This window comes from Terrapene carolina, unplaced genomic scaffold, assembly GCF_002925995.2.
Source record: "Terrapene carolina triunguis isolate 2854851 unplaced genomic scaffold, T_m_triunguis-2.0 Scaffold998, whole genome shotgun sequence".
NCBI lineage: Eukaryota > Metazoa > Chordata > Testudines > Emydidae > Terrapene > Terrapene triunguis.
Window position 1 is genome coordinate 297,419 of NW_020665349.1, and position 71,705 is coordinate 369,123.

At 49.1% G+C, this 71,705-nt stretch overlaps 1 protein-coding gene and 1 long non-coding RNA gene across 2 annotated transcripts in view; both read right to left on the reverse strand.

Annotated features, from left to right (window-relative positions):
- The window catches only part of LOC112113853 (phospholipid-transporting ATPase ID-like), a 73,645-nt gene extending 67,412 nt beyond the window's left edge, over positions 1-6,233 (reverse strand). The window contains exons 1-4 of the mRNA XM_029913861.1: positions 6,225-6,233; positions 5,579-5,612; positions 4,045-4,154; positions 2,428-2,541 (exon numbers count right to left, since the gene is read on the reverse strand). Coding sequence (XP_029769721.1) covers positions 2,428-2,541; positions 4,045-4,154; positions 5,579-5,612; positions 6,225-6,233 — 267 coding nt within the window. The remainder of the gene's footprint in view (positions 1-2,427; positions 2,542-4,044; positions 4,155-5,578; positions 5,613-6,224) is intronic.
- Positions 6,234-16,876: 10,643 nt separating this feature from the next.
- LOC115271402 lies at positions 16,877-42,718 on the reverse strand. Its single transcript, XR_003899951.1, has 3 exons — positions 42,489-42,718; positions 33,013-33,091; positions 16,877-16,933 (listed from the first exon to the last, which is right to left on the reverse strand). It is a non-coding gene; the product is annotated as an uncharacterized LOC115271402 (long non-coding RNA).
- Positions 42,719-71,705: the final 28,987 nt, after the last annotated feature.

Below are 71,705 nucleotides of genomic sequence, written 5' to 3' on the forward strand. Positions count from 1 at the left end.
TAGAAAAGCACAAACAGTTTTTATTTACGGTTGACCTTTAATGGTTCAGGAAAAGACGCTGCTGACGAGTATAAAGGGACCTATCTGATAAATCTTATCTATAGATTAAAGACCAACAGCCATAGTGTCATATACCAGTAACAAGGCTGTAGTTATGGCTGAGGAGGCACTTTCACTATAAACCTGGGTTTTAGGTTCTTATGATTTCCTGAAAAATGTCCCTGTGAGCTGATATTTCCCAGGGTCGCTCTCAGCACATAGCGGAGGTTTTAAAGTTTAGTAAAATTCTGTTTAGTCATTTCTGAGTTGTCTGAGCGTGGCAAAGGTGATTCTAACAGGGTAATGTGCCAGGCTTGTTTGTGCTTGGATGACTCTAAAAAGCCAAACTAAAAACATCAAACTTGCCTTAGAATCAGTCCTCCGTGAGGGCCACGCTCTTTGATACCGGGGTTAAGAGACGTGGTTTAAAAATGACAAAGTACATGACTTTTATCATTGTTTGAGCAAAGTACAAAGGAGCAGAGATGCCGATATAGGCTGGTGAGATATGCTCAGTTTTAGGGCAGAGACACACATTACTATCAGAAATGGGCAAACTCCAACCCAGAGCCCCGGATGAGCCTTGGAGTTCTACACTGGTGCCTTCTGCTGTCACCTCCTTTATTAGAGCCTACGTGCCCCAGCGTGCAATTCCACCCCCTGCTCTGAGCACACAGCAGCAATCTGCTCCGTTTTGTGTACAGTAATGGCAAGCTCCTTGCTGTAACCCCCTCAGTCTCACGGAAATGTCAGTGTTTGCAAAGTCAGCTCTCTCCCAGGCTCTCCATTTATGCAGTTGGTAGATGGGACGTTGCACGCTGTATGATTTTATGAAAATATGCTGATGTGTGTGAACATAATGTAACTAAAATATGCTTCATGCAAAAGGTCTCTTGTAAGGTATCATTACAAAGCTCATAATCTACTGAGTGTGGTCATCCTATTTGTATAAATGTATCACTCTTGTATCAGAAACTAAAATATGAAACATAACTCTGAGGGCCTATTGTAATTATGCAAACTATGTGGGCCATTAATGGTGGTTTGGAATCTTGATGGCTCCCATTAACCAGGACAATTGTCTGTAGATGGCTCTGTTTTACCTGTAAGTCTTCCTGTATACGTGTGTGCTGGCAAGTGGGTAATGAAGTCTTGCAGTGACATGTGATCATGTCACCTGAACAGGAATCCATCTTTAACCTGGTGCTTTTCCCATTCAGAAGGAGGGTTGGGAACCCAGAGAGGGACAAAGGATTCCTGCCTTATACAAAAGATATATAAGGGGGTGGAACAGAACAAAGGGAGGGCCATCATGAGAAATCCCCTAGCTACCACCTGAGCTGGAAGAAGGCCTGTACCAGGGGAAAGGATTGTGCCCAGACTAGGAAGGTGTCCAGTCTGTGAAAGAAACTTATTGTAATGTCTCTGAGGTTGAGATTTTATCTGTATTCAGTTTTATTACTGTATTAGGCTTAGACTTGTGTGTTTTATTTAATTTGACTTTGTAATTCACTTTGTTCTGTCTGTTACTACTTGGAACCCCTTAAATTCTACTTTCTGTATTTAATAAAATCACTTTTTATTTATTAATTAACCTAGAGTATGTATTAATACCTGAGGGGGGGGGGGGCAAACAGCTGTGCATATCTCTCTCTCAGTGTTATAGAGGGCGAACAATTTATGAGTTTACCCTGTATAAGCTTTATACAGGGTAAAACGGATTTATTTGGGGTTTGGACCCCATTGGGAGTTGGGCATCTGAGTGTTAAAGACAGGAACACTTCTTAAATTGCTTTCCGTTAAGTCTGCAGCTTTGGGGCATGTGGTTCAGACCCTGGGTCTGTGTTGGAGCCGACGGGCGTGTCTGGCTCAACAAGACAGGGTGCTGGGGTCCCGAGCTGGCAGGGAAGCAGGGGCAGAAATAGTCTTGGCACATCAGTTGGCAGCCCCAAGGGGGTTTCTGTGACCCAACCCGTCACAGTAGATACCAGCAGTTTGTCTTTGAATAAGATTGATAAGGACAGGTTTCACTAGGTGCTGCAGGAGGGAACCATCCGAGGAACCCAACAGCAGTCAGCAGCACTCACCTGTAGAACGGGAGACGAAAAACAGGCACAACATCTTGTAAACATTAACTAAAACTTCCCTTCCCTGGGGATCAAGCCAGCGTGTCTAACAGGCACTCCGGCCAGAGAGGAACTATGCCACGTTTGCCGACCTCGGCAGAACAAGTTTCCTTTCTTGCCCTGTTTTATGTCTCTGCTTTTGGGTTTTAATAAGATGCTAATTCACATTATGGGCACAGCTAGTGCTTTATTCCAAGTCAACCCACAGCCAGGCACTGGGAAGAGGCCAGAGAGTCTGTTAAAAAGGAGAGTGAATTCATACCTGCAGAATCAGCAGGAACAAAAAATAGGCATTGGCTATTCGCTGAAACTGCTCAAACAGGTTGAGAGGCAGGAAAGTGAAGAAATTGTATTTCGACGTTTTAATTGAATTGTTCTGTGGAAACAAAAAGCAAACAAACGGATGGTAAAACAGGAAAAGAAATTGCAGCACAACCCATTTCAGCACTGTTTGACTGGTTTAAATTTAGCAATAACATTGTTCACAGCAGCCACTCGAAAACATTTCCTTTTCCCCCAAGTCACTCACACTGAATTCTGATAAACAGACTGAATTCTTTTGGGAACCAGTGAAATTACCGTAAGTGTATGACATTGCAGCTCCAGGTATGTATGTCACTCACACACACACACACACTCCTGTATTATGGGAGATACATTTATATTCTCTTTGTAACTGGCACACAGCGAAGATTTTACCGGTTTTTGTTTGTTTCTGGTAGCATCCACAATATGCTAGCTGCTTTCCAAACAGGGATCAGCTGCTATCCTGCGGGGCTCCAAATGTAGACAGACAGACAGCCAGCAGGCTGGGAGGCAGACATCGAAAGGGAGGCAGGAGTACAACTGAGGGGTAGTGGGTTCAAGGTGTTTGGCCATCTCATAGCAATATAGGGTTAATGCAGTGTTAAAAATACAGAAGCTCTATAAACTATCCATAATTATCCTCAGCTTTGTCAGCATAGGTCAGCCGGATCCCTTCTAGGCATCATGGCAGGAGAGAGTCTTTAGGAGGGATGTGAATGAGGAGAGGGCCTTGTAATTTCGCTCAACGAGAGAGTTTCATGCTCAGGTGCCATGGGAGAGGGGCACAGTGGCATGTTATCGGGGGAAGGAGACTGGCACTGCTGGCAGAGTGGAAGGACAATGCAAGGCCAGGGTAGGAGTAATGCAGAACTGGAAAAAGCCAAATGAACTGAAGGTTGCCAGGCTCTGTAGCATAAGTTCACTACCAAGCTCAGAAGTCCCTGGGGCACTGCACAGACCTGTCCACGGAGTCACTTGCTAGTGACATGCTGATGCAGACACCAATACGACCTTCATTCCGACTTTGCACATTTATTTCATACAGTGGTATCTGGATTTGTTCGTTACCATAACGGGGCCCTGCAGGTTTACCAAGCGCCACTTCATTAGCCACTTAAACAGCTCGTAACTGGAGGATCTGAAAAGACTCCTGGATCGGAGGCATCTACACAGATGGTTCTGATAGGTACCTATGCAGCCATCCAATAATCCAGCGAGACAGTGTTCTCCTGGCAACTTGCAATTGTTATTGCCCTGGGCTTGCATCTCCCGTTTCAATCGCCATTCCTACCTCTAACCTCGTCAAACTAGAGAAAGGCCCAGGCTACTTAGTACAGATCTTGGTTTGAGTTTCCTCAAAGTTTCAGGGAGTTCTGACCCAGCGCTCTGATAAAATCCCAGTTGGGATCCAGAGATGAACTTCCCCGAAGTCTGAGGGGTTCCGGGTGAGATCCGTCTCTGCTCCTCACCACACTAAGCTACATAGTGCAGCCTGCACCTTGCTGGGCAGCCAGGGAGGGTGGTAACTAAAACAACATCTGTCACCGTTTCCATAGGTCCGGCGTTATCTCACCGTGATGGAGAAGATCAAGCAGCTCCCCATTGTCTGGGCCCTGCCAGTGAGAGAGCCCAGGCCCACATGCTCGGCATCTCCGCAGTGAACTTTACCGTAGTGCAGATGTTCTTTTAAAGAAGACAGCCCGACGTGCTCTGGGTGAGGGTGTTGGTGGACCACATTCAGGGGATGAGTCAGACAGAACAGCAGGTAGTGGCGATCCTCTATCGAAGCATGAACAGACACACTGGGAAAGGCCAATGAGATGGAGCCAATGGGGGCTTCCCTGCACCAAGCACAGGTGTGAGAGAAGACTCAACCATTAGGGGATAGGGAGGGGCAAGAAGGCCCAGAAGTGGTTTCCTTGGTCTGGGGAAACACTTTATGCAATGGGCTTTCAAGCAGAAGTACAGTGGCTTCCCCCCTGCTGTGGTTTAAAGGCTGCACTGGATTTTCTTTTCATGTGATTTTTTTCTTGGCAAAAAGTGCCTGAGCCCTGGAGACTGAAGTCTTCTCAAACAGGTTAGTACCGGCAGCAAGAGCTCAAGGTCACTCCAAGGCATCGGAACCCTGCTCTCGAGAGGTCCCCTCTAAGGATGTCTCCGTGGCCCATTCAGACCTTGGATTCTCAGCGGAGAAGGCAGCCAGGGGGCCAGTAATGGTGGCTGTGATGCGCACGTCTCTCTGCTAGAAGGTGTACCGGCTCCACCAGTATGGGCAATTGAACAGATGTTGCACAGAAACAGCTTTTAGACAGTGACAAGCAGGGATGGATTTGAATGGGTGCATATAGCTCCTTATAGCATAGTTGTTTCTAAGGTGAACCAAAGGGCACTGTCAATTGCTCACTAATCCAGTCCTGTGCACACGGCATCACCTTGGGAAGTGTCTATCGGCATGGCAGTGGGCCAGGGTCACCACACTGGCGTGGTGGTGGATAATGCCATTTCAGAGGCTACCTTAGCTCTTCTCCATGTCCAGGCACAAAAACAGGAGCAACTCTCTTCTGCATGAGCTCGATTTTCCATCCTATTGTAGAAGCCAATCTCAAGTGCTCGGGCAGAGCAGAGATGAAACCCTTCCTTCATGGAAATCCGAGGACACATCTCCCGCTTAGCAGCTCATGGCTGCACTCCACCAAGTCGGAGAAATGTTTATCTTTTTGCTTTCTTTAAACAGTGCTGTATGTCTCTTGCCATCAGGCAGCTGTCTGGGAGCGTGGCACGATGGGGATTCATGTTCCCCATCACAAGATCAGAATGTTACCATTTTTAGGCTACCGTTAAGGCTGGCTTGTTAATTCAAAGCGCATCATTTCTAGGTTATATGCATAAATGGGCTCCCTCCACATCACAGGGCCTGAAGTAATGGAATAACATCATCCCCATCACACACTATGATTAAATGACCTGCCCAAGGTCACACAGTGAGGCTGTGGCAGAGCTGGGAACAGGTTATCTTGAGTGCCAGTCCTGAACCTTCACCACAGACGCCTCTTTCCTCGGGCCCCCAGTGGCATTCACATCAGCCTCTAGAGAGGTCCCTTACCCACCTGTCTGGCCAATATCATCGACAGTCACTTCCACCTACAAAGGAGACAATAGGGGCCCCAAACTCAAGAGGACAGTATTGAGAACTGGGAACTGGCTTCAGCTGTCAGCAGCCTTTAGTGGGAATCATGTACATTATGGGAAAAATCTGCTTCGAGGATACTCAAATTAAATTAAAATTGATTTGGCACCAGAAATCTCAGAGGCGAGATGGGAAGTGAGCAGGAGTGATTTCTTTCAATTCCTGTATTCGAGTCTTATTTGTAAATTACGTCAAGAAAACCGCAAGTGAACCAGAGCCATTCATTCCATTTCTTAGTACCCTCAGGCAACTAAACACCCAGGTCATGTGACAGGCACCAAATGCTGGCCTGCAAGAATGTTTCCATCTGGGATTTTTTGCAAGCTGGTTCATGATCAATACATTGTTTATTGCACGTCACCCTTTGGTACATAGGAGAACTGTGCATCAGACTTAGGACGTGAGGGCATAAATGTCTGATCTCATTGGCTGTCCCGGAATGGACAGAGTGAACCTTGATTTGCATTATGAGTTAAGTGTGCTATTGCTGCAATTAAGAGTCCAAGTTTCATGCATTTATTACACCGTGTGCCTCGGATGCTCTTGGGATAGGACTTTTTCCATACCTTGTACATGTAGACTGGCATTTGTTGTTCTTAGCCTGGGAATTCTCTCTCCTTGCCTCAGGGGTTTTAACACTCCAGTGTCTGTTTACAGTTTCTAAACTAGTTTCAGCTTTTCAAATCTGTCCAGTTTCTCTAAGTTTTGCTGTTTCATCAGTTTAGAATGTTTTGCTATCTGTATAGCTGCAGCTAAGGTTATATCTCACTTCAGCTGAAGCTGCCATGAAAGGTTTTTTTCTATTAATCCCATAATCAGCCTGTCTCTGATATTTTCATGTTTTGCATTCCTCAAATCACAGTTTTCAGCCAATGTATGCAGCCCTTGTATACAATTTTCAATATTTTCCTCTGCTCCGTGGATTCTCTGTTGGAAACATGCTCTTTCATAAACCATATTTCTCTAAGGTATAGTATGGATCAAACATAGCCAGAACCTTTTCATAGTCATCTTTGTGACTGTCTTCAGTAAAGTCAAAGGATTTAAAGATATGCTCTGCCTGCTTCTCCATAGCATAAATTAAAGTTGATACCTGTGTATCTCCGGTGTCTTTGTGGAGTTTGTTTGCAATTTGAAATCTTGCAAAATATTGCATCTAGTCTGTCCATTGTGAAGGTGTGTCAAAGCTGAAGTTTTCTGGGGCACTGAAGAGTAGCATGTTGATTAGCATGCTTTGTTCCTTCTGTTTCTGTTCTTAGTTTACTCCTGACACCATGTTATGTACTTCTCTACCAGATATGGGCTGGCTACAGAGCTTGCTTCTAAATGAGAAACACACCAGATGTGTTCATCATATGCTCTTTCAATGCTCTGTCAGGTACAGCTGAGGTTCATTTAAATTGTACACACAGTAGTACTAGATAGCAGCTAAACAGAATAATACAGTTTAGCATTCCATTACACTATCTTCAGCAAGAGGATCTCACAAAGGACTATGTCAGGGTGTAACCCCAAGCAAATATATTAACAAGGCTACAGAGAGGAGACCGCTAGTGTGGAATCAAATCATTGCTATGAGGCTCCTTTATACCACCATTCAGTTCACCTATACAGCCACAAATATTAACGAACCCTGAGCCGCTACGAAAGCGGCATGATCCAGAGCGATGGGACACCTGCCAGCTCAGGCACGGCACTGACTTGCAGTGTGAGCTTGGGCAAGTCACCTCCCAGCTCTGTGCCTCAGTTTCCCCGATGCTGGCTAGGAATAACAGCAGCTACACACCTTAGTAAAGTGCTTTGAGATCTACAGATGAGAAGCATGATATGACAGCGACAGCACCAGTATTTTTTTTTCTAATCCCCTTTTGCAATTGGCTAGATTCAGATCTACTGTGAATGAGCGCGACTCCCCTGAAATCAATCCCTCATGCACATGTTGTTCCTACAACCAGCTCAGGACCGTGGCTAAACGAATCTGGCTTTGACGGAGGAGTTGTTATAGCAGGCAAGTCTTCAGAACCCTTCCGCTTGTGATGTCAGGCCATCGGCAAACACTCAGCAGATGGCTTCTGCCTTTGTTCTCTGGACAAACAAGCTAATACTGCCTCACTATAAAAGTAACTGGAAACAGGAGACGCATTTAGCTGCTGTTACGGTTCCGAGGAGATGAGCTGAAGGCGGAATCCCAGCAAGGGCAGGGTGTGGCCAACCGGAGAGCAGTCAAAAGAGCGACTCCTCTGTATTTACAATACCAGCCCTGAGGTTCCTTTATAACATTTGGAAAATTGTGTCTAAACAGCAACTCGGCTACAGCTGTAGCTGACATGCTGCTAGGGGCAGGCTCCCTGCTCCCTACAATGCACGGGCATCAATGCAGCTGCACTGCCACAGTGGCCTTCCCGGGGTGCCACGCGGCAAGAATGCTGGAGACTAATGTCACTGTTTTCCTTTTAGCTGCAGTCACCCAGGACAAAGGGACGTGACTCCCCCATGTAGAGCGTTCAGCCCTGATCACACGAATGCAGGGTGCATGGAAGAAACAGAAGGGCCTACAGAGCAGGGGATATTGAACACTGCATCCAGAACAGAGGACTAGAATCCAGGAGGAACACAAGGACTGGCAGACTGAACAGACCCAGGTCCATCTAGGCCAGCCCCTGAGAATGTCCAGCATCAGACGCACCAAAGGAAGGTTCAAGAAACCCCGCTGTGGGTAGATTTGGGATAATCTGACCCCATGAAGGTCTCATGCTAATTCATAAGAGAGATTGGCCTAAGACCTGACGTAGTAGGTTTTATCTCCCTTCCAAAAAGGCTTTTAGCATTAACTTTTATAACTGGGAATTTTTGTTATAATGTAACCATCCAAAACCTCTTTCAATTTTGCTAAATTCTTTGCTTCACTGTCATCCTATGGCAGTGAGTTCTACAGTCTAATCCCACGTTGAGTGTCCAGGAAAATCCTTAGGAAAATGTATTGCCTACACTTTGTATTTATATCAGACCTTTCACCTGAGGATCTCAATGTGCTTTACAAACACTATTTAACCTGTGCAAAAACCCAAAGAGGTATTAGTATTATCTTCATTTTACAGAGGAGGAAACTGAGGCACAAAGAAGTGGTGCTACTTGTCCAAGGTGACAAAGTAAGTCAGTGACATGGCCAGGAGTAGAACGCAGGAGCCTTGTCTCTCAGTCACCTGTTCTAACTATGAGGCCACATGCCCCCCAACCCATCCCAGCACCACAAACAAATCCCAAGAGTGCCCCGTTTCCTAGGCTTCTGCTGTGACAACTGGACTCCCTCCTAGATGTGGAAAGAGATGTCTGCCCTCTGCTGTAACTGCTAGATCGCCTGCCCTTCCGGAGCAGAGTGCGCCAGAAGCGTTGGCTTCCCGGCCACTTTCCCCACTACAGTTGTGGGGGATGGGGGTGTCACAGACGCAGGCCCATATCTCAGCAGCATTCTCTGGCTCAGTGCTAGACCAAAGGGCACACGGTGTGGCCGGCTTGCACACGCCGACGGTGGCCCATGTGGAAGTCCCATCTTGCGCCCATTTGAGAATCACAGCGCAGAGGCACAGGAAGCAGCGTTCTCGCGTCCTGAGAGCGCTGGCTCTGCTCCTCCTTCCCACCGCAGTGCACAGAGATGAGACACCCCAGCTGCGGCTCAGGCCACTGCCACATGTAGTTATCACAGGCAGTTACAAGGCTCCCTCGGACTTCTCTAGAGGCCTTATCAGGGGATGTAGAAAAACATAGCCAGACCCCAGAGGCACAGATGGCCAGACACTGGCTGCGGGCTGTACATTAAGGGCTCCAGGTTCATTACTGATCTGACATTAGAATCAGTTCCTGACCCAAGCTGAAATTTGCCTTTGCCTCAGGGGCCCTGCATTTCCTTTCCAGTTCTTGGATACCCAATTTCAGAGCTGTTTGTGCAGCCCCCAGTGACGTCTCCACACAGCTGTGCTGAATTCCAGGGTGAAGCCAGAGAACTGGAAGGAGAATCTGAGTCAGAGCAAACACTAAAATCCAGCAAAGGAGATGTCCTCCTCCACACGCTCTGTACAACCACGTCACAACAATCACGAGACAAGCCCATCAGCAGGTGCTCAAAGGGGTGGGGTAGGGAGGTCCACCCTGGAGGAATCCACACTGACATTGTACCGGGGAAGTGGCAGCGGGGCTAAGCTGCCTCCAAAATTAACCTTAATAAAGTCTCTTGAATCTCACTGGTTCAAGCCCTGAGCTCTTTATTTCATTTTCACTCAATCCGTATGCAGACAAAACCCCTTCTGCTGTCGGGGGAACTGGCCCATGTGAGAACTGAGTAAACATGGCATCAGGATTTGACCCTTTCTTTCGGCAGACCAGAGACCAATTTCTCTATTTTTCACTCCTGTGCTAAGGGTCCCTGCAGTCTGTTTCATTCCCGCTACTTTTTACTTCATCAGCTTGATTTCTAGCTAGGGTGGGATCCCACGTGGCATTGCGGTTCCCCTCGTTGGTGCCAGGATAAAGCATGTCAGTTTGTTTTTAATTCTGCAGTTGACACGGCACACGATTTGGTTTGCTTTAGTTATTTCAAGCCACTGATCTCTCATTGTGCAGCAAGAGGCCAAAGAGAGGTCAGGCCTGGGCCAGTTTGGGGGCACAAGTCTCATGATGAACCTGTGTCTTCACAATGAACCCCACAAACCACTGCCATGCTCAACCATGCCCAGAGCCGGCCCCGTCACTCTAAATGGTACTGCCTTTGTTTGCAGGAACCACCAGCGCTATACAGCAGCAAAAGGCCTCCCCGCTGTTGGTAACATTAGGCCTTCCTTCCAGGGTGTGGGTAAGGGGCACTGTACTATTTGGATAAGAATTACTTTGTCGCCTCCTTCTCCAGTGGGTACCATCACCATTTACAGAGAGAGACAGAAGAGACCTACCAGATCCTCCAGCCCACGTCCCTGAAGCCAATGCAGGATAGTCCCTACAGCACATAAAAACAGAACAACGGCCATGCTGGGTCAGACCAAGAGTCCATCTAGCCCAGTGTCCTGTCTTCCAACAGTGGCCAGTGCCAGGTGCTTCAGAGGGAATAAACAGAACAGGGCAATTTATCAAGTGATCCATCCCCTGTCATCCAGTCCCAGCTTCTGGCAGTCAGAGATTTAGGGACACCCAGGACATGGAGTTGTGTCCCTGACCATCTTAGCTAATAGCCATTGATGGACCTATCCTCCAGGAACTGATCTAGTTCTTTTTTGAGCCCAGTTACAGTTTTGCCCTTCACAACATCCCCTAGCAAGGAGTTCCACAGGTTGACTGTACATTGTGTGAAGAAATACTTCCTTTTGTTTGTTTTAAACCTGCTACCTATTAATTTCATTAAGTGACACTGGGTTCTTATGTTACATGAAGGGTAACATAACACTTGCTTATTCACTTTCTCCACACCAGTCATGATTTTACAGACCTCTATCATATCCCCCCTTAGTCGCCTCTTTTCCAAGCTGAACAGTCCCAGTCTTATTAATCTCTCCTCATATGGAAGTTGTTCCATCCCCTAATCATTCTTATTGCCCTTCTCTTTATTTAATTTCAACTCAAATATATCTTTTTTTAAGATGGGTTGTCCAGAACCGCACGCAGTATTCAAGGTGTGGGCGTATCATAGTGGCATTATGATATTTTTTGTCTTATTATCTAGCACTTCCCTAATTGTCCCTAATATCCAGTTAGCTTTTTTTGACTAATGCTGCCCATTGAGTGGATGTTTTCATAGAACTATCCACAATGACTCCAAGATCCCTTTCTTGAGTGGTAACAGCTAATTTAGACCCCGTCATTTCGTAGGTATAGTTGGGATTATGTTTTCCAATGTGCATTTCTTTACATTTATCAACACTGAATTTCATCTGCCATTTTGTTGCCATCACCAATGGTGGATTAATGCATGGGTCCATGGGTCCCCGGCTATTTGGGGGGCCCAGGAGTGCCAGAACCTGTGTAGAAGGGGGGAGGGCCACCAGCGCCGGAACTATGGCCCCATCCCTGCTCCTCCTCTTTCAGGCAGGGTCCCACCCCCTGCTCCTCCTCTTCCCACCGAGACCCCGGCCAGGCCGGAAGCTGGAACCGGGGCAAGGTAAGAGCTGCTGTGGAGAGCCCCAGACCCTCCACCTGCCCCAGGCGGGGAGCCAGGGTGCCCAAGAGCAGCACCCAGCCCATGTCCTTGCCCCCTGGGGCATGCCACCCAGGACAGGTGGAGGGTCCAGAGCTCCCCACAGTGGCCCAGGCTCCGTGGGTGGCTCTTAGGGACCTGGGGGAATTGAGGAGGAGCAGGGGGCAGGGCCCCATAGGGCGGGCAGCTACGGCACACCTCAGCCCTCTCCCACTGGGAAGAGGCTGGCGCTGCTAGCAGGGGCTGAGCTTTCTGCCTGCTCATGTTAAAAAGTGGGTGGGACCACAGCCCCTCCGGCTCCGACACCCCTAGAACCCAGAGTGTGAGGGGCCCAAATGTTCTTTGTGGCCACAGCCTCAGTAAATCATAATCGACCTCTGGGAGTCACCCAGTTTTGAGAGATCCTTTTGTAGCTCTTGGCAGTCTGCCTGGGATTTAACTATCTTGAGTAGTTTTGTGTCATCTGCAAATTTTGCCACCTCACTGTTTACCCCTTTTCCCAGATCATTTATGAATATGTTGAATAGGACTGGTCCCAGAACAGACCCCTGGGGGACACCACTATTTACCTCTCTCCAGTCTGAAAACTGACCATTTATTCCTACCCTTTGTTTCCTGTCTTTTAACCAGTTACCGACCCATGAGAGGACCTTCCCTCTTATCCCATGACAGCTTACTTTGCTTAAGTGCCTTTGGTGAGGGACCTTGTCAAAGGCTTTCTGAAAGTCCAAGTACACTGTATCCACTGGATCCCCCTTGTCCACGTTTGTTGATCCCCTCAAAGAATTCTAACAGATTGGTGAGGCGTGATTTCCCTTTACAAATGTTGTGTTGACTCTTCCCCAACATATATTCATCTCGGTGTCTGATAATTTTGTTTTTTTACTATAGTTTCAACCAGTTTGCCTGGGACTGAAGTGAGTCTTACCAGTCTGTAATTGTTAGGATCACCTCTGGTGGCTTCTTTAAAAATCAGCATTACATTAGCTATCCACCGGTCATCTGTAGGGCCATACCAAATTCACAGCTGTGTAAAACAGGTCAGGACCGTGAAATCAGATCTTCCCAGTGAAATCTAGCTATTGGACGGCAGGGGAAGGGGCAGGACTGGCGGTATCCCAGCCAGGGGCTCCTACTGTGCCCTGGGCTCCAGCTGCTAGTCTCGGTGGGGCTGGAGCAGGACAGGATTCCTCTTCACCTGCATGGGCTGCTCTCGAGGGGAGATCACACCCACCTCCGGGTACCTTGCCCCGCTGCTCTGAAGGCAGTGCAGAAGTGAGGGTGGCAATCCCGCAACCCCCCTATAACTTTATGACCCCGTATGACTCCCTTTTGGGTTGGGACCCTCATGGTTACAACACCATGAAATTTCAGATGTGCACATTTGAAACCATAAAATTAGCTAATTTTAAAATCCTATGACCATGAAATTGACCACAGTGGACTGTGAATTTGATTGGGCCCTAGTCGTCTGGTACAGAGGCTGATTACAGCGATTGGTTACATACCACAGTTAATACTTCTGAAATTTCACATTTGAGTTCCTTCAGAACTCTTGGGTGAATGCCATCTGGGCCTGGTGACTTATTACTGTGTAATTTATCAATTTGTTCCAAAACCTCCTCTAATGACACCTCAATCTGGGACAGTTCCTCAGATTTGTCACTGAAAAAGAATGGCTCAGGTATGGGAATCTCCCTCACATCCTCAATCGTGAAGACCAATGCAAAGAATTCTGTTAGCTTCTACACAATGGCCTCATCTTCCATGAGTGCTCCTTCAGCACCTCCCTCGTCCAGTTGCCCCATTGACAGTGTGGCAGGCTTCCTGCTTCTGATATATTTAAATAAAATTGCTGTTAGTTTTTGTATCTTTTGCTCCTTCTTAATTTCCCTCCATCAGTCCTAATTAAGCCCCACCTTGTACCACACTCCCACCCCTGCTGGGGTTTGCCCAATTCCAGTAGCTGAAGCCCCAGGGCCCTGCCAGTAGCTTGCCCTCTTGCCACGTTTACTGGGAGTGAAGATGATCTGTGGGGGGATGGGCGACCAAAAGCTTTCTGCAAGTCCAAGTGCGACAGGTTTATTTAAGGTCAGAGTGCTCCCTTGGGTGTGTTAATGGGGCCTGTCTGAAACGGTGGGAAGTGCCATTCCTGACAGCTCTTCTGAGAATATGGAGGAGTCTTGACTGACGTCACAATTGCCCAATTTGTTGTGACTCTGCGAACAGTCGGCATCTTGCCCCACACACAGCTGAATTTCTCACCCTCCTCGGCTCCTCCCACACATCTTCCTGCATGACTGTTCCACAGAGCGTGGAGGAGGAGAACACGATGCGAAGGGAGATAACTACCAGGATCCCCACCTCAGGCTTGGCTTTGCAGCACAGTCCAGCTGCCCAGCCCTCAATAAGTCTAAACAAGGACAAGACATTCCCACCTTTTGCTCAGTCTTTGTCCTGGGGATGTCAGGCCAGGAGAAACCATTCCATTTGATGAAGGGCTTAAACCCACAGACCGCCGTCTGCCCCCATACAACGCGGGTGTTTGTCTGGAATACAACAATCCCTCAAATCCATATTGCATAGTTCCTCCCCTACCCTCTCTCAACTCCTTGGGGAGAATGCACTGCCCCGAGGAAACCAGGACCGTCTCGCTGGCTGTGCTCCCAGACCAGACACAGAACCTATTCTAGAACTGTAATTTATGGCCCTATTAAGCTATAAAAGAGTCAAATGAACCCTGCCCACGGCTGCAAACTTCAAACAGGAAGCCCACTGCTACAACTCTTCTTAAGCCCTTTGCTGACTTACCAGGATTCAGGCTAGTCTGTCCTAGCTGGCCCTTCTATCACGCAGGAGCCAGCAGTGCAACTTTTCCAGTGCCCAGAATGCTGCTCAAACTCCCGGGCTCGAGAGCCAACACCAGCGCCGGCCAATATGGGCCAGAGGGAGGAATGGCTACTACCCTCTGGTCCCCCCTGAAAGTGCCCATGTCAGCTGTGGCGCCCACTGGCCCTGAGCAGCTGAATGGCACCATGAAGCTTCCTCGGTTCAACCTGTTCACGTCATAAACAGATCACGTGGCATAAACATAAAAGCCAGGTGCTCTGGGCTGCATATGCTATCGCCCAGTGATGTTAGCAGCAGCTGCTGCCTTTCCGCACCCGTGGGCCCACGCAATCGCAGACCCACTGTGCACGGTCTCACTCCCGCTGAGCACGCTCCTGCTCTGCCCCTGAGCAGTGCTCTGTGGCAGGCAGGGTCCCCAGGCTCATCCCCTCAGCACTGCACCCCTGGCTGCTGCAGTGTCGCTGCATTCGGGACCATCGGTACCCACCTGGGAGGCCAGGATTTGACTCTTTACATGGATTGCAGGCTCCTGTTCCTAGTCGTGAACAGTTTAGAACCTCCCCTTTTTTGTCCTATGACCGTAGGGGTGTTAATGGGCCGCTTCACCTTGAGGGGTGCCTTAGAATACGTGTTAACCGCTTATGCTAAGCAATCTGTTCCACCTCGTATGTAGCTGGAACAGTCCTGAAGAAAAGCTCTGTGTAGCTGGAAAGCGCGTCTCCCTCACCAACAGAGGTTGGTCCAATAAAAGACATTCCCTCATCCACCTTGTCTCTAACATGCTGGGACCCACCTGGCTACAACTACACTGCAAACAATGTTAGGAGTGTCAAGTCTGTGGGGAAGGAGCCAGGAGCCTCTCTCTCCTCCTTGGAGTTTCCAGCCACACCCAAAATGCTGATAAAAATAGGGTCTGAAGTCACTTTGGGCTAGGCCAGCTCTTTTCCATACATCCTGCCAGTATGGATGTAATGAACGGAGAACTTACCAGGACTTATTTGGAAATAAAAAGCCCAGGGCATGATGTGCAGCTCTGTGCAAGTCAGACTGCTCTAGCATGGTTTCATGACAGCTTTATGGTTTCCCACCGCTCTGGTATGCTCCAGGGCTTGGGCTTTCTAGACCTTCTTCTAGAATTTCTCAGCTTCGGTCTATGCTGGGCTCCAGGGATGCTGGGCCACATGACATCAGACTAATGTCAGAACCAAAAAAGGCTGCTCCCCTACACACACACACACACACTTCTGAACTCGGGGAGGGCGTCGAGGAAAAGGAGGATCGGGCCGGCAAAGGTCACCCCTTGCACTTCTCGTCAGAGCAGGTGGGGGAGGCCATCAGGACAGGACAGGCTCCCTCCCTCCTACATCCTCATCCCAGCCCCGTGAGCACAGAGTGTCCTGTCCCAGCCCGGCATCCTCCCAATCCTGGATCACCAAGCCCTGTATGCTGGGAACACACATCCAGTCCTGCATTGCCAGGCCCCATGTGCATAAAATGCACCTTCCCAATCCCATATCACCAAGACCGAAGGGCAGAAGTGGTATAAAGGCCTTGCACATTTCACCCTGTGTGCACATTGTGCGTTCAATGTGCATGCAGCGGTCCTGTCCCATGCGAGTCTCCCAGGTGTTTGGCTTGGTCCAGGCATGAAAAAGAACCACTGAAAAACATCCAGGTCATGCTGCCGTGAGCATGAAGCTTATTGTAAAGTCTTGGGGCCCAGTCCTACAAACAGGCACACAAGTCTCTTTACCCGAGTGAGCTCAATGAGCCTAGCTGCAGGTGTGACATCTCTAGGGTATGGTTTTGCAGGATCAGGTCCTTTATTAGTGCCCTGCTTGCAGAACAGATGCCAGAGATGAAACTCCCAGTGCCTGACTCTACTGACCAACCAGGTTCCCCCGTGCACCCCTATGTCATTACTGAAAGGCTGCCAGGGACAGACAGTGACCAGCCTCATGTAGATCTTTTGATAAAGTCCAAGGAATTTTTATACGATTTTTTTTTTAAAACAGACTTCAGCACTTTGTTTACAGAGCGCTCCCCAACATGCGCACGAGTGACCCTACAATAACAAATCCACATACCCACAATACACTTCCGATTGGAAGGAAACTTGCAGGTGAGCTGGTGTCCCATGAAGCAGCCCTGGCAATTGTTCTGCATTAAACATATGATTGTTACTTACAACATATTCGAACTCCAGATTAAAGTCCCGATTGTTTGCCTGAAGGTGCCTCTCTTCCTCTGTAGAGAAGAACACACACATTAGAATTCAGCAAAGGAGAACTTACTAGCCATTTGAGAAGGAGGAGGAGGAGGGGGATAATGAATAATGACAAGCATCAAGGAGCAGCAGGAAGAGGGGACTTTTAGGAGAGGAATGCCAGGGAGACCCAAGCTGGGTACTGGAACCCCAGTGCCCGGGCTTAGTGGTGTGTGGCAGAGGCCCCCCTGCCATGATGCTAGTGCGGAGCATTGGTATCACAGTGATGTGGCGTTCATTCACCAACATGTTCCAATCACATACCTCACTGTGGTCCTCGCACAGGCTGATCTCCTACCCCAACATATTAGCTTCCCTGGAGGCTCAGGATTAGTTCTAGACAAGTGGGACTCAAGCTCCCAACCTCCCTCCATAAAAATCTCGACATGCTGGTGCCCTAGGTCTATTGTTAATTCTGCACCACTACTGGTACTAGGGCAGGGCATCAGCAGTGTAATAACAATCAGCTCGCAGAGATGCTTTCATTCAAGGAACTCAAATGCTTTAAACAGTAATTCACTCATCCTTACACCCCTTTCGGGAGACAGAAAAATTCTTTTGCCTCATTTTACAATGGGGAAACTGAGGCACAGAGCAGTCAGCATGACTTTCTCAAGCTCACAGAGGGAGTCAGAGGCAGAGCTAGGAATAGAAAGGAGTCCTGGCTTCCGCTCCCCTCCTCTAACCACTAAGTCACACTCCCCTCCATAAAACGTTCCCCATTAGTCACTGGGCAGACCTAAGCTACACACCTAGAGAAGGCTATTTCAGAATACTTGCTGCATTCCTTTTATACAGTGAGGGCTGCTCTGAACCCCTCCTTGGGGATTCTGAGCCGAGTCCCACAGTAAATGCCGCAAAGAGATAAATGATCATAACGAAAATAAGAGATGCTAAAACCTTAAGAAAATCAACAAGCCAACAGAAATGCAGTAGCAGAGCGTGGGCAGGGCCTGGGAAAAGTGAAACAACATTCAGCTCCACGGAACAGCCAGAGCCGCATCACTCAACCAGACAGTGCGTGGTTAGACAGCCAGGCTCAGACAAGCTGCGTGCACAGAAGGGCGAGCTGTTACGAGAGAGGGTGTTACAAAGGAAATCCAGCCTAAGCATGGCAATGCTGCTGCCCAGATCCTCAGTGCCCAGCACTGTACACTTAGGAACCTGGGCAGCATCAGAGATGGTGACCACAGCCAGCAGCGCCCTACACAGAGGGCAGGGTCTGCCTCGTTGGATGCTGCAAGGTGGGGAGCAGCCCAGAGAGTTAGGGGAGCTGGCTGATATCCCCACAATGGGACCTTTCAACTAGGAACGGGGCAATATAGAGCACGCAGCACCGCAAAACCTGTGACACCTGCTGACATTTCGGAGAGGCTGAGAATAAGCTCCCAGTTCCCGGACTCCTCTCTCTCCTTCTCTTCAGCAGGGCCCCTGGGAGTAGCCTGCATGGGGACTGCAAAGGGGAGGAAGGCGCCAGTTCTGCAGAGGGCTATAGGGGGGCATGGAGAGCTCCATGCTTTCACTGGAGCCTGATCACAGCACAGCTAAGAAGCCGGGCTGCATTCCTTACTCTGCCAGCTTGGCCATCCTCAAGGTCACCCATTCTTCAACAACAAAACTTCAAAAACAGACTCCAACGAGAAACTGCAGAACTGGAATTCAATTTGCAAACTGGACACCATCAAATTAGGCCTGAATAAAGACTGGGAGTGGATGGGTCACTACAAAAAGTAATTTTCCCTCTGCTGATAATCGCACCTTCTTGTCAACTGCTGGAAATGGGCCACCTTGATTGCATTGGCCTCGTTAGCACTACAAAAGTAAGTTTCCCTTCCTTGGTATTCACCCCTTCTTGTCAACTGTTGAGAATAGGCCACTTCCACCTTAATTGAACTGGCTCGTTAGCACTGACCCCCCACTTGGTAAGGCAACTCCCATCTTTTCATGTGCTGTAATATATATACTGCTTACTGTATTTTCCACTCCATGCATCCGATGAAGTGGGTTCTAGCCCACGAAAGCTTATGCCCAAATAAATGTGTTCGTCTCCAAGGTGCCACAAGGACGCCTCGTTGTTTTTGCTGACACAGACGAACACGGCTGCTCCTCTGAAACCATTCCTCAGGCAGAAGCTCGCTAGGAGAGAGTGCCAGACGCTGGCCACGGTTGTTGTTTGGGTTGTGCTTTCCTTGGTGTGAGGTAGAACTAGACAACAGCAGGGCTTAGTACACCTGCCCCGGAAACAAAGGCAATGGCCACCTGAATCTCAGACTGGACGGGCAGCTGAGTCCAGGTCCCTACACCACAGCGCCGACTGCTCAGTCCGGGCCCAAAGCAGACTGAAAGCTTCTTGGGTTGCCGCAGGAACTTTAACACTGCTCATCATGGCTATTTCTACAGGCCATGGTTGAACAGGGATCTCTGTTTTTTGGGGACCCCAAGATGTTGCTCCCCAAAACAAAGGCAGCCAAAAGCAAAGGCCCCTTTCGGAAATGGCCCAAACCATTATGGTCTCTCCTGGCAATACTTGCCAGGGTGGAGTGGAGGGGTGCAGACACTGCAGGCACAACTGCAACAGTTACAAGACAAACAGGCGCCTCACCCACCTCCTCCATTCCATCCGAAAGCACAGGCCTCCGCCACTTGAGCAAAGAGAGAATCTCCATTAGCTGTATAGTGCCTATGACACCCAGGTGAACAGTTCATATTTTACCAGCGCAGGGCAGCAATGCACCCCAGCCAGTGTGTTATCTGCTATTGTGTTCCACCAGCCAACGTGGTCTGTTAGTAACCATATCACAATGACTCTCGAGGAGATAAGGACAAGGCTAAAGAGCTGGAAGTTGTGTGTTATCTTTTGCCCAAGAGGTGTGGCTCCTAAAGCAAACCAGCTGTGCCACTCCCAGCAATGACCTTTTTCCAGGCTGAACGGATGCTCCTGAACTGGCATTGCATATTGTTTTACAGAGTAAGGAACATCCTCCACATTTCTTCAAATTCCTCTCTTGGGAGTTCCAGACTAGTCACTGCCTATAGACAGCAGTTACCACCAATTCACACAGCAAATTACAACATTTGCTTTAACAACTCCACTTTCCCTGGCACAACAAGGAACAGGGGCCACTGAAACCTCTCCGATGAGTGCTATAAATAACTCAGCTGAATCCCTGTTACGGGGGGGAAATGATCCACTCTCCTCTTGGGTGTCTCCAGCTGCTGCGTGCCATATTCAGGCCTTTTCCCACTCCTGGCACCCCATAGATGGTCAACCACGCTTGGCAGATCTTGAGTGGCTCACTCCTCCAGTCTAGTCACACAATCAAAACGAACTCCTTCCACAGTAGCAAAGAGTCCAACAGAACTGTCTGTCTACCCTTCAGCCCTGGCTCTGTGCCCTGTAAATTCAGCCCTTTGCTTGGGCTCCCCAATGAGTCTTGTCCCTTTCTCAGGGTTTATACCACTTTGCTGGTGGCCGGGAAGGAACCCGGGAGTGCCTACTATGCTGGGTTCCAACCCAGGGACCCTATCCACGGCCGCCACGTACTGCTCACTGCAATTAGTGGCTGCTAGTTCCCTGGGCCTCTTCCCAGATCCCAGTTGCCAACTTTCACCCGGTAAATAAGCCCCCCGACTTTCACCATAAGCCAAAAATCAAACGAATCCCATTTCAAAACAAGGCCAAAACAAGCCAATCCCTAAGAACCCCCCCACTCTGTGTGACTAGATCCCCCGGGCGTGCAATCTGGGACTGGGGTGGGCCCGCTGTGCACCCCTGACTCTCTCCCCCCCTTGCCTGGAGCCAAAGAAGAAGCAACAAGCTACAAGCCAAACAAGCAACAAGCCACAAATTAGCCAACAAGCAACTCACAAGCCAATTAAACCAGAAACAAGCCCAATTTCCGTGTTTTTTCCCGCAGGTTTGACATGTCTGTCCCAGATGGACCCTTTGTCTTCACCCCTTAGCTCAAGGTTGAAGTTCTCAGGGTCTCTCTCCCCCAGCTTAAGCAAATGCAGTGAAATCCCATGGCTGGAGCGGAGAGCCGCACCATGCCGTGCCACATGCTGCCCATCGGATCCCAGCCAGAAATGACCTTCTAATTCTAAGGCCACGCAAATCCTTTTATCTGAGCCTGCTGGACTCTGATTGGCTGCTTCCATCAGGCCTCTCTACGCCTCCTTCCCTAGGCAGGTTGTAGGAGGACTGCAGGGCCTCCAGCAGGGGGCCACAAAGGGACCATCCCATCCCCCCAACTATGCCTGGAACCCACCACTTGGAATAACTGGCTACAGGTCTGAGCCCTGCTTATCATGCAGATGTTAATTCTGGAAACCTGTGGGAGGGCTAAAGCCTCAGCCGATGGGAGGTCATCTCTAAGCGACTTGTAACCAACTTTCTGCTCATAGGAACAGCAGCCACAATCATAGAATATCAGGGTTGGAAGGGACCTCAGGAGGTATCTAGTCCAACCCCCTGCTCAAAGCAGGACCAATCCCCAACTAAATCATCCCAGCCATGGCTTTGTCAAGCCGGGCCTTAAAAACCTCCAAGGAAGGAGATTCCACCACCTCCCTAGGTAACCCATTCCAGTGCTTCACCACCCTCCTAGTGAAATAGTGTTTCCTAATATCCAACCGAAACCTCCCCCACTGCAACTTGAGACCGTTATTCCTTGTTCTGTCATCTGCCACCACTGAGAACAGTCTAGATCCGTCCTCTTTAGAACCCCCTTTCAGGTAGTTGAAAGCAGCTATCAAATCCCCCCTCACTCTTCTCTTCTGCAGACTAAACAATCCCAGTTCCCTCAGCCTCTCCTCATAAGTCATGTGCTCCAGCCCCCTAATCATTTTTGTTGCCCTCCGCTGGACTCTTTCCAATTTTTCCACATCCTTCTTGTAGTGTGGGGCCCAGAACTGGACCCAGCACTCCAGGTGACTGGAGTCACTGGAAAGAAAGAATGAAAGTCACTGCTGGTGTCTGTGCTTCAGGTTACCACGTCGCTGCTGCTGAAAACAGTGACAAACACTCCTCCCTAGCATTTCAGTCACTGGAACCTAACCACATGTAACTGTGGCCCAGGGCCCAGGCCCTGGTCTAACCACAGCAACCGAGTCTCTGGGAAAGCGGCTGCTTTTCCCGGAGGGGAGATCTAGGAGCTAGGCCCCAGAACAACATCTGGAGTGAACAACATTAAACTCATGCCAAAAAGCAGCTATAAATATAGTGGTCCATCCAGTCTTCTGACTGTAGGGCGGTTGCAGGGAAAAGTCTTATGAAAGGTGACACTCGAGACCTGGCTGAGGCCCGTGGAAATCTGTCTGAATTATAAATGAAAGCGCAGATCGCAGTGCCTTAAACAGGCCGACGGGCGGAATCTGTGGATATTAGTTTCTGTGGCTGCTGGGGGGTAGGGGGTGGAGAACTGAATGGTTTTGCCAAGTTTTACACAAACTAAGGCTGACACCGGATGCATGAAGAGAGACATATCTCAGCCCCACCGAGCCTGACAGCAGAACAAAGACAACAGAGACTCTGCCAGAAATCTGTGCTCCACCTGTCCAACAAACCAGCCTCCGGAACCCTGGCTGCAGCCACTCATGCCAGGGGGCTGGATCGTCTCCTGCGATCGGCGTGTAGGGGGGAACTCAATGCCACAGCCCCCCATCCCCGGCACTGCAGGAATGCCCCATTGGTGGTTGGGGCAGGGTGGAGACTGGTGCCTCTACACGGCATCCTTCCAGTGGCAGTAACCTTTGTGGGGGCCCATCCCCCATACTGAGCTGTGAATGAATGGCCTCCCGAGGACAGACAGTTGCAACACAACTCCTTCTGGAGCCACGCTGCCAAGGAGCACTGGACATCTGCCATCCACAGGGTCACTGCAGCCCTGGTCCCTAAGGACAGGTGGGTAGAAAAGGGCCCAGCACACCTTTGGAGAGGTGTAGAAACAATAATAAACTAAGCACCAAGTGTTATTAATTCATTATTACAGTATTTGCTCACTACCCCTGAGATATGGAAGGTGTTTGGCAGGAGCGGCTCTAGCTTTTTTGCCGCCCCAAGCACAGCAGGCGGGCTGCCTTCTGCGGCTTGCCTGCGGGAGGACCCCAGTCCCGCGGATTCGGCGTACCTGCCGCCGAATTGCCGCCGAATCTGCGAGACCGGGGACCTCTCACAGGCAAGCCGCCGAAGGCTGGCTGACTGCCGCCCTCGCAGGGAGCGACAGGGCGCCCCCCACAGCTTGCCGCCCCAGGCACGCGCTTGGAGTGCTGGTGCCTGAAGCCGCCGCTGGTGTTTGGATTAGATGAGAATAGTGTGATGAAACCCCAAAAGAAACACTGACACCTGGCCCCCCCGACCCACCTCACCCCTCTGCAGACAGTCACATGCTGGTTCTGTTCACACAGAGAGATGCAGCGCTGCATCCGACTAATCCAGCCCCCAGAGGCACTACCATGTTACCGTGGGTAGGAAAATCACAACCCTTCGTTCAGATTGTTGATGGGATATTATTGCCTTAGGGAGATGAGCCTTGGTCAGTTGCTAATTGTTAGCATCATCCCTGAAACAAGGAGACAATTCAGGACAGCAGCCAGAGGGCAGCTCCAGGGGAGAAGATTAATCATTGAATAGCCACATTCTTAGGGGATGAGAGAGACCTGAGTTATCACCTGTGGAGAGGTTATTACAACAAACCAATGGGCAAAATTCCCACTTGGTGCAACAGGAGTGACCCCAGGTTACACCCTCGGATGAATCTCCCCATTCTGTACCAGCCACAAGTGCCAAAGAAACCAGGTCACATGTTTGCCGGGTTGGCGGGTGTCTCAGCCAATGATAGCATCTCAGGGCCTGCTGGGGAGAAACTAAGGGCAGCTTTGATGGCAGCGGTACAATTGGGATGTATTATCTGTACTACGGCAGCACCTGTAGAGATCACTGCACGAGCCCATGGTTAGACAGTCCCCTGCCCCCAGGAGCTCACAGGCCAAGTATAGAGCAGATAAGTGTGGCAGGAAGGGTTGTTTGTGCCCAGTTTACAGCCAGGAAGCTGAGGTACAAAGTGGTTACATCACCTCACACAGGCAGTCTGTGGCAGAGCCAGGACTGAACCCAGATTTCCTTACCCACAAGTCCACCCTTCGCTCTGTGATGGAGCGTTCGTATATTGCTCCAACCCCTGCTGGGTGCTTTACACAGCCGAGAGATCGCCAGCGCCTGCCCTGAAAGGCTGACAGTGCAAGTGGGCCGTGATGCAATGAGTGGGAGTAAGGCAGTTGGGAGGGGACCGGGAACGAAAAGGGTCACAGCAATAAAATCATGGGCTGTTCGGAGCAGCCACGTGCACAGCTGCCTGGCAAACACTGCAGGATTTTGTATGATTAATGACGACTCCCTTTTTGTGGGCACGATGGAAGAAAGGAGACTTAAGGACAGTGAGCGTGAGGGAGGGGATTCTTGGGTGTGCCTTATTAAAATTCCATAACAGGTAGATTTGCTAGCCTCTGCTGGAGTGTCCGCTCTCTGAATGCCGCAGAAGGCCAAATCACACTAGCTGCAGCTAGCAAGAGATGTTAAGAGTAACAAGAAGGGTTTCTTCGGGTATGTTAGCAACAAGAAGAAAGTCAAGGAAAGTGTGGGCCCCTTACTGAATGAGGGAGGCAACCTAGTGACGGAGGATGTGGAAAAAGCTAATGTACTCAATGCTTTTTTTGCCTCTGTCTTCACGAACAAGGTCAGCTCCCAGACTGCTGCACTGGGCAGCACAGTATGGGGAGGAGGTGAGCAGCCCTATGTGGAGAAAGAAGTGGTTCAGGACTATTTAGAAAAGCTGGACGAGCACAAGTCCATGGGGCCGGATGTGCTGCATCCGAGGGTGCTAAAGGAGTTGGTGGATGAGTTTGCAGAGCCATCGGCCATTATCTTTGAAAACTCATGGCAATCCGGGGAGGTCCCGGATGACTGGAAAAAGGCTAATGTAGTGTCCATCTTTAAAAAAGGGAAGGAGGAGGATCCGGGGAACTACAGGCCAGTCAGCCTCACCTCAGTCCCTGGAAAAATCATGGAGCAGGTCCTCAAGGAATCAATTCTGAAGCACTTAGAGGAGAGGAAAGTGATCAGGAACAGTCAGCATGGATTCACCAAGGGCAAGTCATGCCTGACTAACCTAATTGCCTTCTATGACAAAATAACTGGCTCTGTGGATGAGGGGAAAGCAGTGGACGTGTTATTCCTTGACTTTAGCAAAACTTTTGATACGGTCTCCCACAGTATTCTTGCCGGCAAGTTAAAGAAGTATGGGCTGGATGAATGGACTATAAGGTGGATAGAAAGCTGGCTAGATAGTCGGGCTCAATGGGTAGTGATCAACGGCTCCATGTCTAGTTGGCAGCCGGTTTCAAGCTGAGTGCCCCAAGGGTTGGTCCTGGGGCCAGTTTTGTTTAATATCTTTATTAATGATCTGGAGGATGGTGTGGACTGCACTCTCAGCAAGTTTGCAGATGACACTAAACTGGGAGGCGTGGTAGATACATTGGAGGGCAGGGATCGGATACAGAGGGACCTAGACAAATTAGAGGATTGGGCCAAAAGAAGTCTTATGAGGTTCAACAAGGACAAGTGCAGAGTCCTGCACTTAGGACGGAAGAATCCCATGCACTGCTACAGGCTGGGGACCGACTGGCTAAGCAGCAGTTCTGCAGAAAAGGACCTAGGGGTTACAGTGGACGAGAAGCTGGATATGAGTCAACAGTGTGCCCTTGTTGCCAAGAAGGCCAACGGCATTTTGGTCTGTATAAGTAGGGGCATTGCCAGCAGATCGAGGGACGGGATCATTCAGGCCCCAGGTCCTGATCACATGTTGTATCTTTGGAATGAACCGGTTTGTACCAAGTGTCAGGGATTTAAATTTTAAAAAATCCTAGAGCAAGATCCCCCTGAAATGTCTCGTTTCCTTTCCTACCTCCTAGTTCCTTGGGTCTGATCTGGAGCCCATCCCTACCGTATCTAAGTCCCTCCCATAATCAATGAAAGCAAAAGAGTCCTCAGAGGGAACTAGATTTCTCTCCCCCCTCCAGGAAGTCGATAAAAAGAGAAATATTGTTGCAAAATGTGAGCTGCTTTGGGCACAGTCTGTCTGTTTTGTGCCTGATACAGAATCAAGTCCAGCATCTGCACTAAACAAACATCAGATCATAATGGGAATTTGCAAATGTGGGTAAGACATTGAAGACATTCCAATGCAGGGCACTAATGCAACAGGAAATTCTGCTAATATTAACTGACGTAGTATCCAAGTACACGACGTACAAACGCCATCTCTTTCTATACAGCAGGCTTGTAGGCTCTAAATTCTAAACTCTTGACCTGCAAGGTGACTTGGAATTATTTCCTTCTTGGGATCAGTCAATGTTTAACCTGAAGATAAAGTGCAATATTAGGCCCTGCCCTCTTTAAAAGCAAACGTTTATATTATCCTCACCAGCAGGGAGAGATGACTGGAGGAGAAGAAATCACTCCAAATGGATGCCTTTGCTTTGCACTCTACGTAGCTAGAATGTAGCTAGGCTCTCCAGTGAAACAGACATGCAGCTCTGACTTCAACTAATCAGAAAGAAGGCAGCAGCACCCCAGGTTTCAGCCCAGTGTCCTGTGGCCGGGGGGAGAGATAGCTCAGTGGTTTGAGCATTGGCCTGCTACACCCAGCATTGAGAGTTCAATCCTTGAGGGGCCACTTAGGGATCTGGGGCTAAAACCAGTACTTGGTCCTGCTAGTGAAGGCAGGGGGCTGGACTCGATGACCTTTCAAGGTCCCTTCCAGTTCTAGGAGATGGGATATCTCCATTAATCTTCATCTAAATGCTTTAGAAGCCAGGGCTTTAATATAATTTGGTGCCAGACTCACCGATTGTCACCAGATATTTCCGGGCAGGAGGGATGAGGGCCCCTCTCACCGCGGGACAGGATGTGGGTTACCAACCCCATTTTGTTCTTTTCCAGGGCGCTGACACCAGAGCTCCCAGAGCGGGGGGGGAGCCTGGCACTTTCTCCTCTCAGAGGCAGGGAGGTCAGTAGACCGCTCACTGTGCTGTGGACCAGTCAGTGGGCCACGTGCCTGGCTGCCAATAACCCAGAGAAAACTCTCACCCTCAGGGCTTTATGATGAGGGACAAAGGCTGAGTTAACATCGCTCTTCCCCAGCAACGGGGCCAGCTCTCTCACTGCCCTGGTCCCTCTTTTCCTTTCTCTCTCACCTCCTGGGCCCTCCCCTGCTCTGAGAACCAGCAGGAGCCTCAAGCACCCTGCCTACCTCTTCAGAGTTGGCTCTATGCTCAGACATGGGGCTGGCACCTGAGGGCTTTGGGCTAGAGACTTTCCCCTCCCACCAGCTGTCTCCATATGTGCCAGTTCATGCCTGCTGGGTCCTGGCTGAGACAGGCAGCTCAGACAGAGGGCTAACCTGGCAAGGAGGTTGTTCCTGCCTCACCGTCTCCCAAGGCAGTGTCTGCTAGTGACCCCAACGCGACCTATAAGACATTGGCCTCACACAAGGTGACTAACCCCGTAGGAACGATCAGGGTCAAAGAGTCAGCTACGACCTGTTACCCTGTAACACAACTTGTGCTTAGCTCATATGGGGAGTATTACACTTATTTCCCTGGCATTGATTAATCAAGGCCAAACTCTGTTCTCATTTACATCATTAACTCTGGAATAACTCTCTGGGTATCAGTACAGTCAGTCCAGATTTACTCTGGCGTAACGGAGATCATGACTTCACCATTGTTTTCTTCCATTCTCTGAGTGAGTTCTGGATCCCCATCCCTCCGAAGTACGGTTGGCTGCAGATCCGAAAAGCTCTCCATTTGCCTTCTGTTGTAGCACTGCTGATTGGTTTCTACCTAAGCATTGCATCTCTCTGCTCCACCTCTATCAGCTTTGTCAAGTGCCAGCCACCCAGCAATACACTCTCCCCAAAGCTTTTTGTGCAACTGTTTGAAACAGTATCACATGTAAAAACCGTGTGTTATAGAGGTTAGTTTTAAACCATGTACACATACGTCCCTCCTCTTGTTTGTATAAATAACCCCGAAGTACAAATTCTCATTCAGAGCGTCTGTTTCGGTCTCACGTCTAGTTACTATTTAGCAGGACTGCAGTGACATGTAAAAGAAAACTCCACTCAGTTTGCTTAGGCCACAGCTCATAAGGCAAGGTATGCGTCTCGCAAGGAAGAAACCGTGAAATGGTTTTGACCCTAATGGGATGAATTTGACCCTAAGGGGATGAATCCAATTACACCAGTGTAACCCCTGAAGCACTCCCCTTGCTGAGAACAGACACTGTTTGTGACAAGTGTCCAAGTGAGAGACTCTTTGAAAAAGTCTCCTTCCTCCTTTGACATCCTGGTTCACTAATTCTACAGCTGTCTGACGAAATCCTACGGCCCATAGCTTCCACTCCCAATGGCATCGGGGGAGGTTTGCCGGCTTCAGAGCTGCAGGGTTTGAATGTTAGGGCTACATTCCATTCTCCTTACACTTGCGTAATCTGAGGTAACTCTTCACTGTCCCACGATGGCTTTGAGGCCAATACTTAAGCAAGATTCAAAGAGGGACTGGACCGTTCTATGGCTACCAACAATATAAAAGCTCCTGCACTCTTTGGAAGGGATATCAAACATCATACTTCATGGTTAAAAGCCAGTCTCTAACTCTGAGGGATTAGGATGAAAGCTTCATGGGAGGGCCGATTATCCCATACATGCCTATTATGGGGTTACTTGCACCTTCCTCTCAACCAACTGGTGTTGGCCCTGCTTGGAGACAGCACCCTGGACTGGAGGGACCCCCAAGCCTGTTCTAATCCGGTATCCCTATATCCTATGTTCATTGACTTCAGCGGTGTTACACTAGTGATAGCAAAGGGGGAATCAGACCCATACTGCTTAAAAAGTAAATGCTCTGTTTAAATATTAGTTTTTCTACTTATGAAGCCATTATTCAAGCAGGATGAAAACCGGTCTCCAAGCTCTGACCAGGGGCTTTCTTATTGTCAATTTCCAGCAAAATGTTCCAGCAACAAGAGGCTCAAAAACCTCATTGGTGAGTCACAAAGAATTCATTCCTGACCAGAAGGTCCCTTACCTTCTGACCGTCTAATGAGGGGGGGATGTTTGAGGTGGGAGGTGGCGGATGGAGTTTTCTGCTAGCCCCAGCAATAACCTTTAACATCGATTGTTTTGGGGTAAAAGTAAACATGCTTCATTCTCTTGAAAGTTTTAGTTTCACTCTTTATTTCCCATAAATTTGGTGAGAATTGCTGGGCTGAACCAAGCATGAATAAAAACAGGAAGCCGTAAAGAAACAAATCCCATTCATTCTAAAGAGTTACACATTAACTTTCAGGAAGCTGTTAAACCTCTTCTGAACTGTAAGGCCTAAATTTGGGAATACTACTTGCAACTACACCAAAAAGAGAAAAAAAGGAGCACTCGAGGAAGACAAGGCTGTTGTGGAGAAGCGAACAGAATTCTTTGCATCGGTCTTCACTGCAGAGGATGTGAGGGAGATTCCCACACTTGAGCTATTCTTTTTAGGTGACAGATCTGAGGCTCTGTCCCAGATTGAGGTGTCATTAGAGGAGATTTTGGAACAAATTGATAAACTAAACAGTAATAAGTCACCAGGCCCAGATGTATTCACCCAAGAGTTCTGAAGGAACTCTCATGAAATTTCAGAAGGACTAACTGTGGTATACAATATATTCTTTAATCAGCCTCTGTACCAGATGACTGGTGGATAGCTAATGTAACACTGGTTTTTAAAGATGCCTCCAGAGGCAATCCTGGAAACTACAAGCCGGTAAGCCTAACTTCAGTAGTAAAGAACAGAATGATCAGAGTCATAGATGAACACGATTTGTTGGGGAAGAATCAACATAGCTTCTGTAAAGGGAAATCATGCCTCAGCAATCTATTAGAATTCTTTGAGGGGGTCAACAAACATGTGGATATAGTGTACTTGGACTTTGAGAAAACCTTTGACAAGGTCCCTCACCAAAGGCTCTTAAGCAAAGGAAGCTGCCATGGGATAAGAGGGAAGGTCCTCTCATGGATCAGTAACTGGTTAAAAGACAGGAAACAAAGGGTAGGAGTAAATGGTCAGTTTTCACGGTAGAGAGGGGTAAATAACGGGGTACTCCAAGGATCTGTACTGGGACCAGTGCTGTTCAACATATTCATCAATGATCTGGAAAAAGGAGTAAACAGTGAGGCGGTAAAATTTACAAACTATATAAAATTATTCAAGATAGTTACGTTCAAAGCGTACAGTGAAGTGTTACAAAGTGATCTCGGTGACGGCAATGAAATGGCAAATGAAATTCAATGTCGATAAGTGAAAAGTAATGCACTTTGGAAAACATAATTCCAACTATACAAACAAAATGATGGGGTCTAAATTATCTGTTACAACTCAAGAAAGATCTTGGAGTCATCATGGATAGTTCTCTGAAAACATCTGTTCAATGTGTAGCAGCCGTCAACAAGCCTAACAGAATGTTAGGAATCGTTAGAAAAGGGATAGATAATAAGAGAGAAAATATCATAGTGACACTATATAAATCCATGGTATGCCCACACCCTGAATACTGCGTGCAGTTCCAGTTGCCGCATCTCAGAAAAGAGAAAAAATACAGAGAAGGACAACAAAAATGATTTGGGGTATGGAACAACTTCCATATGAAGAAAGATGAAATACCTGGGACTGTTCAGTTTAGAAAAGAGGCGACTAAGGGGGTCATATGCGAGAGGCCTATAAAATCATGGCTGTTGTGGAGAAAGTGAAGAGAGAAGTGTTATTTACCCATTCACATAACACACAAACCAGTAGTCACTCAATTAAATTAATAGACAGTAGGTTTAAAACAAACATAAGATACATAAGAAAGTTCTTCTTCACACAACGCACAGTGAACCACTGGAATTCGTTGCCAAGGGATGTTGTGAAGGCCAGAAGTATAAATGAGGACAAAAAGTTCCTGGAGGACAGGTCTATCAATGGCTATTAGTCAAGATGGTCGGGGGACAACCCGTACTCTAGGTGTCCCTGAACCTCACACTGCCAGAAGCTGGGACTGGATGACAGAGGATTAATCACTTGATAAACTGTCCTGTTCTGTTCATTCCCTCTGAAGCACCTGGCACTGGCCACTGTCGGAGGACAGGATACTGGGCTAGATGAATCATTGGTCTGGCCCAGTATGGCCGTTCTTATACCGCTTCGGACAGAGAGAAACGAACAGAATCCCTGGAAAGGCAAGGGAAAATGCCTGCGGTCTCAACACAATCTCGTGACAGAGAGTGAGGTATCCATCTAGGACCTATGGTGTGGAATGAGGAAACATTACGCCTGATGTGAAGCACTCCGTCTAACCAAGACTAAAGGCACCTGAGTGAGAGTAGCACACACCAAGGGCAGGTCTATACTTCAAATGCTGCAGCAGCACAGTTGCCCCAGCGCCGCTGCAGCGCTTCAGTGAAGACGCTATGATGTCGACCGGAGAGCATCTCCCATCAGCATAGTGAATCCACCTCCCCACGAGGCAGTAGCTCCGGCGATGTGAGAAGCCCTCCCATTGGCGTAGCGCTGTCCATACCAGGGGTTAGGTCAGTACAACGGCGTCACTCAGGGGGGTGGGTTTTTCAGTTCTAACAGTGTAAGTTCATAGTGTAGACCTGGGCCCAGGGATTACAAGATGTGTGAGCTTAACACATTCTCATACCTTCCTGTTAGCGACCTTTGCTGCTGCTCTTCTCTCTGACCGAGGTGGATTCCCTTAGACTCAATGGGTCCAGCTGGAAGGAGGTGTGCAAAGTGGGGAAGTTACACGTCAATGAATGAGTGACGGTCTAAGGGGGTCGAAGTTGGTGCAACGAGCATGGCCAAGGGGCTGACACTCATGTGACTTGCTTCTGAACATGGCCAAGGCATTTTGATTTCCCCCTCAGGTTCTTCCTTACACACTTCTTAATTTAAAAAACCTGTTGGTGGTTCCCATCCTCTGCTCCCACTAAAACACTTGTGGGAAAGAAGAAAAGGCCACAGGAAACTACAAGGGACCAGACTGTCCAAGCTCCTGCCAGAGAGCGGTTTGTAGCCTCATGGACCTAAAGAGAACAAGGTCTCTTCGCTCTCAGAGCCCAAAAGTCAGCAGGCAGAGTCTCTGGATCCCAGGGCCTCTATGTAAGGAGCCAACCTCCACTGCAGCATTGCTTAGCTGATGCCAGTCCTCTCTCAGAAGAGCTGCCACTGGCCTCCCTGCTGCACCTGTTCTGAGCCCTATTCCCCAGCCACAGCAGTAGTTGCAGGTGCAGAATGGAAGTTCATGCTGCTCCAAGCAGCATCCGTCTCTGCATGGATTTCCAATGGAAACTCCATGGGGTCTTGAGAAGATCACGCTGGGCAGACTGGCTGCTCCCTAGCTCCACTCCCTCTGGTCCCAGGCTCGGACTTGGAATCCCAGGGAGTGCAGGGTCCGGAGAGTCTCTGCTGCAGTTAGCACTCCCCAGCCTTATAGCTTTCAGTTTGCTGCCACCCCATGTCGCTCTCTCTGCTCCTCTCCCTGCCTCCTAGCAGGGAGGAGTACCTGGGTCATTGCCATTAATTCCACTTCAGCATCAAAAGGCTGCAATCGAGCCTTCACCTTCATTTGCCAGCAGCATGTTTTGTCAGCTGTTGGAGGGTGCAGTGCCACAGGGCTGTGTGCAAAAGGAGACAAGCCCAAGATTTTCCAAACCCAGCCATTTCCCGGGGTATAGTTCAAGCGTCACGGTTCTGTTTAAACATTATCTTGTTCACTGGGACTCAGTTTACAGCACCTCCCTGGGGGAGTTCCCAGCGCTGGAAAAGTAAACAGAATGTGGCTGTAACTAGACACCCTAGCCAACTCCACAAGTGTAGGATGTGCTCCCAAGCATTTCCGTAGGAGCCAGAGACTGGGGACTGTGTGTACATTCTGTGGATTGTCACGGACACTGGGATCTGCCTGGCTCTGCCTTACCTTTCAATTTCTTCTTTCCAAACTTTAATCCAGAGAGCGGCATCCCAAGAGTCTCTTTCAGTGCAATTCCATGGAATTTCTGGAGAAGAAAAGAGAAGATTATTTACAATGGGGATTCCTGCCGCACAAAAAATAAAGGTCTGCAGCCTTCAAATGGAAGAGTTCAATTCCTAAACAATATGACCAATGGCTGGTGATTTTTAATTACATAATCATCTCAGGTTTCCCAATCATCCTGCATAAACCCAGGTTACTTGACTGGGACATTTGGAGCCGCTCGGTTCCTGATCCTGCACGGGGAATATGTTTGGGTGACCAAACAGCAAGTGTGAAAAATCGGGACAGGGGGTGGGGGGTAATAGGTGCCTATATAAGACAAAGCCCCAAATATCGGGACTGTCCCTATAAAATCAGGACATCTGGTCACCCGAGAATGTGTCAGGTGGGAGACAGGGTGCAAAGGGCCTTCCTCCCTCGTGCCACCGACACTCACAGACATTGCCTTGGGGTGCACAGGTACGGCCTGAGGCTAGCACTCACAGTGACAGTTAGGGTTGCCAGTCATCACCACTGACCGGGCCATTAAAAGTCCAGTCGGCGGCACAACAGGGCTAAGTCAGGCTCCCTACCTGCCCTGGCTCCGCGCGGCTCCTGGAAGCGGCCGGCATGTCCCTGTGGCCCCTAGGTGCAGTGGTGGCCAGGGAGGCTCCGCGCGCTGCCCCCGTCCCAAGCGCTGGCTCCGCAGCTCCCATTGGCTAGGAACTGCAGCCAATGGGAGCTGCGGGGGTGGTGCCTGTGGATGGGGGCAGTGTGCAGAGCCACCTGGCCACATCTCCACCTACAGGCCGCAGGGACATGCCGGCCGCTTCCAGGAGCCACCTGAGGTAAGTGTTGCCCGGAGTCCACCCCCACCACACACCAGCCCAAAGCCCCCTCCCACACTCCGACGAGTCTCCGTTCCTGTGTGCTTGACGGATTTTGCCATGATTGATGTCAGGAATTGAGCCTTACCGAGCTAACAGGGCCAGCCTGGGAAGGTTGAGGTACTCCCCGGGTTGTTAGTAAAACAAGTTTTCTGGACACAACAACGAGGCAACGCCAACAAGCTCTCATGCTTTAGTGGGAAATGATTCCTCAAAATACAGCCACTGAGAACAAAGCCGCAGACTGTCACTGAAATACCCAGTCCCAGCGCAAAGCCGCAGACAACCAGTGTCTTTGCTGCAAGGGTCAGCATATTTGGTCACAGGATAATGTCCATTACTTTCAGTTCTCATGCATTTCTTCATTTTCAGCCCCCACCTATTCCACATGTTTAGGGTTTCTCTTTCATTTTTAATAAGAGCTGTCGTAGACAACAGGAATGAGCCAATACCCTTTGTACCCGAGTACTATTTCAATATCTCTGGGTCTGAGTTCTGCAGCTCCTATCCCAGCACAGCACGGATTTCTGCCGAGCCTGATATGGAGAAGCCTTGGCATTCAGTTCGTTCTGATTAAGTACCATTCTCTTTATACGCTTTGCCCCTCTGAGGCTGACTCACTCCCTGATCAGATGCCTAGCATGAAGTGAAGGCCTTGAGATACAAACACCCGTCCTTGCAGTCCAGTATCCTGATGCCAGAACTGCTCATGAAGGACACTAACAATGGTGACCTCAGAAAAGCTTCTAAATGTAGAAAGCTTGCCCCAAATTCTCCACATCCAGCCCTGGCTCATGTTTTCCACACCGCTCTGTGTGGTGCAGAGAAATCGAACCAGTACAGTATTTAATACAAGAAATAATGTTAAATTCAGAACACAAACTGCTAAAGAAGAAAATATAAACATCTGGCTGAAACAACCTCCAGAAATTAATTCCATGGGAAAGACCCTGACCCATCTCCCACTTAAGCAACAAGGGCCGCGGTGGGTGGGTGGGGATGTGTGTGTAACTTCAACAGGGAGAATCCAGCTCCCATTTGAGATTAATTCTACCACCAGTTAGCCATCCAAACCTATGTGTGCCGCAGTGAAGACACCTGAGGGGACAGGAACATCAGATTGTATATATTTTCTCCTTGTACTAAGAACTAAATAAAATGTATATGGCCCAATTGCCTCCCTGGTGTAGCTTCACTGGAGTTGCGCCGGGAATTAATTTGGTCTCCTCTCCCCTCCTGGAATTAGAGATAAACAGAAACAAAACCCCCAGATCCCTGGAGAAGCTTTGATCTGGATCCAGAACTTTCTGTGCAGATCCTCTCTGCCCAAAATGTTAATGCAAAGTTACTCCTGAGTAGCTGTAACTCATTAAGCCTGGGACGTAAAAAAAACCCCACAGCAGCTATCACTTCCTCCATCCTCCCAACTCCCATACAGCATCGGCATCACACACAGAATTAGGATGCTCTATTGCTCACCATACCAAGCTCAGTCACTGATTGACCAGAGTCTGCATCCTGAGGGGTGGTGGGTTTTGTTTAATAGCGGATTAATTCTTCTCCTGCTGCTGCAAAGAGGCTTCAGCACTGCATTCTGCACACGGTCTAGCTGGGGTCATTCAGCTCCCCCCGAAAAGAGGAGTTCCACAGTCAAAGACCATTGACGCTGCCTCTGCATGTCTCACTGTGGAGATTGCTAAAAGAACAGGAGTACTTGTGGCACCTTAGAGACTAACAATCCATGAGAGCAGCTGCCTTGGTGGGGAGAGGGAGTGTCTGTGAACCAGGTCCAAGCCTGCGAAAGTCTTAAAGATAAGAGCCAGGATCTAGACCAGGGGTTCTCACAAGACATTTTTTGGTGGCCTCAGAGTGCGGCCACCAACTCTCACCGGTGGTCGCTCGGACAATTTTTCCTAAAATACTTTAATTAACGTTAGGAAAAACAAATAAATAGGCACATGTCCATGTCCAAATCATTGTAATTTATATATGTGGGGTTTTTTTTTGTAGACTCAATAATAAAAATAATGTACAGTCGTCTCAATTTTTTACTGGATCTAAAGAGAACAGAAACAAAAGAAGGTGCTGTGTCTTTTTTGTTGTTGTTTCTTTTGCTTTTTTGGTTGCTTTATTTTTAGACTTGCTAGATAGTAGGTCGGCTGCTGTGAAAACTGCTATTTATATGTTTGTTAATATCACTTGTCACAGCAGACTTATTAGCTAGCTGGGAGGCTGCGAAAAGTGATATTAACAAACATGCAAATATCACTTTTCACAGCAGACTTACTCAGCCCTAGAATCATAGAATATCCGGGTTGGAAGGGACCTCAGGAGGTATCTAGTCCCACCCCCTGCTCAAAGCAGGACCGATCCCCAGCTAAATCATCCCAGCCAGGGCTTTGTCAAGCTGGGGGACAAATTAAGCCCTGGATGGAGAGGTGGGTAGGGAGGCAGCGGGGGTCAGGAGCATTGGGGTGGGAAGGTGGCGAACCTGGAGCCAGAACCCAAAGCCCTGCGGTCAGAGCCCGAAGCCCCATAGCTGGAGCCTGCCACCCACCACCCCAGGGCTGAAGCCGGAAGCCCAGCGCCCTGGGAAGCTGGCTGCCTGCTCTTCTGGTGTTTGTGGCTCCAGAGGGGGACACGGCCCAACCCTTGCTGGCGGCCCCACGGGAAGGGCCACTGCTTTGCCCCGCCCCTCCCCCATCACTGCCCAGTAGGCTGTGGCCACAAGAAAAGCCCCACATTTGAGAAACGCTGATCTAGACTCTTTCAGGAGTATGACGTTATTGACATAATCTGGGACCATATAGAACATGGTTGCAACCAAAGTCCTGTAGTGGCACCAAATCTTGTATAAAGGGGGTCAAATGGGGTGTCTAAGACAAGGTTATGGTTTGCTGGTTATGATTATGCTGTCTATATGTGTGTATCAGTTTTGAAGTTGAAGTTATAAATATTGGCTCTAAACTGTCTGTATTTCAAACTTATGCTATGCTTCTGGGAAACACCCCAGACAAGTTGGTGTTAGCTCTGCCTAGCCTGCTTGATGGCCCTGTAGTAGATTGGGGCCGCGGTTCGGCCCTCAGCGGGGCTGTGGGGTAGCCCACCGCCTCGCTACAGTCAGAAAAGAGCCCCGAGCCCTCAATCAGGGTGGGGCAGTAATCACACAGTCAGGCAAATACCCAGGCCCTTAAGCAGGGGCTGGGTCAGTTTGTGGCAGCCCAGGCCCTAAGTCAGGGTGGGGCAATAATCAAATAGTCAAGCAAATACCCAGGCCATTAAGCAGGGGCTGGGTCAGTTTGTGGCAGCCCAGGCCCTAGGTCAGGGCGGGGCAGCAATCCAATAGTCAAGCAAATACTCAGCCTCTCTAGGCCAGGGAAAAAGGGGGAGTCTGCCACCCAAGGAGTGGGTGGCAGGGGGGACACAGGCCCTCCCACTCCACTGTGTCCCAGCCCGGGGCCCTAGCAGCGACGGACGTTCTCTGCTGTCAGTGGGGATCCTGGCCGCAACACACTGACATCGGCTCTGGCAGTGCAGCAGCCAGACTGGGGTCGGCTGCCCCCGGGCTACTTCCACACTCCCCCTCGTAGGGTACCTGGGCCGTACTAGTGTCCTCGGTGCTCTCCACCAGCATCGGTTCCTCCGGGTAGGTAGCGAAGGACAGGCTTGGCTCCTCCTCGGGGTAGCCGGCACGGGGCAGGCTGGGCCAGTCCTCCTCGGGGTAGCCGGCACGGGGCAGGCTGGGCCAGTGCTCCTCGGGGTAGCCGGCACGGGGCAGGCTGGGCCAGTGCTCCTCGGGGTAGCCGGCACGGGGGAGGCTCGGCCAGTCCTCCTCGGGGTAGCCGGCACGGGGGAGGCTCGGCCAGTCCTCCTCGGGGTAGCTGGCACGGGGGAGGCTCGGCCAGTCCTCCTCGGGGTAGCTGGCGAGAGGTAGGCTCGACCGGCCCGGTGAGTCAGCAGGCTGCTTGGGGCCTGCGGCTGTCTCCCAAGCGGGAGCTCGGCCCGGGACGTCTGCTCTCTCCGCCGGCCTGGGCTCCACTGAGCTCTGCAGGCGGGCTTTTATACTTCCGGGTCGGGGCCGTGACCTTGGAGGGGCGGGCGCCGGCCCCGGTGGCTCCACCCACGTTGGTAGTAGGGGAGGTTCGGCCTTCAGCAGGGCTGTGGGGTAGCCCACCGCCTCGCTACAGGCCCATTAAGGACCATCAGCTATACAATTGACCCATTGAGAGAAGGCAAATACACCTTGTAACTCAGCAAAGTATGCAGGGACTGGCCCATGTGACTCCAAACTCCATTTTGCTGTAATTTTCCACAGTAAGGACAAAGAGGTGTTCTTACACCTGGAAAAGACTATAAAAAGGCTGATGCCTCTCCTCCATCTTGTCTTCAATCCTGCTTCTTACCTCTGGAGGGACTTTGCTACAAACAGAAGCTCTACACAAAAGACTGAGGACCCATCCCAGCTGGGGATGTATTCCAGAGACTTGATTTGAACCTGCAGTTTATTCTATCACTGCTATAAGCCTGAACCAAGAATGTTGCCATTACTGTATGTCATTGATTCCATTTAACCAATTCTAACTCTCATCTCTATCTTTTTCCTTTTATGAATAAACCTTTAGTTTTTAGATTCTAAAGGATTGGCAACAGCGTGATTTGTGGGTAAGATCTGATTTGTATATTGACCTGGGTCTGGGGCTTGGTCCTTTGGGATCAGGAGAACCTTTTTTCTTTTCCTGGGGTATTGGTTTTCATAACCATTTGTCCCCATAACGAGTGGCACTGGTGGTGATACTAGAAAGCTGGAATGTCTAAGGATTGCTTGTGTGACTTGTGGTTAGCCAGTGGGGTGAGACCGAAGTCCTCTTTGTCTGGCTGGTTTGGTTTGCCTTAGAGGTGGAAAAACCCCAGCCTTGGGCTGTAACTGCCCTGTTTTAAGCGATTTGTCCTGAATTGGCACTCTCCGTTGGATCCCGCCAGAACCGCATCGCTACAAGGAGTAAATGTACTCTGTGTTCTTTGCTGCTTAAGAGGCAAGCTGCTATGTGCTGCATTAGCCAGAGTTGCCTTTTATCTTCAGCCCCAGCTCCAGTGAGCTACAACAGTTTCATCTAAAGGCATGGCTCACTGGACCTAGTTCCTGGATCAGGAAGGGCAGAGTCTCCTGCAAACTGGATGTGGAAGAAGGCACTTCTGCTCTCCTGCCATGCGGGCAGGGGACTGGACTCGATGACCTCTCGAGGTCCCTTCCAGTCCTAGAATCTATGAATCTCTGCATGTCAAAAGTGGCAACGAGTCCAATCAGCTCCGGAGACTTTGCACTACTCTCATGATCAGAGGGCAGGTGTCCAGGATGAAGGGTGTGGTCAGTGTCTTGGCCAGCGCCTCACAATGTAAATAGCCATGTGATATTTGAAATACAGAGCACATGCCATTTGTGCACATGAGAACTCTCCACAGCAGTTTAGTCTCTGCATGTGAATGGGACACGTCATCGGATGGTTTTATTTGCATCTATCTGATGAAGAATCTATAAACCTTCACAAACTTTAGAACAAAACTATCCTTCCATTAAAATACTAAATAGCTAACCAGTAAATATTTAGAGGGCTGAATCCCAGGCAAAGTGTGTAGCCAGTGAGAGCCAGAGCAAGTCCAAGGCAGCTGGTGGGATGTGCCAGCCAACTGATGTGAGTGAGGTAATGCTGTACACCATGAGAAGAGGCCCTGAGCTTGGAACTTCCATCAGTATCAGCGGGGGTGGGAAGGATTGTTGAGATTTTGCAAGAAATTTTTGGAGTGAAATAGAATAGGCAAATTCCCAACTCATTTTTTTAAATTCTTTCCAAATTAGTTTACCCACCTATTAAGTGGGCACAATACTTGCCTATAGTTGCTGCAACTAAAAAGACAACATTTACCAGCAGGTGTCACACACACCGTGGTCTCCAAGACACTGCACACTTTCCTGTGTTTAGGAGAGAAGAAATCTGTGCTGTCTAGACACCACTCTAGGGTAATGGTGGGCAGGGCTGACTTTGTAATGGTGCCGCTATAGTTAATGCTTGTATAAAGCGCTCCCTTTGCAGATGTGAAGTACTAAAGAGTTCAGCCAACTTGTTCAAATATTGGTGCCCAGAGGTAAAGGTGGATTCGGTTCTCTCTCTTCGGGCACTGAAATTGGAAAATTTTGGCCTTCAAACAAAATTAAAAGCTAGTCGCCATCATTGTAGTGTGTGAGCACCTCACAACCTTTATTGTACATCTCCTCACAGAATGTCCCGGAGGTAGGGCAGGGCTGTTCTTGCCATTTCGCAGATGGGGAACGAAGGCACCAAGAGACGAAGTGACTTGCCTACGGTCACACAGGAAGTTTGCAGCAAAACAGAGAATTAAACCCAGGCCTTCTGCGCCTCAGGCTAGCAACCCGATCACTGGACCTCCCTTGCTGCCTTGGGCTGAGGCTGGGTTTGACTGGTTTCAGCCTGGAATAAGTTCTAGGAAACCTAGGTGATGAATTCTGCAAATGGGACTCATGCTGGAAGTAGTGACCCAACCTGCACTCTAGTAGCACTAATTGGCAAGTTGAAATATTTCCTAGAAGCCCAACAGGTTTTCCTTTGAATCAAAAATAGGGCAACCAGACAGCTCTGCTGAGGCTCTGAGAGGAGCCAGCCTTTCAGTGATTACATTTTGAAGAGCTCTTCAAAGCTAAAGGTTTTCATTGGTCCCTTCTGGCCTTGGAGTCTTTGTGATCATCTAGTCTGACCTCCTGCATGGCACAGGCTATAGGACTAGTCAGGGCCGCCCAGAGGATTCAGGGGGCCTGGGGCAAAGCAATTTTGGGGGCCCCTTCCTTAAAAAAAAGTTGCAATACTATAGAATACTATATTCTCGAGGGGGCCCCTGCAGGGCCCGGGGCAAATTGCCCCACTTGCCGCCCCCCCCGGGCAGCCCTGGGACTAGTTTGACTTCCTGTGTAACCCAGGCCCATACGACTGCCCTCCATTAATTTCTGTTGGAACTAGAGCAGACCTTTTAGAAAAACATTCTGTCTGGTTTTTTAAATGGTCAGTGATGGAGAATTGTTCTTCTGGTTAATGACCTCCACTGTTAAAAATTTGCACCTTATTTCCAGTCTGAATTTGTCTAGCTTCAGCTTCTAGTCATTGGATTAGGTTAGACCTTCGCTGCTAGACTGAAGAGCCCTTTATCAAATTTCGGTTCCCCATGTAGGTTCCTATAGACTAATCAAGTCACCCCGTAACCTTCTCTTTGTTAAGCTAAATAGATGAGGTCCTTGAGTCTCTCACTCTAAGGCAGGTTTTCTAATCCTTCACTCATTCTTGTGGCTCTTCTCTGAACCTTCTCCAATTTATCAACCTCCTTCTTCAACTGTGGGCACCAGAACTGGACAAAGTCTTCCGGCAGCGGTTACCCCAGTGCCAAATACAAGGTAATGTAACATCTCTACTCCCAGATAACATTCCTCTGTTTATACATCCAAGGATCGCATTAGCCCTTTTGGCCACAGTGTTGCCCTGGAGCTCATGTTCAGCTGATTTTCCACCAGGACCCACAAATCTTTTTAGAGTCACTGCTCCCAGGAAAGAGTCCCCCATCCCGTAAGTGTGGGCTGCTTGTTTTGTTGCTAATGTATAACTTTACCTTTGGCAGTATTAAAATGCATATTGTTTGCTTGCGCCCAGCTTACCAAGTGATCCAGATCGCTCTGTATCAGTGACCTGTCCTCATTACTCACCATTCCCCCAATCTTTGTCTCATCTGCAATCTTTACCAGCAATAATTGTAAGTTTTATTCCAAGTTTTTGATAAAATGTTAAATAGGACAGGGCCAAGAACCGATCCCTGAGGGAGACCACTAGAAAGGCACCCATTCGATGATGATTCCCCATTTATAATTATATTTTGAGACCTGCCAGTTAGCCATTTTTTAATCCATTGAATGTGTACTATGTTCATTTTGCATCGTTCTGGTTGGGTTTTTTTTTTAAATCAAAATGTCATGCTGTACCAAGGAAACTCATAAATCTGTGTCCATATGAAAAGACCTAGAGCCCTACAATGTGCCAAGAAAATTGCTGGGAAAGAGATTCAGTCAGTTATCTGTCACAGTTTGAAGTAATGACCCAATATCAGCCATCCGTTTCCATATAAAATACTCCCTAAACTGACACAGATGGAAAGCAGTACTGATTTGCACTGAACACATTTGAACAAGCTAGTGATGGTTTTCATTTTACTTCTTAACAGCTGCGGAGAGAGATTTTTGCAGAAAGAAAAGCAGACTGCACTTTCCTCACTGTGAAACAATTCAAACAATAGCAGAGTTTCCCCAAATAGTCTGTGTTTAAAATCATGCAGAGTTCAGCTTGCTCCACCCAGCAATTCTGCCAACTTAGTCCTAAACTCCCCTCAAAACCAACACATTTTGGTCGGACTTTACAAAGCTTCCATGTCTAAAAATGCAAACTTTCTACAGCTGAAGCTGACAGAAAAACAAAGAAGGCAAAAGAGAGCATTAAATCTTACCCTGGAAGGCTTTTAAAAGTCACAGCAACAGTTACTGCCCTCCATAGCACTCGAATACACTCCTCTCTTCTCATTTATACGCTGCTTGATCCCCTCCCGAGATCAACTTAACTCCTCTGGTTATTGCACACACAGGATGTGCAGCTAGGAAAGCAAAGTTGCTCTAAACTGGGAAACAAGCACTAGAGGGTTTGTCTCCGATGTTAAAATCCACTGCAGACCCGGTTTGCTCTGTGATGAACTGGTGACTAAATTTACTCTTAATTCCTTACTACTGACTTCACTGACTGGCCTTGGCTACTTGCCAAATTCTTCTGTCTTTTCCCCCCTCCTGTTTCCTGTAGATAGGGAAAGTGGATTTGCTCCTTTGAGAAAATAAAACATAAAAATAAAAATGCCAGTCACAGCACGCTGTGAAACACCCGGGCAGGAAGGCAAAGCGCCCAGCACGGGAATGTCCAGCCTGGATTCCAGGGGCCACCGCTGCTCTTGCTACTTATCACTTGCTAGTGTGGAGGGCTTTAGAAAGGGAAACGAAAAGGCGGAGAAAAAGCAAACCCTTTGACAAGGGGGAAGCAAAAGCAGGAACTGGTGAGTGGATCCGTTTCTGAGCACCAGAGAGCCCTTCTCTGTTTCGATCCCAAAGTCACGTAGCTCTCTTTAGGCACAGAGGAGCTGCCCTACCAGAATAAGACCGGGGTCCTTCTCATCCAGTCTCCTGTCTCCAACAGTTACCGGTAGCAGATGTTACAGAGGAAGGTGCAAGAAACCACACAGACTACGTCATAATCGAACCACAGGGTTTCCTCCTAGCTCCAAGGCTGCCAGTGGCTGGCTTCTGTCACAAAGCATGAGGGCTTATGCGCTTTATAAAACCGTATTCCAATTCCTCCTCTGGTCTCCGTGATACCCATATTGCCTTCTACATATGGAGTGCAGCTGTCAAGATCAGCTTCCTGGCCAGTCACTCAGAGCACCTACACGACTCTCTGACTGTCCCCCTGGCTCCCCCTCCTCCAGGGGATCAAGTTCAAGTTTCTTGTTCTCACGTCCAAAACCCTTCCCAATGCAGCCTCCACCTGCCTGTCTCCCATCACTTCACCCTCCACCACTGATGCAAGCCTTGACCTCCATGTGTCCATGTCTCCCACAGTCACCTTCGTGTTTCCTGCCACGCTGCCCCTTAAACATGGAAGCCACTCGCTGAATGCATCTGGGAAGCCACTGCCCTCTCCTTAGGATCAATTCTACCGAATGCCTGCAAGAAATGAGCCAACTCGGAGCGGCCAGGTATGGAGAGCATTGTGGAGAAGCTCATTTATTTAAAATTAAAAGCCTATATATGTTGTTACTTCTCCTCCTCCCCCATCCCATTTGTCTGTCTGTCTCCTTACCCCGGGCGTTCTTTGGGGAAGGAGTTACCATGACTTCTCTGTGTGTGGCCAGTATCTCACTCGCGGTGGGTGGGGCTGGAATACTAATCAAAAAGGAAATGCATTCATGAATTAACTGATTCATAATAGCAGTAGGAAAGCAAAGGATTCTTCGGCCACGTGCACAAGCGTGGTCAGGGGCTGCTCCTGGAAGAGCCTAGCAATGAAATTGGTGTTTGTTTATTAGGTCCAAATCTTCCTGTCAAAGGAAGAGCCACAGAAGACGCTGCGTGCAGCAGGACTGGGGCCATTCCACAGGTGACTGGGGCCATTCCACAGGTGACCGAGTACCTCTCCACCCCTGCAAGCAACCTCTGAAGCACATGGCCTATCACTGCTGATCCCAGGGTTAGTCTCGTAGGATACATCTATTTTCAGGAGGGGCATCTTTCATTCAATCTTTTTCCCACATACTGCAAGGCAGAGAATTAATACAAAGAGCCAATCTAGGAAACAGCAGGCAGGACCGCTCTCCTTGGGAGTCGGATCATTCTCACGCAGGATTTCCTGCTGATAAATGTTTAGTTTTACCAGGAATTCTCTCCCCTTCCCAGTACAGAGCATTTCTTCTGCTTCTGCCAGCTCAGCTGCAACATTCGCTCTCTCAAGGGTCTCATTCTCCTTACACTTGTAAGGGCTATTTCAGCCGTTCCCGAGTCCACCTGATTTTGGTTCCTCTCCATATTTAATGGGCCTCCTGCTCTCTCTTTGCCTTACAGTTTCCCTCTCTCCTTGGGCACAGAATTTTTTTTCATGTTACCAATATTAGCTGATGACATTTCATTATATGAGTCTCCCACTTTCTCTTCGCTGCTGCTTTATACTCACATCCTACGACTCCCCCCTTGTCAGGTTTGTTATTTCTGTCTCCTTTTAAACAGAAGTGGATCTAACCCCAAACTGCTCTGACCTTTGTGGCTTGGACCACGCTTCTCCTAGTAGATCACATGGGCTGGCTTGCTCCCCAGCTTTTCAGTCACACTGGAATCCACATGACCTGCTTTGGTGAGGATTCCATTTTTTTAATCTTTATTTCTTCAATTACCCTTTCGCCATGGACTGCACTGGGGCCGCTCACGGGAGTGAAGCGAAGCACGTATACTAAGCGTCTGGAGGACTGGGGATGGCACAGCGTTATCAATTCAGTTACAGCATGGCCACTCGCACCAGGATTTTCCATCATGTCTATGTCCACAAGCAACCTCTTCTCAATGGTCAATAACGTTAATTTGCTCTTTTGTGGGTGTCTGACTGCATCGGGTGCTGGACTGACAACTCTGAAGACTGATGCTGTCTAGCCCTAGAAGTACAACACAGACAGCAGTAGGTTCCCCCCACTGCCCTGCCAATGGGCCTGACTCCTGCTCTGGAAGGGAGTTCAGTCTCTAGCCTCTCTAAGAACGTGTTCGCCAGGCCAGGGTAGCCACCACCAGGCCTGTCTCCTCCCTTGTATCCTATCCTGTCCTGATTGTCAGCCACAGCCAGAAAGCTGACTCTCCAGTCTAAGGTGGGGCTGATTTCAGTGCAGACCATCCTGTCCTGGCTCCTGAATGCCATCTCACCCTCAATTCATTTCTCACTGGGCTCCAAACAGCCATCGGATGGCAGTGTGGGAATGATTTCCAGTCAAACTCAACCTGTGCTGGATTTGAACCAGAAAGCAGCAGGTGGGAGACTCCACATCCCATTGCCAGTCCCTTCAGGCATCCAATCAGCCTTCCCCCTAGAACTGACTCCAATCTAGCTGCCGTCTCAGCTCTTGGCAACCAACATTTCCCCTCTGCATAGTTCAAAAGGTTCTCTGATGATCTTTGCTTTGCTGTACACGTCTCGTCCATTCCAGTCTCTCCTGAGCACCCAGTCACGTGGCCGTATCTGTTTCAGAATAGCGTTTACCTGCCGCCTAACTTCATACGCTAGAGCACGTGCAGCAAAGCTAGGCTGCCCCCTGACCACTGCAGGCATCTTACAAAACAATGGCTGCAGGGCTCCTTTCCCCCCTGACCAGCAGCCTCGTCTCTAGCTGCCAATTCATCTGGGGCAGCAGGGGCAGGCAATATTTTTGAAGTTAATTGAAGGAAGCCAAGGACACTGACAAGTTTTTACAGGCTGTGACAGGGTGGCCTGCCCCTTTAAGAGCCAGGGGTCTGGGGCTCACCAGCCCTGTTCAGTCAGCCCCCGGGCCCCACTCAGTTTGGAAGGAACCTCGGAGAGCAAGGGGGGGCTGCTGTGGAAGGTCCTGGAAGAACTGCAGGGAAGTGGCCTGGGAATCAGTGCCCTGTCCCTGCAGAGAAAGATTTAAAGGGAGCCCGGAAAGCGGGCCGAAGGGGAGCCCAAGCAGAGTGAAAAAATTGTGTCAACTTTTGTTACCCCAGAAGGGGAGTAAACTCAGAGCTACCCAGCCAGGGGGCTGAGCCACATGAACCCCTGCTGGGGGAGAGAGAGAAACCCCTGGTGAGAGGAAACTGAGGCAGGGAGCACCTGCAGTGCCACACTCAGCCAGCAGGGGGTGCTACAGAGCAAAAAACCCATGAGACACATGCTGCCTAAAGCTTTCCTAATGAACCCTGGATAGTTCCCCAGCTGTCCAGCCCCTCACTCCCCACAACACCCCTAGTTTACCTGCTCTGCCCCCCCAAAATCTTCCTAGGTCTCGCCACTCAGCACCCCTCACAGGTCAGGAGTTCACGGCCAGGTTTGTCTGCCGCTTGCCATGGGCGCTTGGAGCTCTGTTGAGCAGGCACCCCCGTGCAAGCCTCTGGTGCATCCTCTCCCAGCTGCCCTTACTGTCCCGTACCCTCCCTCCCCGGCTGACTGGCTGAGGGAGTAACTGAAGAGGGCACAGGAAGGTGATGCTGTGGAGTGACTTGAGAGTGGGAGGTGCATCACAAAGCACATCCTGCTTTCCCAAGAGATCCACTGTAAAACTCCACACACACCCCCCCGGCTGGCCAAATTCAGTCAAACGATCCAGAGTCTGGTCACAGGCACCGGTGGACATTCAGACCGACACCAATGATTTCAAAGAAATTGCTCTGGATTCATACCATTGCCGAAACTGGTTTTTTGGGTGCAACTTGCATAGAAGCCTCTGGGCCAAATTATCTATCTATCTATCCAGGTTCTTATTCTGCGCCCACCACTGTGACACCTGACTCCAAGAGGGCGATGTAAGTTACACATCAGGTGTGCGCTGATAAAAAACAGGTTCAGCGGGTGTGTAGACAATAATGGGACTCACACTGATTAGGATTCAGCAGGAGTACAGGACCAGTACAATTTACACACGGCGGGGAAGAAAGCAGCTTTTCCTGCTACACCCCCTAACAGGAGGGTGTAAGATAAAGGGGCCTGTCCCACTGCACCATTCAACATCCTCCCAGGATACCACAGCTGTGTAAGCCACACTGTGGGCACACACTACCAGATCAGTGCAAGCTACTGTGCCATTACACCTCTCTCACACTCAGGGCCAAGCCCTAACTCCATTAACTTCAGCAGGGTTCTTCTGGATTTACAGCAATGGAACTGAGCAGAACTTGGTCCCAATCTGTAATCCACATCCCCCCCGAGCTACCCCACCCCTGAACTCGGCCCTTTCAGTCCATAATAAATTGTGCAACATCATCTCGTTGGCGTGTGTGTGTGTGTAATATACACTCTGGCCTTGGGTACAAGAGGAACATTAGTGATGGGAATTGAAGATCTAGAGTTGGGCTGTGCACCCCCTAGCTCAGGAGTTTGGGGGCCTGGCAGCCTTCCAGAGCCTGGATCTAGGCCCATGGCCTGTAACACTAGCTGTATTTATTGCAATGAGTGAAGATGTGTCTTCATCCTCGTCACATCACAGAGCGGCGCTCACCATCTCTTTGTTGGCAGAAATTGCTCAGCGGAACAGCAGAGCCCTGGCCCCATCTCAGTGCTCGGACCATCCCTTCTCCATCTCTCTTAGCCACCTCCTCCTGCCACTCTCCTTTATGCTTCTTCCATGCCATCCTCTGCACTGGGCACAGCCTTCCTGAACTTAACTACCCAGAGACTCCCTTCTGTAAGCTCCCTGCCTTCCGTGGGGCCCTTCGCTCAGCGATACTTCACCCCGTAACCACCACTCATCATCCAATGGCATTACCAGGAAATCCACAACACAACCACATCGCGCTTCCAACAGGAACGTGGTGACCTCCTTCCATTGACCTTTGTCCTATCTGCCTAGGTAGCCACATGGCCCTGTCGCCATCATAACGGACACCTCCCCAGGCATCTCTCTCTCTTTGGCTGCCCGTAGAAAAGAGAGCAGGGTCAGTTTCTGGCCCTTCCTTTGTTGATAATCGTGTCTCTGCGGGAGTGGATGTTACTATGGCGGAGCAGAGTTTTGCATTTAGTGCTGAGCCCAAGGAGGCCCAGGGTCATTCTGTGGCAGCGAGTGAGCTGAGGGCCAGCTCCCAGGGAAGTTTTGTCTCCCACACTCACCAGCCCCCTCACTGCTATGATGGGGAGACCCGATCAAAAGGAGAGGTGCTCTCTCAAGTAGACGGGGCCTGTACTGGGGTGCTGGGTGCCCTTGCTGGTCCCTGAAGTCAATGGAAGTTGAGGGAGGTCAAAACCAAGGCTGTGTGTGTTTATTTGACTGTGTGTTATAAAGCTGTGTGTGTTTATTTGACTATGAACTGCTGCTCATACCTGGGCTGCTAGAGAAACCCAGAGGGAATAATTACCACTTGCAGCAGCAGCAAACCCCAAAATGTGTCTGCGTTTAGTGCATATTTCCCGATCATCCTCAGTGAGCCTCCGGGGGATACTCAGGAGGGCTTGTGGAAGGCTAATCATGCCAGTGTGAATAGAAAATCACTAGCTGAGGGTAGGAAAACAGCCAGGCTTGTCAGAGTGCAGAGAGATTAAAGCACTCAAAGTGTGTGTTACACAACATTTCCTGCTGATATTTGCAAGGCAATGGCTGTAGCTAACACACATGCTGTATGCAGGGATCCTTTAAGCCTTCGGTCACAGGCGCCCTCCTCAGCTGGACTTATCAAAGACAAGACAAGGTCTTGGAGGAGTCAGAAGCTCCCTCACTGTGGCCCAGTCCTGGCACACATCTAAGGGACATTCAGCCTGTCCAGTGAGACAGCACTAGACTTAGGCTGTCTGTACAACCCGCCGTGGGCTGGCCCCATGCGCAGGGAGAATGGTACCTTTATGACACTGAAGTATCTGGGGGGTTGGGTGGCAGAGACTCAATGCAGGACTAAAGCAGTAAGGATGCAGTTCTACCTGAGGAGGCTGCATGAGATCTGTGCACTGTGAAAACCCTGCTGCAACCCGACACAGAGGGCTACGCTAAGGCACCATGGAGAGTTCTCTGCAAGCCCTCAAGATGTGGAGATGGAATCAGCACCAGACCATCTGATGGGGTATGCTCTCCGCACTGGCCCTGCAAGAGCGGGATTAGGCCAGGGGCCCCCAATCAGCTAATTGGCTGCAAACGGGAGCTTTAGGCTGGAGGCAGCTAATCAGATAGATGCTCACCTGCGAGGGACAGGCGGGGTTTCTACACAAGCCAGGAGGCTGGCAGCGGAAGAGGCAGCTGAGAAAGGCTGCAGTCACTCCCTGGGAAGAGGGAGGAGTGTTTGGAGGCTGCAGAGATGAGTTCCCTCAAGTTAGTCCCTGGGAGGACGGAGGGAAGAGACTGGCAAACCCAGAGGAGCGGGGAAGGCCAGGAGGTACAGAAGCAGCTGAGGGAAAGGCAGCGAGGTGCAGGGAAAGGACTTTGGCTGCTGTGTTGAGGGTCCCTGAGCCGGAACCCGGAGTAGAGGGTGGGCCCAGGTTCCCCTGTGGGAGCGGCACCGTGAGGCAGTGAAGCAGACAACTGTCCGATACTGCCGGAGCGCGGGAACCTTGTTACGCTCCCCCAGAAGGGGAAATCACAGTAGTGACCTGGCCGGACGGCTGCGTCCCGAAGAGGACACTGCAGCTCCTGAGAGCGAGAGAGGGACTGCAGGGGAGAAACTGACGGGGTGTAACCACTGGAAGGGGCACTCGCCTGATCAAGCGAATCCAGGAGGCGGCGCCATCCAGCGGCAAGTAGAGCAAACCTGTCAGAGAGCAGTACCAGGAGATCAGGGAACGGCCAGTGGATCAGCCCTCAGAGCTCCAAAGTTGCCCCAATAAGGGTCATGGAGGGGCAAGGCCCACTGGTCTAGACAAGCGCTTGGAAGAAGAGGTGTACAGCAGTGTCCGCCTCTGCACTCATGCTGGGAGATACAAGCAGACTGACAGATTATTCTAGCCTTAAAGCCTGTGGTTGGGTAACTTCCTGACCTATACAATCTCCAGTTCTGCAAGCTCAGAGAGGAGGGATAGAAGGATCAGTGAGAAATGCCCATCACATTCAGCATGGCACAACTGGCTTTTGTGAACTTGTAAAGCTGAGGCAGTAGTTTTGATAATAAGAAAACAAATTAACTTCTGCTTGTCCACAGCCTTAGAAAAAGAAAAACAAGGTGCAGGGGGGAATAAGTGGTGGCGAAGTTCTTGAAGACAATGGTAACAATTTTAACAACAAGCAATAGCGGTTACCAAGAGGAAGTGAAGGGAAAGCTGAAAGGCCTAACACTGGTTACTTGCTCAGTCCAGGTGGCTCTGGGCTGTTGTTGATTGCAACTCCAAAAGGCAGAATAAACTCAGGATGGCACAAAGGATGGAGCCAGAAGGACACAATGTGAGGCAAGTATAACACGTTAAATGACCTAGAAAGGCAAATGGAGCAGCCGATGGGCCACTGACATGAGTGTGATGGTAGCTCAGAAGGGATCTCACGCGAGTGCACTACATACATCCTGCTTTGTCTGTTCTTGGACTTCCCAGCCGCAGTGTTGAACCAACTATCGTAGGATATTACATTGCTGCCCATCACCCTTGCATCAGAGCACCTTCCACAGACAACCATGAAGACCCTAGTGGACTTCTCTGCATCTCCTCCATTTTTGGGGTAAAATGTCTCAGCTGGGGTCTTGTTCTGGGTTTTTTGGGTAGATTGAATTGTTTCCAGGTTTTGGGTTGCTGGGGATGTTAACGCTGAGTGTCTCATAATGCTTGCAGCTACAGACTATGCAGTCACGAATAGCCTGTAATCTCACTGAGCTCTCCAGCCTTCATATATCTAGTGGGCCTGATTGTGATAGCACACTGGTTTTACACCACTGTCACTCCCAGACTCAGACCTATGCACATGTCTGATCCTGCTCTCATTGGAGTCAACGGCAAAATGTCACTAACTTTAATGGAATCAAGCTGGAGCGCTAAATCAGGCTCACTAGCGTGTGGAATGAAAAATGGAAAGGCCGCCCAGCAAACACGGACCGATTGACTTCCAGGAAAGTGCGTCCTAGCACAGCGTAACCCATCCCCTCCCCCAAGGCATACGACAGAACCCTTACTTGTCTGCACTAGAAACCTATTTTTGTCCGATGTTGTTTAACTCTTCTCACAGATAATGGAAGCCAGTTACAGTCTGACATGCAAAGAGATACACTCCCAAGGAGCAGCGTATTTGACTGATACTGTGTCTAGCACCACACCATATTCGCCGTTTTCTCCTTCTCAATATTTTCAGCACAGAGAGAAGCGGTTAACTTCAGAAAGGTGATGTCAAAGGCTATGTAGGTTGTAAATAAGCCAATAACTCAGAACCAAAGCAAAAACGCACTAAATCACATACCAGAAGCTAAGACATGTCCACAGAGAATCTTTTTGCCTATGTAAGAAAAATGAGTCGCTCACTTTAAAGGAAGCAACGCGTTACGTTTGCACCAGTGCAATGTGAACTTCAAAAAACAACACCACGGCGTCCTCGTGAACTGCAGCTTATTTTGCTCTGACCTGAGATGCAGAGACCTCTTTAAAGCCCTGTAACAGAGTGACTGCCACAAAAGCGTCCCCTCGTGGCCTGAGGTCGCTTTGCAGACACCCTGCCACAGTTTCGCTCCTTGGACTCCTCAAACACTCCAGATCACAGTTCAAAACACTCCCCTTCTGGGGTCCAATTTATTCAGTCCTCAGTACACACACTGGCCCTCCAGGTCCAACTCTAGTTCAGTGTCTCTCTCTCTCTTTGGTAGGGACTCCCCAGCCCTCCTTCCTGGAGCTGGGTCCCTGTTCAGCATCTCTCCTCTGATTCAACCACCACTCCCAGGCTTTACCTGGCCCAAACTCAGCCTTCTGGCTCTGCTTCCAAACCTCCCCTGGGGCCAGGGACTTCTCTACAAGCTCTGAAGTTTCCGGAGCTTCCCCTTCTCTTGCAGCTTCCTGGCGCTCTTATAGGGGACACCAGTCTTCCATGACATGGCTTTCATTTTCCCCACCTGGGGAGGCGAGTTAAACTTGTCACAGGTGGCCTGCCACACATCTTCCCTTATGGGGACAAGCCCCCAAAGTATTTAATCATAGAACCACAGGGTTAGAAGGGACTGCAAGGGTCTAATCCCCTGCCAAGATGCAGGACTTGTGTCTAAACCATCCAAGGCAGATGGCTCCAGCCTCCTTTTGAAAACCTCCAGTGACGGAGCTTCCACGACTTCCTGAGGCAGTTTGTTCCATTGTCCTGCTGTTCTTACAGTTTGGAAGTTTTTTCTGAGATTTAATCTAAAGCTGTTATGCTGTAATGTTGTTTAATGAATCCTTTGGTTGCTTTTAAGTAGGTAATATTGTCTCTCACACTCACACGCCCCACAACCTGTGCCAGCAGGGTGTTTTCACAACTTCATCAGGAACTTGGGCTTATCTAATATTCAGAGGAAAGACTTTGACCTACGTTCTGTGGAGTCGTGCTATAGGGTTAGTGCAGAAAACCTATTGCATCTAACACAGAGAGGAGCTAATCCTGCTGGCCTTACTCAGGCCAAACTCCCATTGGCTTCTATAGGAGCTCTTTCTGCACGAGGACAGCTGGATTTGCCCTGGAAATTTAAGCCCTGAAGGGACCATTATGACCACTTAGTCTGACTTCCTATAGGCCAGAGAATGTCATCCAGCAATTCTGCACTGAGCCCATCACTTCTTTTTGAGCTACTGCAGATCTTTACACAGGCATCCTATCATGATTCAAAGACTCCAGCTGATGGAGAATCCATCACATCACTAGTGAAGTGGTTCCAGTAGTTTAATCTCTGTTCAAATAAAGATGAAGCCGCTAGCGCTGAGGATGGCAAGAGACCTCTCAGATTTCAGCACACAGAGAAAGCAAAAGTTAATCTCTGCAGGGAAAAAATAAATGGGGAGAGGATGAGTGAGAGCCTTTCCATTGACTTCAATAGGCTTTGGATCAGGCCTCACTTGAATGGCCTGAATTCATTAAGTTGGTCTGAACACCACTGCAACAATAGGGCTCCATTACCTGCAGGAAACTTATCGCCAATAAACATCAAAGACAGCCGCTAGAATGCCAGTCATTATCTCACATGTACAGAAGCAGAAGAAACCAGCATTCTGAAGAGAAAATGACCTGAATAGAAAGCTTTGAAATCAGGGCTTCTCACATGAGGATTTACGTTTTTCTTCTATATCCTATAAAAGAATGGACTTACCTGGCTGTTCTCTGTGTCTCCTTTTCTATCCGGAGTTGTTTGCCAAGAAAAGCACTATGTGATTACGCACCACATGAAAAGCCACTGCTTCTTTTTCAAATCCTTAGATAAACATATAGGTCAGAATGCCAAACTTCTCTCTAACTCGTCAACAGTGGTCTGAAGCCCAACAGGGAGAAGTGCTCTTTCCAGGAGCTGCAGGCGAGACGTGCTGCATGGGACACTTAGTCAAGCTCAGAAGTTACAGTGAGTCCCCGTGGCGCTTGGTATAGTTAATAAAGGCTACAAGAGACAAACACACAGCATGGCTCCTGGGTCTGTGGGTGGAACAAGGCACCGTGTAGCACTGAGTAAATAAAAAGCAATTGATCATTGGACTCGTGTATGACATCAGGTATTAATACCATTGGCACCGGAAACAGGACTCTGTATTTCTTGTAAGAGAAACACCACCTGAAAAACCTCACTCGTACACACAGGTTGCAGCACGGGAGACAGATCCAGTGCTCAACCTTCTGCATTCAGCAGACTCTGGTTCGGTTCCCAAGCCACAACTTCAATAGACAACTTCAGAAGTGAAACAACAGATCTTCCCCATCAAGCCAGAGACTACAATCTTTGCTAGTTCTAGTAAGAAAGAGCCACTGAGATTTAGGTAAGCCCACTGGGGCAGGAACCAGTCTTTATTTTAGGTCTGGACAGCACTCAGCACAATGGCGCCTGGACCTGAGTGAGGCCTCTGGGCACTATTATAATGCAAATAAAAATTAACTCACAGGTCAGAGCGTCTTAGGGTGACCAGATAGCAAGTGTGAAAAATCGGGACATGGGGTGGGGGGTAATTGGTGTCTATATAAGACAAAACCCTGGATATCAGGACCAGGGGCAGCTCTATGATTTTTGCCGCCCCAAGCACTGCAGTCAGGCGGGCTTCGGCGGCATGCCTGCGGGCAGTCTGCGGTCACGCGGCTTCGGCGGTGTTTCTGCGGGTGATCTGCCGGTCCCGTGGCTTTGGCATACCTGCTGCCGAATTGCCAACGAAACCGCGGAACTGGTGGACCTCCCGCAGGCATGCCGCCGAAGCCCGCCTGACTGCCGCCCTCACAGCTATGGCAGGCCGCCCCCCGCGGCTTGCCGCCCCAGGCACGCACTTCCTGCGCTGGTGCCTGGAGCCGCCCCTGATCAGGACTGTCCCTATAAAATCGGGACATCTGGTCACCCTAGAGCAGGGGTGGGCAAACTTTTTGGCCCAAGGGCCACATCGGGGTTGCAAAACTGTATGGAGGGCCGAGTAGGGAAGGCTGTGCCTCCCCAAACAGCCTGGCCCGCCCCCATCCACCCTCTCCCACTTCCCGCCCCCTGACTGCCCCCCCCAGAACCTCCCGACCCATCCAACCCTCCCTGCTCCTTGTCCCCTGACTGCCCCCTCCTGGGACCCCTCGCCCCTTATCCAACCCCCTGGAACCTCACCCCCCCCCCCCCCCCCACCCCCCCCCCCTCCCCTCACACCCCCCCTCCCCCCACAGCCCCCCCCCCCGGACTTCCCTCCCCCCCCCGCTCAGAGCAGCATGGCTGGAGCCAGACACGTTGCCCCGCTGCCCAGAGCGCTGCCTGAGCGGCAGCATAGCTGCAGCGGAGGGGGACAGTGGGGGAGGGGAGGGGCCGGGGGCGAGCCTCCCCGGCCGGGAGCTCAAGGGCCAGGCAGGACGGTCTGGATGTGGCCTGCGGGCCGTAGTTTGCCCACCTCTGCCCTAGAGTGTCTTGCTGGCACTTCAGTCTTTGGCACTAGACTGATTGAAGGCTCTCTCCATGCGGAGAAGTCTGGAAAGGGGAGACTCAGCTGGGGTTGTGGGGTTTCAGTTAAACATGCCCAGCTGCTAGAGAGTGATGGGTGGCAGCAGGAAACCATAAGATAGAAAACGTTCTATGGCTGACTGCCACACTCCAGCGTCTCTCCTGAAACCCCCAGCACTTCAGTAATGCAGCCTCCACCTGTTCATCTGATTTATGGAGTTTCGATTGGTTCTCGGGATATTCCCACCACCTTCTTTTTGAGTTTGACTGCCAGGGATCAGCCACCGGTAGGCTTTAAAAATGCTGGCACCGCCTGCCTGAACGTTAGTGAGCGGAAAGGGAAGAATGAAAGGGAGAGTGTCATGTTAAAAATCACAGACAAACAAAATTCCTTCTCTCTGTTCCTAACGACGTGAACTGGTTAAAACGGAGGACACAGACAACCCAGTGCCAATGTCTGGATTCCATTCCTAGCTCTGCTGCAGACTGAGACACCTTGGGCAAGTCACTTCACCTCTTGTGCTTTGGTTTCCTCGTCTGTAAAATGGGATAATGATCCTTCCCGAGCCCACAGGGGTATGTCAGGATAAATACATTAAAGATGGGGGGGGGGGGCTTAGTTACTATGGTAATGGGAGCCAGATACGTATCTGAAATAGAATCAGAGTCTCCACTGCCTAAGGAAGGGCTGACTCAAGGCATCCTGAAAATACTTTTAAAAAGCTGGGAATCACGTATCAAATGCCGTATGCTCCGGTCGAATGAGCAGACAAAGCTCTTCTCTTGTCAACATCCAGTTCTCTCCTCGGTTCCATTTCTTGTTCTTAAAAAGAGTAATCTCTTCCACTTTAAGGAAAAATACTAATGGTTCCAACAGCCCTGCTGGATTCCGAGTTAAAATTAGCAATAACATGCTATACTCTCCCAGAGGTAAACACTTAAAATGATGCCATCAGGCACTCAAGATGCTGGTACAGAAACTCTCACACAAAGTCTGGATCAGTTTGCAGAATGACGATTGTTTATTTTCTTCAGTGTTTCGGGACCACAACCAAAAATAAAAAGTCAGTTTAAAATTAGCAGTAGCCTCAAAATGTGGAGCCGTGACTGCAATCTGAGATTAAACCATTCAGACTATCAGAGCCAACGAGCCAGCAAGAAAGAGGTCTGTGTTTGCAGTTAAAAAGGAAGGGTTCACTTTAATTGCAATAATGGTGGCAAAAGGCAGGACAAATGCTGCTGTTTAATGGAAACTCATTTTGCTAGAGCCGCCCACATCGCTCATTTTTCCCTTTACTTCCTCTTAGCCTTATCTCCAGAAGCTCCCAAGCAGAGGAGATTAAAAAGTGTGTTTTGCAGGGAAGGGAACTGACAGATCTGGCCTCTCCCTCACTCCTGGCTTTGCCTTTGGTTTCTGCTCTGCTGATGGTGCCAGAGATGTATTTTTCTTATCTGCACTTAATGTTGTTTCTTCGTTGGTGTGCCGATTACTGACCACGTTCGTTCAGTTTCAGTTCCGGCTGTACAAACATTTTGCTATATTAGGGGCCCGCCGCTGTAAGTGTTTGGGGTGTAATGTACTTGCCAGGAGAAAAGGTCAGCAGGGGCCTCTGACAAGATTTCTCAGAGCTCCTGGCCCTGGCAGTGCCATAGCCCTACGCTCCCTATCACAAGGGGACTCCACACAACAATGATGGATGGCTGCAAGTGCAGAACTAAACCATGATCCAGCCTCCTGCTGGTCCAAGTAGGTGGACAAAGCCTCCCTAATTGAAGGAGTGATGCTAAAGCACGGGTGCGTTCTTCAGTATTTCACACCATCCGTGTATTTCACGCTAGGAAACAGGCTCTGGAAACACAGAGGTTCTACGCTCAGACAGTCACCCTGACCCAGAGGGAATAGTGGGAGTCACTGGCTGCTCATCAGCTGATACACTCCATTTAAATAACTCTACATTCCCCTGAAGTGTTCGGACATTCTCATAAGTAAGCTGGAGAAATGTGGGGTGGGTAGAACTACCATTAAGTGGATACAGAATTGGTTAAACTGCAAACAAAGAGTAACTATTAATGGAATGACATCAGCTAGGAAGGGGGTCTCAAGTGGGGTTCCATAGGGATCTGCTCTGGGTCCGGTGTTATTGAACATCTTTATTAATGACCTGGATGTAGGGGTAGAGAGCATCCTGATCAAATTTGCAGATGACACAAAGTCTGGCTGGGGGGGGGGGGAGGGGGGAGGAGGAGGGAGGGAAGGTTGCAAACACTTTGGAGGATAGAACTAAAATTCAAAGGGATCTTGATAAAGTGGAGAACTACTCTATAGACAACAAAATGAAATTCAACAAAGACAAAGAGAAACCAAATGCACAAACCCAGAGGGGGTTAACTGGCTGGGCAGCAGCACCGCTGAGAAGGATCTGGGAGTTGTGGTGGATCTTTACAACCTCAGCATTAGTCAACAATGCAATACTGTTGCAAAACAAAGCAAATGCAATTGTAGGTTGCATTGACAGAGGCAAAGCATGCAAGTCACAGGAGGTGATAGTACCACTCTACTTGGTGCTGGTCAGGCCTCAGCTGGAGAACTGTGGCCAATTTTGGTCCCTGCTGTATAGAAAGGATGTAGAGAAACTGGAAAGGATCCAGAGGCGAGTGACAAGGATGATCAGAGGGATGGAATTCAAGCCATATGAGCAAAGGCTGAAGGGACTGGGTATGTTTAGTTTGGAAAAGAGGGGATTAAGAAGGGACATGATATGGATCTTCAAATACTTGAAAGGCCGCCATAAGAAAGATGGAGAAAAGTTGTTCTCTCTTGCCATAGGGGGCAGGACAAGAGGCAGTGGGTTCAAACTACAGCACAGCAGATTTCGATTAAATCTCAGGATACACTTCCTAACTGTAAGAACAGTAGGACAATGGGACAAACTGCCTAGGGAAGTCATGGAATCTCCTTCACTGAAGGTTTTCAAGAAGAGGCTGGAGCCATCTGTCTTGGATAGTTTAGACACAACAAATCCTACATCTTGACAAGGAGTTAAATTAGATGACCCTGACGGTCCCTCCTAATCCTCTGATTCTATGAAATACAAACTCTAAAGCTCCACCAACCAGGCAACCCTTTAACTCCAAAAGTGTCTTTGGGGCAAGAACCATGCCTATTTTAGCCTCTGGAACATGCCCTGCAAAGCCATGCCACTATCAGTTATTAATATATAGCAATTTACAACACACACACACACACACACACACACACACACACACCACCCCCTTTGAGTGCCCAGCAAGGAAAGCACTTTGGATGAAGGTGGGCACAGGCCTAAACAAAGGCTGGAGCAGCCAGATACAAATATCCATTCAAACGGGCTGGTTAAGACACAAACCGCTCACACGTAAGGATTAAATGCCACAGAGGAGAAGTATCTTGCAGGCATCCATGACATGAGCCAGACACAGCGTTCTGTTGAACTGGGGGGAGCGTAAGAACCCATAACCCTGACTAATCAGCTTGATCATTTACTGAGATCTCTACATTATGAAGGTTGGAGAGTATCCTCAACAGGCAACATTGTTTTGTCTTAGAAGGTGTGATCCTGATCCCTGGGGGGAAATTCCCACGTATATTCAGTTACCCAGAGTCATTTTCAGAACTTTAAAAATCTCCCATTCAGAAATGTGCTAGCAGATGCACCCTGATATTTAATGCTAGATACCCACAAACGTACCAAGGAACAACATGACACTTGGTTCTACAGACATGCGGCTATTGTTACTGGCTAGAATTTAAAAGGCCTCCCTGTCATGTTTAATTCTAGTCTGATTTGTTCTCAGCCATGCCGGATGTTTTGTTGCACAAACTGACTTCCTCGGGCTGATGAACTGTCAGTGCACTCACCACTATTTAAAATAAAACTAGGACATTTAAGTGAAGAAAAGATGCCATTGTCTGAGTCTCAAACCAGCACATCTGGCCAAGGCCATCAGTACAGCCCTCACTGATGCCCAGGATTCTCGCTGCCTCTTGCTGGCCTCAGGGATTCTGCACAAAACAAACTCCAATACCTACTGTGAAGGGCCTGGGACCACCACACTGCAACAATGGTGTAAAACTGGAGTAACAGCAGTGAATATGGGTAGACATCCCTGCCCTGCACAAAAGGTATACACAAGAATTACTTTGCCACTAAACTGCAGCTGGTTCTGGGGAGGAGGGTTATAGCTAACATATCACACAGCTCAGTGCGCCACAGTCACTGAATATTTATATTCAGGGGGAGGAGAAATTTGACAAAGGATGCCAGAACCAACCCACGTTCTCACAAAAAGTGCCCTGGGGGCTTTAATGTCTTCCCTGAGCTGGTGGGAGCTCAAGTTAAAGTTCCATCCGAAGGAGATGCAGAGCAGGCTGCTTGGGAGTCAGTCTCTCTCTTGTAGAATAAAAGATGAAGGGGCTGATCCTGATCTGGCATAAATCTGTGTAGCTTCATTGTCACGAATGGAACTATACTATTTACACCAGGTGAGGACTGGCCCGAAGGGCACAGTCATCCCTGAACCTGTGGCCAGGCAGTCTGAGTATTTCACACATGAGGCTTCCGTCCATTGAACCAAAAGGACTTTGGCAAAAGTTCATTTGCACAGCAAAGGAGACCAGAGTACAGCACACTGTTTAAATACCTCTTTCCTTTTCACCTTGCCCATTCTGGGCGATCCACTGACTCCACTGTCGCACCTCTCCCCTCAGAGCCCCCCGGCCACATCTAACTTCCAAAAGCACAGTTCGCACAGCAGGCAAATCACGCAAGAGCTGATTTAAGCCATTTCCTGTAGATTAGCAAGAAAATAGCAAAGAGAGGGTGACTAGGGCTCCCTTCACCATGCATATCTGGCCACTAAATGAGCCCCTTTACCTCAGTAACAGTGAGAGAAAGTATCAGGGGGTAGCCGTGTTAGTCTGTATCCACAAAAACGAGGAGTCCGGTGGCACCTTAAAGGTTAACAGATTTATTTGGGCAGAAGCTTTTGTGGGTAAAAACACACTTCTTCAGATGCATCACAGAAGAAGTGTTTTTTAACCCACAAAAGCTTCTGCCCAAATAAATTTGTTAGTCTTTAAGGTGCCACTGGACTCCTCATTATTTTAGTGAGAGAAAGGTACCAGTGCTACATTGTCTCTTTAGAGAATTAACTGGTCTCTGGATTTTATTATATCGTCCTGGGCATGGAACAAAAATAAAAATGTGTCCTCTGCTAAGATGGTCTCCAAAAACATGCATGCACCCGAGCAATGGAGCCTAATACTTAACAAAAGAAGTGTCACACCAATGGGAAAGAGAGGAATAATTCTAACAATATCTTCACGTACAAACCTTCAATGCAGTTTGAATGCAGAGCAGAATTTTGGAAAAGAGGAAGGTCAGGGAAGGGTCACACATTTTTTTTTAGCAGAGGGCCTATTTAGTTAGGGTTTTTCCCACATGCCCTGCATTTTTCTGAGCACCTGTACCTTGTCCCCTCCACACTTCTGCCCAGAATGTCATTTGCTCAGAAGCGGCACATTTTGTAATATGCTGTCATGGCTCCTGCTTCTGCCCCTGTACTAGCTGCCTGAGCAATTGGAAGTGCTATGCAAGGTTATCAAACTGCTCGTTATCTCCTCTCTTCTCAGGATAGAGAAGGGTTCAGTGTGATAGGCTCGCTACTCACCTGAGACTTTGACTTCTAAACTTGGTGCTAATAGAAGGTGGAAGTTAATTCTCAGGGAGCTTTAAAGAATCTGAATTTCCAATTCACAGAGCGGCTTAGCTCTCCAAGGGGGCTCTCTTTGAAAATCACTTCAGGAAGGCTTCAAAGGGAATGGAGAAAGTTACTTTCTATTTACTGCTCCAGTTTTACTCCCTTACTGTCTGGATGCAGTAACCCACAGAACCTGTTACCTAGCCTCCTCACCTCAGCTCAGGCCCCACACTAAACCCTTACGGACCTAAGACAAACGGAAATACCACCATGAACCTTCCTCCCTCACGCTCCAGTTCAAACAGGTGTTTTGTCCAAAGCCGGCCCTCCCCTGCTAAGGTCGCAGCCCAAACCTGGCAGCTCCGTCGGTGTGAGGGCAATGAACCTGTGGGACCCGCTGACAGGTTATTACGGAGGCAAATAAAGCAGTTGAACACGAGTCCACAAGGATCAGACGGGGATCTGACTCCGAGCAGCAGCTGCAGCTCCTGTAGTGGCCCGGAGCAGCTTGCGTGTGCCGTGGGCCTAGGCTTCCTCAGAGAAGGCCCTTCTCTGGGTTACTGCTCGGAGCTCGCCTCGGTATTAGGCCTCGTGCTGACAACCGCCCAGTAACCCCCTTTTCCCCAGTAACTCCAAAGTGCCACAGACCCAGATTCACCCTCAGGGCCACAGCGTGAGGATGGGGCAAAATCAGGGCCGTTGGCAAGACAAGCCCATCCCCCAACGCCACAGCCGGGGAGGGGACGGGCAGCTCGCTCCCCTCAGCCCTTTACTGCCTGGGCAACCTCTCAGCTAGGCCCAGTATCTCCCCACAACCCCCCCCCCGAAACTCAACCCCCCCATTACCTGACAGGGCTGGCTCAGGTCCCCCTCCCAGCCAGCTGGGCTGGGCTCCCCAGGGCACTGCGCCCCGCTTGGGAATGGGGGAGGCCGGTGCTCCGGCCAGGCCTAGGCCTTGGCTCCACAGCAGGGTCTGGGGCAGAGCTCCACTGGCAGGGCGGGAACCCTTGTGTGCCTCCCACCCGCCCTGCCGCGCCGGGGGAGCGGTGCCCACTGTCAGGCGGGGGCGCAGTAGGTTTTCGCCAGCAAGGGGAAGCCAGAGCCATACAAGGCCGGCCGCCCTGAAAACCACCTTGGATTCATGGTGTCGAGTAGGGCAGTCAACAGCCCCTTATTACAAGGGACAGCCCTCATTTTTCCCATCGCTGTACAACGAGATCGGGAGTTGCTGAGTGCTGAAAAAAGCAGCAAGGAATACCCCTGGCGAAGGTAGGGGAGTGCTGTTTATTATTAATTATTATTAAATTGATATCAAGAGGAGGGTGGGGGTGCTAAGAAAACAGTCCCTCATTTTTGAAATACAACATTGGCAGCCCTAGTGTTGAGGGACAGGCAGGGTGGGTTTGTTAAGTCTGCAGAAGAGAAGAGTGAGGGGGGATTTGATAGCTGCTTTCGACTACCTGAAAGGGGGTTCCAAAGAGTATGGAGCTCGGCTGTTCTCAGTGGTGGCAGATGACAGAACACGGAGTAATGGTCTCAAGTTGCAGTGGGGGAGGTTTAGGTTGGATATTAGGAAAAACTTTTTCACTAGGAGGGTGGTGAAGCACTGGAATGGGTTACCTAGGGAGGTGGTGGAATCTCCATCCTTAGAGGTTTTTAAGGCCCGGCTTGACAAAGCCCTGGCTGGGATGATTTAGTTGGGAATTGGTCCTGCTTTGAGCAGATGGTTGGACTAGATGACCTCCCGAAGTTTCTTCCAACCCTGATATTCTATGATTCTACGAACTCTTGTGATATTTGGTGTTATTCTGGCAGCACCAGCTCCAGGAGTCATGGGAAGCTGCAAGAGTCTGAGCTTCCATTTGAAAAACCAAACCAAAACAAAAAACCCCCCCGAGTTTCTCGTCATTGTGGTTATGGAGAAAAGCTTGCAAACATGACCTGAACGCTTCCTAAAGGCTTCAGATCTAGCAAGCCAAGAAACAGAACTCCACTGTATTATTTTTGGGGTCTAACTCACGTATTTTGACCACTTGGGGTTGATGACACTGGATATGGGCAGTGCGGCTCTCTGTCCAGTCCTAGAGTCGGGGAGCTTGGTGCTTCCCCTCCAATTAACTATAGGATTTATCAGACGAGTTAGCTTGTCCCCTGCCCTAAGCTTTGTGGGACAGTCCCTAAATTCAGAGAACTGTCCCACCTCCTCATGCTCTGAGATGGGCAAACCCCCCCTATTACACCAGCCCAAAGGGCAAAAGCAGAGAAAGAGAGAGATTCCCTATAAAAAGGTGTGCTACAGGGAGTCCGGGGATCAGTCTGCTAGCCAGAAGGTGATTAGTGACTCCCCCCAGGTGCAGAGCATGACTAACTGGGTCCTTTCCCTTGCCTTTCAGGTGACGGGGCTCAAGCCCCATCACCCTCCCCCTTGGGAAGGGCCTGGTGAAGGCTGGGGAGGAAGACAGGCAGCTCAGTGTGAGCCGGGAAAAGGGCCTGGAGAAAGGCTCTACCCTAAAAGCTGCAGCTGTGTGAAGCAGCATGAAGCCCACCAGGAAGAAGGTAGGCCTGGGCCCAAGGAGGGCAGAAAAGTACCACAGAGGGAGGCCCGGGGAGCACAGAGGCACAAGCGCTAACCCAGCCGTTTTCAAACTTTTTGAGCGGAGCTCTCCGCCCCCCCCCCCTTGATTTACAATTTTGGTTGTGCCCTCCCAATACCTGCCCCTCCCCCACCCTGAGAATGCGAGGAGGAAGGTGCAGGCGATGGTCCCGGGGGGCAGAGCCAGCACTGGGCAAGAGGCATTGACACGGACCCACGGGCTGGGCGGCCGGCTGAGGTGAGTCAGGGTTGGAGGCGCGCTCCCACCCTGAACCCCGCCAGAGCCCGAGCCCTGTCACCCAGCCCCAGGGCCAGAGCCCGAGCCACCTGGCATCATCCCTCGCTCCCCGAATGTTTCTGCATGCCCCCCTAGGGGGAGCGCCCCCCCAGTTTGAAAACTTCCGCCCTAGCCCCTGCTGAGCCCCAGAAGGGGGCTAGGCAGTGCCACCAAGAGCAGCGTACCAGGGTGGCTCGGTCACTGCCCGGTGGGCCACATTGCCTGGCCTGGTTTTTGCTCTCTTAACCGCAAACACACACCAGGTTAGGGTGTGTGTGTATTTATTTATCACTTACACAGTAGAACAGAACACATTGCCAGCTTACAGCAAGAGCTGCCCCCATAGCGTCTCTCCTCAGCCTGGGCTCACCTCTGAGCTTCCCCCTGCTGCCTCTTCCTCCCACTTATATCCTCCAAATTACTGAGCCAATTGCCTCACTAGCCCAGCAATTGCCACCCACGTGTCGGTAATCCCCAACACTCACTGGTTAATTGGTTCCCTTTAAGCCTGCGCTCTTCCCAGTGCTGCAGCAACCTTAGGGCTGCTGCTCATAGTGCCCTGTCACGGGCACTTACAGGAACACGGAAAAGATTATGGTAATCCCAGAATGGGAGGACAGTATTTTGAACTGATTGGGCAAAACTGAGGACTGCACCCAAGAATCAGAGATTGGTAGGACAGGAAGGGACCTCAAGAGGTCTTCTAGTCCCCTGCACTCAAGCAGGGCTAAGTATTATCTAGATCAAGTGTTTGTCGAACCTGTTCTTAGACAAACACCTGTCAGGGAGGGTCTAGATAAAAAGCAAGGAAAGACCTGACGAGCCAGGGCAGGGATAAGGGAGAGAAGGAATACATTAAAAACACAGAGTTGCTTGAAAGCAGCTGTGAGGTACCTACTAGGAAACCAACAGACAAGATCATCCTGGCAAGGAGGCAGTGGGCTGCACGCTCTGACCAGGAGAGGCACACCTGGATGGTCCTGGCCTTTTCTAACATGCTACTCCCACAGCCAAGAACAGAACCCAGGAATCTGGAGACCCAACATTATACGACTGTCTAGCAGTGTAACACACTGGCAAAGTGTGTGTCAGGATAGGAGAACAACCCATTTCTGTTTCCAGTTACTCCTTTAGAGCAAATAGTAAAGATCTGTGCTATGGATTTGAATGCCCTGAGTTTAAATCCTAACAATCCATGCAGGAATAGATAGGATGAGATCATGTAACTAAAGACTGTCATAAAGCCTATGCATGAGGATGCAGAATTAAAGGTGCATTGGTAACATTAATTCTGACATTTCCTGACTTTTGAATACTTGACTTTGCAACCTGATTGTTCTTGTAGAGTAGGACTTTTATTTGTAATCTATATATATTTCTCCATGGCACCCTCTCAAGTTAAGAATCTGGGAGAACCTTGGTAATGGGTTACAGAGCCTGTCTGTTTTAGGCAACCAGTCTGACTCCAGTCAAGCTCCAGAGAGACTGAAGGCTGTTCCCATATCCTACCTAACGTATGGCTGGTGGCCCCGATCTTAGTTGGGTGTGTCTTGTGATATTGGGGGTCTGTACCTTTAAGGGCTGAGCTTTCCAGACAGAGTCTGGGTGTGGTACAGGGAAGCTTTTGTTATTGTTATGCACAGCCAGTTGATGAACTAGACTCAAATTAAAGCCGAGCTCTTGCAAGCACTTTACGCACTATGTGATCACTGAACTCCACCAGTCTCAGCTCCAGGACCCCCGTCACAAGCTCACCACCATGCTTTGCATGAAGTGGCAGATGCGGCAGAGCTAAAAAATGAGAGGGGCATGGAGAACAAGCTACTCCTGGTGGACGTCCAACCACAGATCGGGATTCAGGCATGTTGACAGAGCAAAGTGTGTGGGAAGCTTGTCCTGCTGCAGTCCAGTTGATAAAAGGGAAATAAAAACAACCCAGGAAACTACAGACCAGTTAGTTTAACTTCTGGGCCAGGGAAGATAATGGAGCAAGTAATTAAGGAAATCATCTGCAAACACTTGGAAGGTGGTAAGGTGATAGGGAACAGCCAGCATGGATTTGTAAAGAAAAAATCGTGTCAAACCAATCTGATAGCTTTCTTTGATAGGATAACGAGCCTTGTGAATAAGGGAGAAGCTGTGGATGTGGTATACCTAGACTTTAGTAAGGCATTTGATACAGTCTCGCATGATATTCTTATCGATAAACTAGGCAAATACAATTTAGATGGGGCTACTATAAGGTGGGTGCATAAATGGCTGGATAACTGTACTCAGAGAGTTGTTGTTAATGGTTCCCAATCCTGCTGGAAAGGCATAACGAGTGGGGTTCCGCAGGGGTCTGTTTTGGGACCGGCTCTGTTCAATATCTTCATTAACGACAGATATTGGCATAGAAAGTACGCTTATTAAGTTTGCAGATGATACCAAACTGGGAGGGATTGCAACTGCTTTGGAGGACAGGGTCATAATTCAAAGTGATCTGGACAAATTGGAGAAATGGTCTGAGGTAAACAGGATGAAGTTTAACAAAGACAAATGCAAAGTGCTCCACTTAGGAAGGAACAATCAGTTTCACACATACAGAATGCGAAGAAACTGTCTAGGAAGGAGTACGGCAGAAAGGGATCTAGGGGTTATAGTGGATCACAAGCTAAATATGAGTCAACAGTGTGATGCTGTTGCAAAAAAAGCAAACGCGATTCTGGGATGTATTAACAGGTGTGTTGTGAGCAAGACACGAGAAGTCATTCTTCCGCTCTACTCTGCGCTGGTTAGGCCTCAACTGGAGTATTGTGTCCAGTTCTGGGCACCGCATTTCAAGAAAGATGTGGAGAAATTGGAGAGGGTCCAGAGAAGAGCAACAAGAATGATTAAAGGTCTAGAGTACATGACCTATGAAGGAAGGCTGAAAGAATTGGGTTTGTTTAGTTTGGAAAAGAGAAGACAGAGGGGACATGATAGCAGTTTTCAGGTATCTAAAAGGGTGTCATAAGGAGGTGGGAGAAAACTTGTTCATCTTAGCCTCTAAGGATAGAACAAGAAGCAATGGGCTTAAACTGCAGCAAGGGAGGTTTAGGTTGGACATTAGGAAAAAGTTCCTAACTGTCAGGGTGGTTAAACATTGGAATAAACTGCCTAGGGAGGTTGTGGAATCTCCATCTCTGGAGATATTTAAGAGTAGGTTAGATAAATGTCTATCAGGGATGGTCTAGACAGTATTTGGTCCTGCCATGAGGCCAGGGGACTGGACTCGATGACCTCTTGAGGTCCCTTCCAGTCCTAGAATCTAGGAATCTATGAATAAACAAAGGACGTAATTCCCAGGGCTATCAAGCCCATGTCTGCACCAGCACTAAATCCACACACATTACTATATGGACTTTATTTATAGATATGCAAAATAGCTCATTAAATAATTTATGGAAATGTTTCATACAACCGTGACCAAGTGTCCCCAATTCTCCCTTCCCCCAAAAGGCATTAATCCAACAGGGGAGACTGTCACAGGGATGAGGCTCTGGGGGCCTACGAGGCTCTGGTTGTCAGGGTAAAAGCCAAAGTGAGCCCTAAAGCTGTTGAAGTTTCCCATCATCACTACCACAGCTGGCCATGTGGTTAAGCTATGGGGAGGCTAATTAATTACATGCTCTTTTAACTGGCTTGATTATGCTTAAACTGAGTATTGCATTCAAAACAAATTCCATAACTAGTGCTGGAAGCAGGGCAAGAATGATCCAGGAGATTCAGAGAATTCTTCAAAAGGCTGAAAGGAGAGTAATAAACAGTCTGGAATTCACATGGGTGCAGGAGAAAATTGTGTCCAGCTCTAAAGAAGGGGCTGTGGGGACAATGCATGGTCACTGTATGGGCCAGTAATTTTGCCTCCACATTTACCACAATAAAAAATAATTGTTGTTAGCAACCAGAATGAAAAGTTCTAATTCATGCTGCTGGACCTGCTGAGTCTTTGCCTCTGGAGAAAGGCAAAACAAGAACCAATGTCTGGAAACTGAAGCCAGAAAAATTCAAACTGGAAATAAGGGACAAATGCCCGACCCGGAGGGTGATTAATCCTTGGAACAAACGCCCAAGGACACTGGTGGCTTCTCCAGCTCTTGATGTCTTCAAATCCAGACTGGATCCTTTCTGGAAGATGCTTTAGTCAAACACAAGTGATTGCGTTCATTGCAGGGGTAACTAGGTGAAACTATGGCCTATGTTATGAAGGTCAGACTAGATGATTAATAGTCCCTTCTGGCCTTAAACTCTATGTTTATATTTTCCTTGGGGCATTAGCATTTCCCCAATTGTATATGCATGTAGGTCATACTCAGCAATGCCTTTGGTACACAAGGAGGTAATGGCCTGAGGGGAACAGACTGGTCCTTCGACTGCTGCTGTGTGCATACAGCAGGTACGTATGTCCTTGTCTAAGTTCCCTGCTGCTCACATTCTCTGCTGAGTTATGCTAATCTGTGTCCCCTTTCCTTGGGCCTAATTACCCTTGTATGCACCACAAGCTGGCAAAATTACTGCCCTCCATTTGACGCTACTCTCATTCAGTCTATTGGGGAGAGTTGTGCTCCGCCTAACAGCCAGATGGACTGGTGATTCCAAGTGGGTGCTGACTGGGTGAATTTTGGGAGAAGGAAGGAAGTAGCAGCAACATCCTGTAGCATAAAATACTTCTCTCCCTCTCCTTGCCCACAAAGTGCAAAAATATCAAACATGGCCACTGCATCACTTCTTCTTGTAATTTCCTCCACACAATATTTCAGACATTTTCCCACTCCCAATGTGTTTCCATGTGATTCAAAGCTACAACTAACTCTAACCCAAACATTTCAGACAAAATTTCAGGGACGTGAGATTGCCCCAAACCAGCTGGCTGCGCCATAGCTGTCCCCGGCAGCTTGGAAGTAAGTGCAGAGTTGTACAATAGCAGGTATGAGAGGTGACCAGAGTCACATAGCCCACCTTGAATGTATGGACAAGAAGCATGAACTAGTTGCAGAATGAAGGGGAAAGCCAATGGAGAGCTTCAAGGAGAGAGACATGATGAGAATGTAAGAAAAGAAGATTGTGGTGGTTGAACAAAAACGACTCAACATTTATTAGCGTTTCCATGGTTAGGTACTGTCCCCAGAGCACTGCCCCATGGCCTGGAATGGCCCTGGAGGCATCCTGCCTCAGTTTTCTCCATCCCTCTCCCCCAAGGACCAAGAATAATGCACTTATCTGTAACAACAATATTCTTCCTCCATTAGGACTTGTTTATTCTGATTCATCAGCTCTTCTTTTAGATTCAGGGTTTCACAGCCTTCCGGGGCTGGGTGCTTCTAGCCCTGGAATTCCAGGTCCATAAACTCTCCCTTCAAGTCCAGGGTCTTCACAGCCCTCCTTCGTGGGGCCTGTATATTTCCCCGTAGTAGCCTTCTGGGCCTGTAAACTCCCCCCTCAGGTGTAGGGTGTTTCACAGCTCTGCTTCTAGGGGACTGTGGGCTGGCTGACTTCTTCCTGTCCCTGGGCTCTCCCAGCAGTTCCCCTGTGATTGGGCTTGGAGTCTCCTTTTTGATTCACCCACCCAAGTCAACTAATCAGTCTCTTGATCCTCCCTAGGTGAGTCAAATAACCCCAAACCTCTGTCTGTGCTGGCTGGGAGAGAGGAGAGCCTTGCCTCATCCCCTCTGGAAGGCTCCTGGTCTTTGGCTCTTAAAGGAACAATGCTCTGGGATGATGCTATACCTCCCTGGGACCTTCTTCCTCTGCCCCAGTGACAGCTTCAGTCATTTTTCTGACCCTCATCCATTTTCCCTGAACACATGGAATAGGGTAACTGGCCTCCCAAACTCTCTCCTCTGGCCTTAAGGCTAGTCCCCCGTTACACTGAGTCTTGTTTGCTGTTGGTTTTACTGGGAAAGGGAGTTTGCTAGCAAAAACTCACCACAGCTAGGATGTGTTGGGTGGCTGTATGCTACGACTAGAGCATCGCTCTGGTCCTTTCAATATGGGAGGGTCAGGAACATTCTAGTTGCAAAGAAATAATTGACAGTATGGCAATGAATGTTCAGATAATTGCTGTGAGGTGTGGCTCATATCCACTGACTTACAGTAGCTGGAAGCAGTATGTTGGGCTACCTTACCATCTCAGTTTGATTAATAAGCTTGTTTTTATGCAGGGGGACACAGCATTATCCTATTCAAGAGCTGAGGCTTTCTGACATTTCTGATGGACTTTCAGGGTACAGACCACAAAGGGAAAACGGAGTCATCATCTTACAAGGTGGATGAAGCTCTGCTTTACAGATTGAGGTTTCCATTTCATTTATAGATTGTTACTTTTTGGGTGGCATAGACTCTGGGTTATTTTACAAACCATGATCAGAACTAAATACACTGCATGGAACAGACCCTGGGTATACTGCGATTTAAGTCAAGTAATATGCCAAAAAGTTTGCTATAAACTGCAGAGTGAAGATTTTGCTTTACTGAAGAGACAATGCATCTTTTCTATCAGCACTACTCAAGTGTAGAAGAGGAACACAGGCTCCTAATGACATGACTGATAGACCAGCACTTCAGTCATTTAGAAAGGGACGGGACACTCCCTGGAGAGGAGACTGTAAGGAATGAACCTACCTTGGCCTCTGGTGGTATAGGCGAGATGTGCACAACTTGGTTTTTCCAGCTCTAATTTCTGTGACTCAAGTACAAGCTCCCCCCTTAGAAACCCACGTTGGCTCACTCAGGAATTGTACAGACAATCAGAGCGGTCATCAACTTTAAGAAAGATGGTCTGGACAAATCATAGCCTGTATCAGCTGACTGTCGTGTAACACGGTGGTGTCCAGCATGGACTTGCATCTCCAACTTGCTGATGGTTGCTCTGCTCCCATCTGCCAGAAGCCAATTTTCAGTGCCTGAGGGATCCTTGCTCATGAACTGTGTTCTGAGGCTTAGGGAAAAAACTGGCTGAAAAAAGCCGAAGAACTGTACTGAAAACCCAGGCATTGTTTACATTTCCTCATTCTTTATAGGGGAGCATTCAGCTGCTCCTCTGCCAAAGTTTGAGAGCAAAATCTTGCTCTCTGCTCTGTGGCTTTATTACATCCGTGATTGTGATCGTCCACAGAGCTTCCTCTGATGAAACGGAGTGACTTGACCTAGGTTTGACACCATGCACGGGAATATGAAATGCCAAATAAGGACTCGGGAGGTTGACAAATGGCTACACAAAGGAGAAGTATAAACTAGTATAAAATAGTTCTCAGAAAACATCTGCTCAATATGCAGCAGCAGTCAAAAAAGCCAACAATGTTAGGAACCATTCAGAAAGAGAAATAGAGAAAATATCATAATGACACTATCAATCCATGGTATGCCCACAACCTTGAATACTGCATGGAGATCTGGTAACCCCCATCTCAAAAAACATATATTAGGATTGGAAAAGGTACAGAGATGGCCAATAAAAATGATTAGGGGTATGAACAGCTTCCCTACAAGGAGAAATTTAAAGACTGGGACTGTTCAGCATGGAAAAGGAGATGACTGAGCGGGGATATGATAAGAGTTCTATAAAATCATGACTGCTGTGGAGAAAATGAATAGGGAAGTGTTGTTTACCCCTTCACAGGAAACAAGAACCAGGATCACCCAATGAAATTAACAGGCAGTAAGTTTAAAACAAACATAAGGAAATACTTCTTCCCACCACACTCAGGCAACTTGTGGAACTTGTTGCCAAGGGAAGTTGTGAAGGCCAAAAGTATAACTGGGTTGAAAAAAAAGAATTCG